Below are 72,089 nucleotides of genomic sequence, written 5' to 3'. Positions count from 1 at the left end.
AGAGTCAGTGCCTTTAACCTCCTGTTTGGCCCAGTTTGCAATTTCTGCGGGAAATGAACAGGAATAGGGAGAACCAATGAGAGACTAGCTGGAGGTGTCTGGACGGGCAAATTTACTCTCATTTCCCACCAGGAAGAGGAATTAACCAAAGGCTCAGCTTGCCGTGCCGGAACCACACTAGGGCCTGAAGCAATCCTGCGGTGTTGCGGCCAGCTCACAAAAAAGAGAGTTGAAGAAAGGATCTCAGGGGCACTGTCATTCACAAACCTGCAGAGTTAAAAATCACAGCTATCGTCCAAAAATATATTGAAGTAAGGCTGCCAAGAGCACTTGAAAGCGGGGCAGAATTGCAGGAAACCGATTTCAGGAGGTAGACTGGAATTGCATGAAAAGCATAGGAAAAGAGGCAGAACGTCCACAATGATGCACTTGGCCAAAAAGGGCATATGCGTTTGTTCCTGAATATATTCAGGAAAAAAAGCATACGCCCTTTTTGGCCAACCAAGCAAGCTTGCAAAGGAAATCTGCACTACAATGAATTCTCACTGCCCCACGGGCAAAAGGGCCATCTGAAAAAAGTGTAAAATCCAGAAAGGCAGGACAGGCCATGGAGAACTGGAAGCCTTGTTATGCTGATGGGCGGGATGTAAATTGCCAACAGCCACTCTGAAGAAGTGTATGGTGTTTTCTGAAACATCTAAAAAACAAAGCAACAGAGCCTAGGGCACTTCCACTTATGCTCCTATAGCTTAAGGAAATTAAAATCAAAAAGACACAGCCACCCCAAAGTTTGGGATGGCTCTGTTTACAAGAACCTCGTTTATGGTACAAGTTCAATATCACAGAAAGCGAAAAATGGATAAAGAATTTGTGGTACTTACGTACAATGCAATATCACTCAGCAATGAAATCTATGTCATCAGGCCCGTAGCTGCATAATGAGTGGATTCAGGTACGATGATTCTAAGTGAAATATGTCACACAGAAAAACAAATATCATAAGGTATCACTAATACACAGAATGTAAACTTGGCTACACAGGAACTGAATTACAAAACAGAACAGGGTCTCAAATGTAGAAAACCAACTTATGCTTGCTTAAGGGAAAGGTGAGTTGGGGTGCTGCATAAAACCAGAGATTGAAATTAGCACAGATACCGTTCCATAAGCCAAATATGTAATAGACAAGAGCTACTCCTTGCTCAACGAAGTGGACTCAACACCCCATATTAAACGCCTAAGGATATACCTGACTAGTAAGAATCTTAAAACCTATGGATTTACATGTCTCCAAAAGAGAATCAAGCGTGTGTACAGCAGCATAAACGCAGCAGTGATAGGATTAGTGAGGTTCGGTGAGCAAATGCAGAGCCTTTGAAGTCATATTGCATGGTACCCATTCCATGGGTCTCAACTCTCCAGGTTTAAGGGATTCTTCCTTCAGCTAAAACATGCATGTGGAACCCAGAGCATGATCCACCGTGTGATCGGGAAACGTGTTCAAATGTGTCTCAGTTTTCGTCCCCTGGTACTCGGGTGCAACATTCCAGACGCTTTACTAAAACTCTCCCCACTTGGAGAGTCAGTGCCTTTAACGTCCTGTTTGACCCAGTTTGCAATTTCTGCGGGAAATGAACAGGAATAGGGAGAACCAATGAGAGACTAGCTGGAGGTGTCTCGACGGGCAAATTTAACTCTCATTTCCCACCAGGAAGAGGAATTAACCAAAGGCTCAGCTTGCCGTGCCGGAACCACACTAGGGCCTGAAGCAATCTTGCGGTGTTGCGGCCAGCTCACAAGAAAGCGAGTTGAACAAAGGAGCTCAGGGGCACTGTCATTCCCAAACCTGCAGAGCTATAAATGACAGCTATCGTCCAAAAATATATTGAAGTAAGGCTGCCAAGAGGACTTGAAAGCGGGGCAGAATTGCAGGACACCGATTTCAGGAGGTAGACTGGAATTGCATGAAAAGCATAGGAAAAGAGGCAGAACGTCCACAATGATGCACTTGGCCAAAAAGGGCGTATGCATTTTTTCCTGAATATATTCAGGAAAAAACGCATACACCCTTTTTGGCCAACCAAGCAAGCTTGCAAAGGAAATCTGCACTACAATGAAGTCTCACTGCCCCCTGGGCAAAAGGGCCATCTGAAAAAAGTGTAAAATCCAGAAAGGCAGGACAGGCCATGGAGAACTGGGAGCCTTGTTATGCTGATGGGCGGGATGTCAATTGCCAACAGCCACTCTGGAGAAGTGTATGGTGTTTCCTGAAACATCTAAAAAACAAAGCAACAGAGCCTAGGGCACTTGCACTTATGGTCCTATAGCTTAGGGAAATTAAAATCAAAAAGACACAGCCACCCCAAAGTTTGGGACGGCTCTGTTTACAAGAACCTCGTTTATGGTACAAGTTCAATATCACAGAAAGCGAAAAATGAATAAAGAATTTGTGGTACATACGTACAATGCAATATCACTCAGCAATGAAATCTATGTCATCAGACCCGTAGCAGCATAATGAGTGGACTCAGGTACGATGATTGTAAGAGAAATAAGTCACACAGAAAAAGAAATATCATAAGGTATCACTAATACACGGAATGTAAACTTGGCTACCCAGGAACAGAATTACAAAACAGAACAGGGTCTCAAATGTAGAAAACCAACTTATGCTTGCTTAAGGGGAAAGGTGAGTTGGGGTGCTGCATAAAACCAGAGATTGAAATTTGCACAGATACCGTTGATAAGCCAAATATGTAATAGACAAGAGCTACTCCTTGCTCAACGAAGTGGACTCAACACCCCATATTAAACGCCTTAGAATATACCTGACTAGTAAGAATCTTAAAACCTATGGATTTACATGTCTCCAAAAGAGAATCAAGGGTGTGTACAGCAGCATAAACCTGGCAGTGATAGGATTGGTGAGGTTTGGTGAACAAATGCAGACCCTTTGATGTCATATTCCATGGTACCCACTTCATGGGTCTCAACTCTCCAGGTTTAAGGAATTCTTCCTTCAGCTAAAACATGCATGTGGAACCCAAGTATGATCCACCGTGTGATCGGGAAACGTGTTCAAATATGTCTCAGTTTAAGTCCCCTGGTACTCAGGTGCAACATTCCAGACGCTTTACTAACACTCTCCCCACTTGGAGAGTCAGTGCCTTTAACCTCCTGTTTGGCCCAGTTTGCAATTTCTGCGGGAAATGAACAGGAATAGGGAGAACCAATGAGAGACTAGCTGGAGGTGTCTGGACGGGCAAATTTAACTCTCATTTCCCACCAGGAAGAGGAATTAACCAAAGGCTCAGCTTGCCGTGCCGGAACCACACTAGGGCCTGAAGCAATCTTGCGGTGTTGCGGCCAGCTCACAAGAAAGCGAGTTGAACAAAGGAGCTCAGGGGCACTGTCATTCCCAAACCTGCAGAGTTATAAATGACAGCTATCGTCCAAAAATATATTGAAGTAAGGCTGCCAAGAGCACTTGAAAGCGGGGCAGAATTGCAGGAAACCGATTTCAGGAGGTAGACTGGAATTGCATGAAAAGCCTAGGAAAAGAGGCAGAACGTCCACAATGATGCACTTGGCCAAAAAGTGCGTATGCGTTTTTTCCTGAATATATTCATGAAAAAACGCATATGCCCTTTTTGGCCAACCAAGCAAGCTTGCAAAGGAAATCTGCACTACAATGAAGTCTCACTGCCCCCCGGGCAAAAGGGCCATCTGAAAAAAGTGTAAAATCCAGAAAGGCAGGACAGGCCATGGAGAACTGGGAGCCTTGTTATGCTGATGGGCGGGATGTCAATTGCCAACAGCCACTCTGGAGAAGTGTATGGTGTTTCCTGAAACATCTAAAAAACAAAGCAACAGAGCCTAGGGCACTTCCACTTATGCTCCTATAGCTTAGGGAAATTAAAATCAAAAAGACACAGCCACCCCAAAGTTTGGGACGGCTCTGTTTACAAGATCCTCATTTATGGTACAAGTTCAATATCACAGAAAGCGAAAAATGAATAAAGAATTTGTGGTATTTACGTACAATGCAATATCACTCAGCAATGATATCTATGTCATCAGACCCGTAGCAGCATAATGAGTGGATTCAGGTACGATGATTCTAAGTGAAATAAGTCACACAGAAAAAGAAACATCATAAGATATCACTAATACACGGAATGTAAACTTGGCTACACAGGACCTGAATTACAAAACAGAACAGGGTCTCAAATGTAGAAAACCAACTTATGCTTGCTTAAGGGGAAAGGTGAGTTGGGGTGCTGCATAAAACCAGAGATTGAAATTAGCACAGATACCATTCCATAAGCCAAATATGTAATAGACAAGAGCTACTCCTTGCTCAACAAAGTGGACTCAACACCCCATATTAAATGCCTAAAAATATACCTGAATAGTAAGAATCTTAAAACCTATGGATTTATATGTCTCCGAAAAGGAATCAAGTGTGTGTACAGCAGCATAAACGCAGCAGTGATAGGATAGGTGAATTTCGGGGAGCAAATGCAGACCCTTTGAAGTCATATTGCATGGTACCCATTCCATGGGTCTCAACTCTCCATGTTTAAGGGATTCTTCCTTCAGCAAAAACATGCATGTGGAACCCAGAGTATGATCCACCATGTGATCGGGAAACGTGTTCTTATATGTCTCAGTTTTTGTCCCCTGGTACTCGGGTGCAACATTCCAGACGCTTTCTAACACTCTCGCCACTTTGAGAGTCAGTGCCTTTAACCTCCTGTTTGGCCCAGTTTGCAATTTCTGCGGGAAATGAACAGGAATAGGGAGAACCAATGAGAGACTAGCTGGAGTTGTCTGGACGGGCAAATTTACTCTCATTTCCCACCAGGAAGAGGAATTAACCAAAGGCTCAGCTTGCCGTGCCGGAACCACACTAGGGCCTGAAGCAATCCTGCGGTGTTGCGGCCAGCTCACAAAACAGAGAGTTGAAGAAAGGATCTCAGGGGCACTGTCATTCACAAACCTGCAGAGTTAAAAATCACAGCTATCGTCCAAAAATATATTGAAGTAAGGCTGCCAAGAGCACTTGAAAGCGGGGCAGAATTGCAGGAAACCGATTTCAGGAGGTAGACTGGAATTGCATGAAAAGCATAGGAAAAGAGGCAGAACGTCCACAATGATGCACTTGGCTAAAAAGGGCATATGCGTTTTTTCCTGAATATATTCAGGTAAAAAAGCATACGCCCTTTTTGGCCAACCAAGCAAGCTTGCAAAGGAAATCTGCACTACAATGAAGTCTCACTGCCCCACGGGCAAAAGGGCCATCTGAAAAAAGTGTAAAATCCAGAAAGGCAGGACAGGCCATGGAGAACTGGAAGCCTTGTTATGCTGATGGGCGGGATGTAAATTGCCAACAGCCACACTGAAGAAGTGTATGGTGTTTCCTGAAACATCTAAAAAACAAAGCAACAGAGCCTAGGGCACTTCCACTTATGCTCCTATAGCTTAAGGAAATTAAAATCAAAAAGACACAGCCACCCCAAAGTTTGGGATGGCTCTGTTTACAAGAACCTCGTTTATGGTAGAAGTTCAATATCACAGAAAGCGAAAAATGAATAAAGAATTTGTGGTACTTACGTACAATGCAATATCACTCAGCAATGAAATCTATGTCATCAGGCCCGTAGCTGCATGATGAGTGGATTCAGGTACGATGATTCTAAGTGAAATATGTCACACAGAAAAACAAATATCATAAGGTATCACTAATACACAGAATGTAAACTTGGCTACACAGGAACTGAATTAAAAAACAGAACAGGGTCTCAAATGTAGAAAACCAACTTATGCTTGCTTAAGGGAAAGGTGAGTTGGGGTGCTGCATAAAACCAGAGATTGAAATTAGCACAGATACCGTTCCATAAGCCAAATATGTAATAGACAAGAGCTTCTCCTTGCTCAACGAAGTGGACTCAACACCCCATATTAAACGCCTAAGGATATACCTGACTAGTAAGAATCTTAAAACCTATGGATTTACATGTCTCCAAAAGAGAATCAAGCATGTGTACAGCAGCATAAACGCAGCAGTGATAGGATTAGTGAGGTTCGGTGAGCAAATGCAGAGCCTTTTAAGTCATATTGCATGGTACCCATTCCATGGGTCTCAACTCTCCAGGTTTAAGGGATTCTTCCTTCAGCTAAAACATGCATGTGGAACCCAGAGTATGATCCACCGTGTGATCGGGAAACGTGTTCAAATATGTCTCAGTTTTCGTCCCCTGGTACTCGGGTGCAACATTCCAGACGCTTTACTAACACTCTCCCCACTTGGAGAGTCAGTGCCTTTAACGTCCTGTTTGGCCCAGTTTGCAATTTCTGCGGGAAATGAACAGGAATAGGGAGAACCAATGAGAGACTAGCTGGAGGTGTCTCGACGGGCAAATTTAACTCTCATTTCCCACCAGGAAGAGGAATTAACCAAAGGCTCAGCTTGCCGTGCCGAAACCACACTAGGGCCTGAAGCAATCTTGCGGTGTTGCGGCCAGCTCACAAGAAAGCGAGTTGAACAAAGGAGCTCAGGGGCACTGTCATTCCCAAACCTGCAGAGTTATAAATGACAGCTATCGTCCAAAAATATATTGAAGTAAGGCTGCCAAGAGGACTTGAAAGCGGGGCAGAATTGCAGGAAACCGATTTCAGGAGGTAGACTGGAATTGCATGAAAAGCATAGGAAAAGAGGCAGAACGTCCACAATGATGCACTTGGCCAAAAAGGGCGTATGCGTTTTTTCCTGAATATATTCAGGAAAAAACGCATACGCCCTTTTTGGCCAACCAAGCAAGCTTGCAAAGGAAATCTGCACTACAATGAAGTCTCACTGCCCCCCGGGCAAAAGGGCCATCTGAAAAATGTGTAAAATCCAGAAAGGCAGGACAGGCCATGGAGAACTGGGAGCCTTGTTATGCTGATGGGCGGGATGTAAATTGCCAACAGCCACTCTGGAGAAGTGTATGGTGTTTCCTGAAACATCTAAAAAACAAAGCAACAGAGCCTAGGGCACTTCCACTTATGGTCCTATAGCTTAGAAAAATTGAAATCAAAAAGACACAGCCACCCCAAAGTTTGGGACGGCTCTGTTTACAAGATCCTCGTTTACGGAAGAAGTTCAATATCACAGAAAGCGAAAAATGAATAAAGAATTTGTGGTATTTACGTACAATGCAATATCACTCAGCAATGAAATCTATGTCATCAGGCCCGTAGCACCATAATGAGTGGATTCAGATACAATGATTCTAAGTGAAATATGTCACACAGAAAAAGAAACATCATAAGTTATCACTAATACACCGAATGTAAACTTGGCTACACAGGAACTGAATTACAAAACAGAACAGGGTCTCAAATGTAGAAAACCAACTTATGCTTGCTTAAGGGAAAGGTGAGTTGGGGTGCTGCATAAAACCAGAGATTGAAATTAGCACAAATACTGTTCCATAAGCAAAATATGTAATAGACAAGAGCTACTCCTTGCTCAACGAAGTGGACTCAACACCCCATATTAAACGCATAAAAATATACCTGAATAGTAAGAATCTTAAAACCTATGGATTTATATGTCTCCGAAAAGGAATCAAGCGTGTGTACAGCAGCATAAACGCAGCAGTGATAGGATTGGTGAGTTTCGGTGAGCAAATGCAGACCCTTTGAAGTCATATTGCATGGTACCCATTCCATGGGTCACAACTCTCCAGGTTTAAGGGATTCCTCCTTCAGCTAAAACATGCATGTGGAACCCAGAGCATGATCCACCGTGTGATCGGGAAACGTGTTCAAATATGTCTCAGTTTTCGTCCCCTGGTACTCGGGTGCAACATTCCAGACGCTTTACTAACACTCTCCCCACTTGGAGAGTCAGTGCCTTTAAACTCCTGTTTGGCCCAGTTTGCAATTTCTGCGGGAAATGAACAGGAATAGGGAGAACCAATGAGAGACTAGCTGGAGGTGTCTGGACGGGCAAATTTAACTCTCATTTCCCACCAGGAAGAGGAATTAACCAAAGGCTCAGCTTGCCGTGCCGGAACCACACTAGGGCCTGAAGCAATCCTGCGGTGTTGCGGCCAGCTCACAAGAAAGCGAGTTGAAGAAAGGAGCTCAGGGGCACTGTCATTCACAAACCTGCAGAGTTATAAATGACAGCTATCGTCCAAAAATATATTGAAGTAAGGCTGCCAAGAGGACTTGAAAGCGGGGCAGAATTGCAGGACACCGATTTCAGGAGGTAGACTGGAATTGCATGAAAAGCATAGGAAAAGAGGCAGAACGTCCACAATGATGCACTTGGCCAAAAAGGGCGTATGCGTTTTTTCCTGAATATATTCAGGAAAAAACGCATACGCCCTTTTTGGCCAACCAAGCAAGCTTGCAAAGGAAATCTGCACTACAATGAAGTCTCAGTGCCCCCCGGGCAAAAGGGCCATCTGAAAAAAGTGTAAAATCCAGAAAGGCAGGACAGGCCATGGAGAACTGGGAGCCTTGTTATGCTGATGGGCGGGATGTAAATTGCCAACAGCCACTCTGGAGAAATGTATGGTGTTTCCTGAAACATCTAAAAAACAAAGCAACAGAGCCTAGGGCAATTCCACTTATGGTCCTATAGCTTAGGGAAATTAAAATCAAAAAGACACAGCCACCCCAATGTTTGGGCCAGCACTGTTTACAAGATCCTCGTTTACGGAAGAAGTTCAATATCACAGAAAGCAAAAAATGAATAAAGAATTTGTGGTATTTACGTACAATGCAATATCACTCAGCAATGAAATCTATGTCATCAGGCCCGTAGCACCATAATGAGTGGATTCAGATACAATGATTCTAAGTGAAATGAGTCACATAGAAAAAGAAACATCATAACATATCACTAATACCGGAATGTAAACTTGGCTACTCAGGAACTGAATTACAAAACAGAACAGGGTCTCAAATGTAGAAAACCAACTTATGCTTGCTTAAGGGGAAAGGTGAGTTGGGGTGCTGCATAAAACCAGAGATTGAAATTAGCACAGATACCGTTCCATAAGCCAAATATGTAATAGACAAGAGCTTCTCCTTGCTCAACGAAGTGGACTCAACACCCCATATTAAACGCCTAAAAATATACCTGAATAGTAAGAATCTTAAAACCTATGGATTTATATGTCTCCGAAAAGGAATCAAGCGTGTGTACAGCAGCATAAACGCAGCAGTGATAGGATTAGTGAGGTTCGGTGAGCAAATGCAGAGCCTTTGAAGTCATATTGCATGGTACCCATTCCATGGGTCTCAACTCTCCAGGTTTAAGGGATTCTTCCTTCAGCTAAAACATGCATGTGGAACCCAGAGTATGATACACCATGTGATCGGGAAACGTGTTCAAATGTGTCTCAGTTTTCGTCCCCTGGTACTCGGGTGCAACATTCCAGACGCTTTACTAACACTCTCCCCACTTGGAGAGTCAGTGCCTTTAACCTCCTGTTTGGCCCAGTTTGCAATTTCTGTGGGAAATGAACAGGAATAGGGAGAACCAATGAGAGACTAGCTGGAGGTCTCTGGACGGGCAAATTTAACTCTCATTTCGCACCAGGAAGAGGAATTAACCAAAGGCTCAGCTTGCCGTGCCGGAACCACACTAGGGCCTGAAGCAATCCTGCGGTGTTGCGGCCAACTCACAAAAAAGAGAGTTGAAGAAAGGATCTCAGGGGCACTGTCATTCACAAACCTGCAGAGTTATAAATGACAGCAATCGTCCAAAAATATATTGAAGTAAGGCTGCCAAGAGCACTTGAAAGCAGGGCAGAATTGCAGGACACCGATTTCAGGAGGTAGACTGGAATTGCATGAAAAGCATAGGAAAAGAGGCAGAACGTCCACAATGATGCACTTGGCCAAAAAGGGCGTATGCGTTTTTTCCTGAATATATTCAGGAAAAAACGCATACGCCCTTTTTGGCCAACCAAGCAAGCTTGCAAAGGAAATCTGCACTACAATGAAGTCTCACTGCCCCACGGGCAAAAGGGCCATCTGAAAAAAGTGTAAAATCCAGAAAGTCAGGACAGGCCATGGAGAACTGGGAGCCTTGTTATGCTGATGGGCGGGATGTAAATTGCCAACAGCCACTCTGGAAAAGTGTATGGTGTTTCCTGAAACATCTAAAAAACAAAGCAACAGAGCCTAGGGCACTTCCACTTATGCTCCTATAGCTTAGGGAAATTAAATAAAAAACACAGCCACCCCAAAGTTTGGGATGGCTCTGTTTACAAGATCCTCGTTTACGGTACAATTTCAATATCACAGAAAGCGAAAAATGGATAAAGAAGTTGTGGTACTTACGTACAATGCAATATCACTCAGCAATGAAATCTATATCATCAGGACCGTAGCAGCATAATGAGTGGATTCATGTACGATGATTCTAAGAGAAATAAGTCACACAGAAAAAGAAACATCATAAGATATCACTAATACACGGAATGTAAACTTGGCTACACAGGAACTGAATTACAAAACAGAACAGGGTCTCAAATGTAGAAAACCAACTTATGCTTGCTTAAGGGGAAAGGTGAGTTGGGGTGCTGCATAAAACCAGAGATTGAAATTAGCACAGATACCATTCCATAAGCCAAATATGTAATAGACAAGAGCTACTCCTTACTCAACGAAGTGGACTCAACACCCCATATTAAACGCCTAAGAATATACCTGACTAGTAAGAATCTTAAAACCTATGGATTTACATGTCTCTGAAAGAGAATCAAGCGTGTGTACAGCAGCATAAACTCAGCAGTTATAGGATTGGTGAGGTTCGGTGAGCAAATGCAGACCCTTTATAGTCATATTGCATGGTACCCATTCCATGGGTCTCAACTCTCCAGGTTTAAGGGATTTTTCCTTCAGCTAAAACATGCATGTGGAACCTAGAGTATGATCCACCGTGTGATCGGGAAACGTGTTCAAATGTGTCTCAGTTTTCGTCCCCTGCTACTCGGGTGCAACATTCCAGACGCTTTACTAACACTCTCCCCACTTGGAGAGTCAGTGCCTTTAACCTGTTTGGCCCAGTTTGCAATTTCTGCGGAAGATGAACAGGAATAGGGAGAACCAATGAGAGACTAGCTGGAGGTGTCTGGACGGGAAAATTTAACTCTCATTTCCCACCAGGAAGAGGAATTAACCAAAGGCTCAACATGCCATGCCGGAACCACACTAGGGCCTGAACCGTCCTGCGGTGTTGCGGCCAGCTCACAAAAAAGCGAGTTGAAGAAGGGAGTTCAGGGGCACTGTGATTCACAAAACTGCAGAGTTATAAATGACAGCTATCGTCCAAAAATATATTGAAGTAAGGCTGCCAAGAGGACTTGAAAGCGGGGCAGAATTGCAGGAAACCGATTTCAGGAGGTAGACTGGAATTGCATGTAAAGCATAGGAAAAGAGGCAGAACGTCCACAATGATGCACTTTGCCAAAAAGGGCGTATGCGTTTTTCCTGTATATATTCAGGAAAAAACGCATACGGCATTTTTGGCCAACAAAGCAAGCTTGCAAATGAAATCTGCAGTAAAATGAAGTCTCACAGTCCCCCGGTCAAAAGGGCCATCTGAAAAAAGTGTAAAATCCAGAAAGGCAGGACAGGCTATGGAGAACTGGGAGCCTTGTTATGCTGATGAGCGAGATGTAAATTGCCAACAGCCACTCTGGAGAAGTGTATGGTGTTTCCTGAAATATCTAAAAAACAAAGCAACAGAGCCTAGGGCGCTTCCACTTATGGTCCTATAGCTTAGGGAAATTAAAATCAAAAACACAGCCACCGTACAGCTTGGGATGGCTCTATTTACAAGAACCTCATTTACTGTACAATTTCAATATCACAAAAAAGCGAAAAATGGATAAAGAAGTTTTGGTACTTACGTACAATGCAATATCACTCAGCAATGAAATCTATGTCATCAGGCCCGTAGCAGCATAATGAGTGGATTCAGGTATGATGATTCTAAGTGAAATAAGTTACACAGAAAAAGAAACATCATAAGATATCTTTACTACACGGAATGTAAACTTGGCTACACAGGAACTGAATTACAAAACAGAACAGGGTTTCAAATGTAGAAAACCAACTTATGCTTGCTTAAGGGGAAAGGTGAGTTGGAGTGCTGCATAAAACCAGATTGAAATTAGCACAGATACCGTTCCATAAGCCAAATATGTAATAGACAAGAGCTACTCCTTGCTCAACGAAGTGGACTCAACACCCCATATTAAACGCCTAAGAATATACCTGACTAGTAAGAATCTTAAAACCTATGGATTTATACGTCTCCGAAAGAGAATCAAGCATGTGTACAGCAGCATAAACGCAGCAGTGATAGGATTGGTGAAGTTCGGTGAGCAAATGCAGACCCTTTGAAGTCATATTGCATGGTACCCATTCCATGGGTCTCAACTCTCCAGGTTTAAGGGATTCTTCCTTCAGCTAAAACATGCATATGGCACGCAGAGTATGATCCACCATGTGATCAGGAAACGTGTTCAAATGTGTCTCAGTTTGTCCCTGGTACTCGGGTGCAACATTCCAGATGCTTTACTAACACTCTCCCCACTTGGAGAGTCAGTGCCTTTAACCTCCTGTTTGGCCCAGTTTGCAATTTCTGTGGGAAATGAACAGGAATAGGGAGAACCAATGAGAGATTAGCTGGAGGTGTCTGGACAGGCAAATTTAACTCTCATTTCCCACCAGGAGGAGGAATTAACCAAAGGCTCAACATGCCATGCCGGAACCACGCTAGGGCCTGTAGGAATCATGCGGTGTTGAGGCCAGCTCACAAGAAAGAGAGTTGAAGAAAGGAGCTCATGGGCACTGTAATTCACAAACCTGCGGAGTTATAAATGACAGCTATCATCCAAAATTATACTGAAGTAAGGCTGCGAAGAGCACTTGAATGCGGGGCAGATTGCTGGAAACCGATTTCAGAAGGTACACAGGAGTCGCTCTTAAAGCATAGGAAAAGAGACAGAACTTGGAAAATAATGCACTTGGCAAAAAAGGGCATATGTGTTTTATCCAGAGCTCTCATAACTGAGGGGCGGAGATTCCCAGCAGGCTCCAACTGCCACCTGAGGGCTCACATTGCCAAGGCAACGTGAGCAAGCCAGGCAGGAGTTACCCAACAGCAGAGGTCCCACCTCACAGAAGGGTGAGAAACCCAGCCAACATCAGACTCTCACCAGAGGGCCCACATCACCATGGGGATGGGAACCAGGCAGGAGTGTCTTCACACCAGTGGGGCCACATCATCGAAATGTGAGGTACTCAGCACATGTGTCCTCCAACCAGAGGACCCACATCACCAAAGGCCTCGGAGTGAGGCAGGCAGGAGTAGCCTCACAACACTGGGCCCATAGAATAAAAAAGTGAGGAATCCAGCATTTGGAACCTCCCAGCAGGTGGCCCAGAGCACTGAGGCTATGGGATCCAGGCCACAGTGAACTCACAGAAGAGGGCCCATGTCATGAAACTGAGCAACCCAGCCATTGGGACCTCAGAGCAGGAGGCCCACATCCCCATGGGGATGGAAATCTGGTAGGAGTGTCCTCGCACCACTGAGAACATATCAGAAAATTTTGGGCGACCAGCAGTTAGGGCCTGACGCCAGAGGACCCTCATCACCAAGGGAAGGAGGCTCCCAGCAGGCTCCAACTGCCACCAGAGGGCTGACGTCGCCAAGGCGATGTGTGCCAACCAGGCACGAATGACCTCACAGCAGAGGGCCCACCTCAGAGAAGTGTGACGAACCCAGTCAGGATCAGACTCACACCAGAGGGCCCACATCACCAAATTGAATTGAACCAGGCAGGAGTGTCCTCACATGAGTAGGACCACATCATCTAAAGGTGAGGAACCCAGAACATGTGGCTTCAAACCATAGGACACACATCACCAAGGGGCTGGGAGTGAGGCAGGCAGGAGGAGCCTCATAACAGAGGGCCCAAAAATAAGAAAGGTGAGGAATCCAGCAGTTGGAACCTCCCAGCAGGCGGCCCAGAGCACAGAGGCTAGGGGATCCAGGCCAGAGTGAACTAACACCAGACAGCCCACATCATGAACCCAGACATTGGGACCTCAGAGCAGAAGGCCCACATCCCCATGGTGATGGGAACATGACAGAAGTGTCCTGGCATCACTGGGCTCACATCAGAAAACGTGGGGTGCTCAGAAGTTAGGGCCTGACGCTAGAGGGCACTCATCACCGAGAGGAGGAGGCTCCCAGCAGGCTCCAGCTGCCACCAGAGGGCCAACGTCGCCAAGGCGATGTGTGCCAGCCTGGCAGGAGTGACCTCACAGCAGAGGGCCCACCTCACAGAAGGGTGAGGAACACAGCCAGGATCAGACTCTCACCAGAGGGCCCACATCACCAAGGGGATGGGAACCAGGCAGGAGTGTCCCCACACCAGTGGGACAACATCATTGAAAGGTGAGGATCCCAGCACATGTGTCCTCAAATAGAGGAACCACATCACCAAGGGGTCGGAATGAGGCTGGCAGAACCGGCCTCACAACACAGGGTCCATAGAATATAAAAGTTGAGGAATCGAGCAGTTGGAACCTCCCAGCAAGTGGCCCAGAGCACCGAGGCTATGGGATCCAGGCCGCAGTGAACTCACAGCAGAGGGCCCACATCATGAACCTGTGAGCAGCCCAGCCGTTGGGACCTCAGAACAGAAGGCCCACATCCCCATTGGGATGGGAACCTGGCAGGTGTGGCTTTGCACCACTTAGCACATATCAGAAAATGTTAGGAGCCCAGCAGTTAGGGCCTGACGCCAGGGGGCCCTCATAACTGAGGGGAGGAGACTCCCAGCAGGTTCCAACTGCCAACAGAGGGCCCACGTCTACAAGGTGGCATGCGCCAGCCAGGCAGTAGTGACCTCACAGCAGAGGGCCTATCTCACAGAAGTGTGAGGAACCGAGGCAGGATGAGACTCTCACCAGAGGGCCCACAACAACAAGGGGATGGGAACCAGTCAGGACTGTCCTCCCACCAGTGGGGCCACATCATCGAAAGGTGAGGAACCCAGCACATGTGGCCTCATATCAGAGGACATACATCACAAAGGGGATGGGAGTGAGGCAGGTAGGAGTAGCCTAAAAACAGAGGGCCCAAAGAATAAAAAAGGTGAGGAATCCAGCATTTGGAACCTCCCAGCAGGCGGCCGAGAGCACAGAAGCTATGGGATGCAGGCAGGAGTGAACTAACACCAGAGAGCCCACATCATGAAACTGTGAGCAACCCAGGCGTTGGGACCTCAGAGCAGAAAGCCCACATCCCCATGGGGATGGGAACCTGACAGGAGTGTCCTGGCATCACTGGGCTCACATCAGAAAACGTGGGGAGCCCAGCAGTTAGAGCCTGATGCTAGAGGGCCGTCATCACCGAGGACAGGAGGCTCCCAGCAGGTTCCATGTGCCAACAGAGGGCCCACGTCGCCAAGGTGATGTGTGCAAGTCAGGCAGGATTGACCTCACAGCAGAGGGCCTACCTCACAGAAGAGTGAGGAGCCCAGCCATGATAAGACTTCACCAGAAGGCCCACATCACCAAGGGGATGGGAACCAGGCAGGAGTGTCCTCACACCAGTGGGGCCACATCATTGAAAGTTGCGGAACCCAGCACATGTAGCCTCAAACCAGAGGACCCACATCACGAAGGGGTTGCGAGTGAGGCAGGCAGGAGGAGCATCACAACACAGGACCCATAGAATACAAAAGTTGAGGAATCGAGCAGTTGGAACCTCCCAGCAGGCGGCCCAGAGCACAGAGGCTATGGGATCCAGGCCACAGTCAACTAACACCAGAGAGCCCACATCATGAAATTGTGATCAACCCAGCCGTTGGGACCTCAGAGCAGAAGGCCCACATCCCCATGGAGATGGGAACCTAAGAGGAGTGCCTGAGCATCACTGGGCTCACTAAGAAAAGTTGGGGAGCCCAGCAGTTAGGGCCTGACGTCAGAGGGCCCTCATCACAGAGGTGAGGAGGCTCCCAGCAGGGTCCAAGTGCCACCAGAGGGCTCAGGTCCACAAGGCGAGGTGAGCCAGCCAGGCAAGAGTTACCTGATAGTAGAGGGCCCACCTCACAGATGGGTGAGGAACCCAGCCAGGATCAGACTCTCACCAGAGGGCCCACATCACAAAGGGGATGGGAACCAGTCAGGATTATCCTCACACCAGTGGGGTCTCATCATCTTAAGGTGAGGAACCCAGCACATGTGTCCTCAAACCAGAGGACCCACATCACCAAGGGCCTTGGAGTGAGGCAGGCAGGAGTAGCCTCACAACACAGGGCACATAATATAAAAAACGTGAGGATTCCAGCATTTAGACCTTCCAGCAGGCGGGCCAGAACACCGAGGCTATGGGATTCAGGCCACAGTGAACTCACATCAGAGGGCCCACATCATATAACTGTGAGCAACCCAGGCGTTGGGACCTCAGCGCAGAAGGCCAACATCCCCATGGGAATGGGAACCTGGCTGGAGTGTCCTCGCACCACTGGGAGCACATGAGAAAATGTGGGGAGCCCACCATTTAGGGCCTGACGCCAGAGGGCCATCATCACCGAGAGGAGGAGGCACCCTGCATGCTCCAACTGCCACCAGAGGGCTCACGTCTCCAAGGTGATGTGTGCCAGCCAGGCAGGAGTGACCTCACAGCAGAGGGCCTACCTCACAGAACGTTGAGGAACCCAGCCAGCATTAGACTCTTGCCAGAGGGCCCACCTCACCAAGGGGATGGGAACCAGGCAGGAGTGTCCTCACACGAGTGGGGCCACATCATCGAAAGGTGAGGAATGCAGCACATGTGGCCTCAAGCCATAGGACAGTCATCACCAAGGGGCTGGCAGTGAGGCAGGCAGGAGGAGCCTCACAACAGAGGGCACATAGAATAAAAAAGTTGAGGAATCCAGCAGTTGGAACCTCCCAGCAGGCGGCTCAGAGCACCGATGATAAGGGATCCTTGCCAGAGTGAACTCATAGTAGAGGGCCCACATCATGGTACTGTGAGCAAGCGAGCCGTTTTGACCTCAGAGCAGAAGGCCCATATCCCCATGGGGATGGGAACCTGGCAAGAGTGTCCTCACTCACTTGGCGCACATCAGAAAATGTGGGGAGCCCAGCAGTTATGGCCTAAGGCAAGAGGGCCCTCATCACCGAGGGGAGGAGGATCCCAGCACACTCCAACTGCTACAGAGGGCCCACGTCACCAAGGTGACGTGCGCCAGACAGGCATGATTGACCTCACAGCAGAGGGCCCACCTCACAGAAGGGTGAGGAACCCAGCCAGGATCAGACTCTCACCTGAGGGCCCACATCAGCAAGGGGATGGGAACCAGTCAGGACTGTCTTCCCTCCAGTGGGGTCACATCATCGAAAGGTGCGGAACCCAGCACATGTGGCCTCAAATCAGAGGACACATATCACAAAGGGAATGGGAGTGAGGCAGGCAGGAGTAGCCTAAAAACAGAGCGCCCAAAGAATAAGAAAGGTGAGGAATCCAGCAGTTGGAACCTCCCAGCAGGCGGCCGAGAGCACAGAAGCTATGGGATGCAGGCAGGAGTGAACTAACAGCAGAGAGCCCACATCATGAAACTGTGAGCAACCCAGGCGTTGGGACCTCAGAGCAGAAGGCCCACATCCCAATGGGGATGTGAACCTGGCTGGAGTGTCCTCGCACCACTGGGCGCACATCACAAAATGTGGGGAGCCCAGCAGTTAGGGCCTGACGCCAGAGGGCTCTCATCACCGAGGGGAGGAGGCTCCCAGCAGGCTCCAAGTGCCACCAGAGGGCTCATGTCCACAAGGCGAGGTGAGCAAGCCAGGCAGGAGTGACCTCACAGCAGAAGGCCCACCTCACAGATGGGTGTGGAACCCAGCCAGGATCAGACTCTCAACAGAGGGCCCACATCACCAAGGGGATGGGAACCAGGCAGGAGTCTCCTAAGACCATTGGTCCCACATCATCGAAAGGTGAGGAACCCAGCACATGTGGCCTCAAACCAGACGACACACATCACGAAGGGGCTGGGAGTGAGGCAGGCAGGAGGATCCTCACAACAGAGGGCCCAAAAAATTAAAAAAGTGAGGAATCCTGCAGTTGGAACCTCCCAGCAGGCGGCCAAGAGCACAGAGGCTATGGGATCCAGGCCTCTGTGAACTAACACCAGAGAGCCCACATGATGAAAATGTGAACAACCCAGCCGTTGGGACCTCAGAGCAGAAGGCCCACATCCCCATGGAGATGGGATCCTAAGAGGAGTGCCAAAGCATCACTGGGCTCACTAAGAAAAGTTGGTGAGCCCAGCAGTTAGGGCATGACGCAAGAGGGCCCTCATCACCGGGGGGAGGAGATTCCCAGCACGCTCCAACTGCCACCACAAGGCTGACTTCACCAAGGCAATGTGTGCCAGCCATGCAGGAGTGACCTATCAGCAGAGGGTCTCCCTCACAGAAGGGTGAGGAACACAGCCAGGAACAGACTCTCACCAGGGCTTCCACATAACCACGTGGATGAGAACCAGGCAGGAGTGTCCTCACACTAGTGGGGCCACATCATCGAAAGGTGAGGAACCCAGCAAAGGTGGCCACAAACCAGAGGACCCACATCACCAAGGGGTTGAGAGTGAGGTAGGTGTCTGGACGGGCATATTTAACACTCATTTCCCACCAGGAAGAGGAATTAAACAAAGGCTCAGCGTGCCCTGCCAGAAGCAGATTAGGGCCTGAAGCAGCCTTGCCGGTTTGCGGCCAGCTCACAAGAAAGCGAGTTGAAGAAAGGAGCTCAGGGGCCCTGTAATTCACAAGCCTGCAGAGTTATAAATGTCAGATAACTTCCAAAAATATATTGAAGTAAGGTTGCGAAGAGGACTTGAAAGCGGGGCAGAATTGCAGGAAACCAATTTCAGGAGGTAGACTGGATTTGCATTTAAAGCATAGGAAAAGAGGCAGAACATCGACAATGATGCACTTGGCAAAAAACGGCATATGAGTTTTTTCCTGAATATATTCAGGAAGAAACACATACGCCCTTTTTGGCAAACCAAGCAAGCTTGCAATGGAAATCCGAACTACTATGAAGTGCCACTTCCCCCCGGTCTAAAGGGCCATCTGTGAAAAGTGTAAAATCCAGAAAGGCAAGACAGGCCATGGGGAAAAAGGAGCCTTGTTATGCTGATGGGCGGGATGTAAATTGCCAACAGCCACTCTGGAGAAGTGTATGGTGTTTCCTGATACATCTCAAAAACAAAGCAACAGAGTCTAGGGCATTTCCACTTATGGTCCTATAGCTTAGGGAAATTAAAATCAAAAAGACACAGCCACCCCAAAATTTGGGACGGCTCTGTTTACAGGAACCTCTTCTATGGTACAAGTTAAATATCCCAGAGAACAAATAATTGATAAAGAAGTTGCGGTACTTACGTACAACAGAATACCACTCAGCAATGAAATCTGTGTCACCAGGCCTGTACCAGCATAATGAGTGGATTGAGGCACGATGATTCTAAGTGAAATAAGTCACACAGAAAAAGAAACATCATAAGGTATCACTAATGCACGGAATGTAAACTTGGCTACACATGAACTGAATTACAAAACAGAACAGGGTCTCAAGTTTAGAAAACCAACTTATGCTTGCTTAAGGGGAAAGGTGAGTTGGGGTGCTGTATAAAACCAGAGTTTGAAATTAGCACAGATACCGTTCCATAAGCCAAATATGTAATAGACAAGACCTACCCCTTGCTCAACGAAATGGACTCAACAATGAGGTATCACCTCACACCTGTTAGAATGGGCATCATCTGAAAATCTACAAACAACAAATGCTGGAAAGGGTGTGGAGAAAAGGAAGCCTCTTCCACTATTGTTGGGAATATAAATTGATACAGTCACTATGGAGAACAATATGGAGTTTCTTAAGAAACTAATAATAGAATTACCATATGATACAGCAATCCCAGTACTGGACATATACCCAGACAAAACCATAAATCAAAAAGAGACATTCACCGCAATGTTCATTGCATCACTATTTACAATATCGAGGTAATGGAAGCAACCTAAATGCCCACAGACAGACGAATGCATAAAGATGTGGTACATATATAAAATGGAATATTACTAAGCCATGAAAGGAATGAAATTGGGTCATTTGTAGAGACGTCGATGGATCTAGAGACTGTCATACAGAGTGAAGTAAGTCAGAAAGAGAAAAACAAATCTTGTATATTCATGCATCTATGTGGAAAGAAAAACTGTACAGATTAACCATTTTGCAAGGCATAAATAGAGCAACAGATGTAGACAACAATCGTATGGACAACAAGGGGGGAAAGCTCTTGGAGGGGTGGTGGTGGGAGGAGTTGAGCGATTGGGATTGGCATGTAAACATTTATATGTATAAAATAGATAACCAATAAGAACCTGCTGTATAAAAATATAAAATAAAATTCAAAATTAAAAAGAAATAAAATTTAAAAAATAAAACAGAAAAAACAATTATTCCCTTCACATACATGTATTTATATGAATAAATTATTTCCATGCTTATATCTGTAAATACAAAAAAGAGGAATAAAATCTACCTTGAACCAAAAACGAAAAAGAGAAAAAAAAAAAACAGAACCCACCAGTTACTCAGAGGAAAACCGTATCAGGGCACTTGCTCCAGTTGTAAACAATTCTGAAGTTGGTCAGTGGTGGGGAATCGTCTCCCATTCAGCCAGCAGCCCCCACACAACAAGCTTCCTCATTACAAAGCTGGGGCACCGTGCCGAGGCATCTGTGAGTAAACGTGAGCTGAGCCCCAGGCCAGTTGCTGCTGAACTGTTCCCACCCTTCCCAGGTAAAACACCTGAATATATACAAGGACTTGAAAGCCTAGAGGAAGGGCCATGGAGCCACACGAGTGACAGCATGCCAGCTGACTTGGTGCCTGCAGGCCAGCCAAGATGGTCCTGGCCCTGGGTGCTCTTCTGGAAGATTTCCATTTCCCTGCCTGAGATACCCGTCCTGTCCCTGCCCCCACTGCTTTTTTCCTTCCTCACCTCTGCCCAGGGAGACATTCCAGCAGCAGGTATGGGTGACACATCCTCTTCTTTAGCAGGTGGCAGCCTGGCAACTGCTGCAGAAAGTCCAGCAGAGCCACACTCACACTGGGCCACCCACAAAGCCATGGCCTCTCACTCCCTCCCACCAGCCCAGCCCCGAGACTGCTGACAGGGCAGAGAAAATGGCGTCAGGCACAGCTGCACGGGCTTTTGCTGCCTGGAGTGGTATTTATATTGCTCTCAACCCAGGCACACCTGGGGAGGGCTGGCCGGCACTGCCAGGTCAGCCAATCATCACCCCTCAGGGGCTCACAGTTGCAGAAAATGGAACTTGCTGAACCGGCCTGGTCCAAGGAACAGGTGTGGGCTCCTGAGAGTCAGGATAGACAAGGGGCTGCAGCTTTGGCTTGTTTTCTAATCATTTTATCTGGCCCATGAGTGGGAGACAACTTCAAGAAAACCCTCTCCTAATGAGAGGAACCCAGGAGTCAGGGAGAGGAGGGGTGGGTGGTGGTTGGAGACAGAGGCCTGGTGCCCTGGGTGCAGTGGAAGTCTCTGGAAGACCAGGTGGAGGGAGGCCACACAGAGTGATGCCCAGGGTCACAGACCTGTTGGAGCTGCTGTCTGTTAGTTCAAGTCCTGCTCTGAGGTGCTCTGTGTCAGCTCTGAGCGACAGGTGAGCTGGGGGTGCTCTTCAATGAGGGCTATGTGCACAGTTCCTGTGTGCCCAGCCCTGCCACGGTACCTGCAAGGGTAGCTCTGTATCCTGGGAGGGGCCTGACCATGAGAGCCCCGTGGGCTGGGTTGGGGGTGGGGTACCTGCCCAGGAGAGCTCCATATCCTGGGATTGACCTGACCACGAGAGCCCCATGGGCTGCTGGGGACCTGGTAAAGGATGTCAGGACAGTCAGTGAAGCCACCGAGGATATACCTCCAGTTGCTCCTGATTCCTACACCCTGCTGGTCATTCTACCAACCACCAGGACATGGTATTCTGTATTAGTCTTCAATGATGCCTTCTTTTGTATTCCATTAGTCCCAGAGTCACAAGAAATTTTGGCTTGTGAGTGGCAGGACTCAACATACAACTAAAACAATACTTCCGGGCCGTCTTGCCCCAAGGGTTCAAAAATTCCCACACCATCTTTGGGGAAAGCTTAGCTAAAGACCGAAAAGTTCTACCTCTGGAAAAGGAAACCCTCCTTCAATATGCAGATGACATTCTGATCGCCAGCCCTACTAAGGAGGCCTCTGAACTACCAAGCCAATAAAGGATAGAAGTTGTCCAAGAAAAAGCTCAAATATCACAGACTGCGGTGACCTGCCTGGGCTTCATTCTCACACAAGGTCAGAGAATCCCATCCCAGGAAAAGGAAGAAACCATTTGCAGCCTTACCCCTTTCTAAAACGAGAAGACAGCTTAGGTGTTCCTGGGGAGGCCAGGGTTTGCTGCTTCTGGATCCCTAACTAGAGTCTACTAGCTGGGCCTCTATATGAAACACTGAAAGGAAAAGATGATGATCCTTTTGAACAGAATCCAGAAGTGGCCTTTCAAGAATGGAAAGAGCAGTCAATTCAGACCCTTGCCCTGGAACTCCCTAATTGAGCTAAACCCTTTGACCTTTACACTCCCGGTGAAAGGTGAATCGCCATTGCAGAATTAGTGCAAAAACTGGGACCACTTGAAATGGAACAATGCAAGAATGCCATCCAAGTAGGATAAACTACAGTCACCAAGGGGCTTGGCCCACTGCCACATCTGGCCAAGATACTGGCGGTATCTAAAAACCTGGAAATCAGCAGCCCAAAAGGCCACCTCCCTCCTAAGGGAAAAGGACCCCACGTGGTGATCCTAATCACCAACCATGCCCTGAAGTTGCAGGGTTCGCTCCGTGGGCACACCGACCTCGAGTGAGGAGGCCCTCCAACTCCAACATCCAGAGAGATAACCGGGGGCAACAGGGCACCATGACGACTCGTGTGAACATCACTTGACCTGGAGTTTCTCTCATAAAACAACAATAGTGTGTCCCGAAGGAGTAGACTACTGCTTGCAGGACTTACTGCACCCGGAGGGGAGCTAATAAACTTGGCGGGGGAACCGTATATCACACTGTCACCATAGAAAAGCCTACAGACACCGTGATGATGGTGGCCAATAAGACCGGCTGGACTCCTGTTTACTTCAAAAGGCTGTTGACTCAGTGGCCATCATGGTCCTTGATCACCACTGACCCTGGACTGTCTGGGAGTGGAGCGGGCAGGGCTCTGACACCTGGTGCTGTTTTTACGTTAATTCAGGGGCCTAATTGAAGAAAGAGCAGACTACTGGTCAGAGCATCTAGGCTGGCAGAAACGGTCAGCCTAAGGTGGCCGAACAAATGTGGGGCGGGGTGAAACCGGCCCCCACAGCGTCTCTGCACATCTCTTTCCTGGACCCTTAAAGGTCATTAGAATCTATAACACTTCCAATGCTGGTGCTCAGGCGGACGAGCAGGGAGGCAGGGGGCCTGGGGACAATCAACGTCACCTGGAGGCTGCTGGGGAGAAGTTCTGACCCTCGTCCCCTGGTATGAGGGCTCCCAACTCAGCACTCAGCAGTTACAGAAGAAGGGTCTGCACCCTCAGCACTCCAAGAATGAGGAACGGGACAAAAGGCAGAGGAGGGGTTTGTCCCCAGCAAAGCCCATTAAAAATCCCTGGGAGATAAAAATAGAATCTGGGCAATAAAGTCAAGTCTGACCTTTTTGATCCTTTGTGCTTTGTCTAATTTCATGTGCTCCTAGGGTCCCGCATGCAGAGGTTCCACACCCGGCACTTCAGACCAGATTTCCTAGTGCAGAATGGCTGGGTCGACACCTCAGCTCCTGGGGCCCAGTGCAGACTCCGAGATATAGAGCCTGAGCTGCAGCCAACCTGGCCCTCGAGAGCTCCGCCCCCTCCCTCCCACTGACTCTGACAGGATCTCTACACAGCAGCCCAGCCCACAGCCCACGGGGTAGTGCATGCTCTCACCTCTCCATTCTCTGATCAAAATATAAAGCTTCCTTTGCTTGTGAACCAAACTCAGTCTCGATCTGTTGGCCCCAATGACACTGGGCAGGGGGACACTTGTTGGGGTCCACTCTGGAGGATCAGTAACAGAAATTGAGACTATTGTAACTTCAATGAACAGATGTGTGAGCCAAACTGTCGTTAACATAGAACAGTTTATAAGGCTCGGGTAAAATAAGATGTTTCTAACACTTCCATTTGATATTTCCATCACTTTATTATAAGCAAGTTCAGTGAAAAGGTTTGTCTTATTTGTCAGGTCAATATTAGAGAAATGAAGTGATTTCTTTCCAAGGATGTACATCTAATAATCTTGGTTAAAGCTTCAATCTTGTTTTAAATGCTTTTCCATTGAAAATGATACCTCTCTTTCAGCTCCCCCATTTCTGAGAAGTATAAAATCTTATAATTTATTATTACCAAAGGGGAAAGGTGGGAGGAGGGATAAATTAACAGTTTGGAATTAACACATACACACTGCTATGTATAAAATAGATCATCAACAAGGAACTACTGTATACCACAGGGAACTACACTCAATATTTTGCAATAACCTATAAGGGGAAATAATCGGAAAAAGAATAGATATTTTTATTGACATCATCTATCAATGACAGTTAAAGTGTAACCTAAGGGAAGCCGGTGGTGAGTGCTTCTGACCCTGAAGACTTCAATCATCTAAAGTTTGGACTCTGCCTACTTCCCAAGGCCCTTAATGAACATATGTGTAGCCGTAGCTTAAAAAATTCCCCAGTTTGGGTTTCGGGGAGACACTGATTTTGAAAAAGCCCTGGTGTTCTCCTTACATGAATGGGACTCTTCCTACTGCTAAAACATGTCTGTCACACCCAGAGGATGGTATACAATCTGATCAGGAAGAGTTTGGAAAAGGCATCTCATCTCCTCATCTCCTGGTGCTCGGGTTCACCCCTCCAGCGTCTTTACTAACAGTCTCCCCACTTGGAGATGTCAGCACTGTCAACATCCTGTTGCGTACAGTTTGGAATTTGTCCAGTGGATGAAGCGGAAGTTTGAAGAACAATGAGAGACAAGTCCTAAGTGTTCAGACAGGCACATGTCACTCTAATTTCCAATCAGGAAGATGAATTGACCAAAGGCTAGGGTTGCCCATGGAAACAGTATAGGGCTTGAGGAAATCCCACTGCTTTGTGGCCAGTTCCCATAAACACAAGTTGAACAATGGAACTCAGGGGCAGTAAAATTCATGAAACTGCAGAGTTGAAAATATCTATCACTGAAAAATGTCTTGAGGAAAGTCAGAGAAAAGGATTGGTAAGCAAGGGAGAATGGCAGGAAAGGGATTTGAGGAGGTAGAAAGGACTCGCCATTAAGCACAAAAAAGGGGCTGAACATTGCCAACATTGCAGTTGGCCAAAAAGGCTGTATGCGTTTTTTTCTGTATATATTCAAGAAAAGGGCATACACTTTTTTAGCCAACCAAACAGGTGGGCACTGGAAATCAATACTACAAAAGATATCACTTCGCATCAGTCAGAAGAGCCATCGTCATAAAGTGTAAACACCAGAAATGCAGGACAGGGCAAGGAGAAGAGGGAGCCCTGTGAGGCTTATAGTGGAAATGTATATTGCCAACGGCCATTCTGGAGAAGTGTTTTGTGTTTACTAAAGCATCTAAAAAATGAGCTACAGAGCATAGGGCACTTGCACTCATGGGCGTATATCTTGGGAAAAACAAAAATCGAGAGGACACAGGCACCCCAATGTTTACTGCCTCTCTGTTTAAAAGATCCTCGACTAGGATATAACTTAAATGTCTCTGGAGGGAAAAAATGGATAGAGATGTGGTACTTATGTAGAGTGGAATATTACTCAGCCTAGAAATCAATGAAATATGGCCAGGTGTAACAACTCCGGAGGAGTTATGTATGATCATTCTAAGTGACATAATTCAAAAAGAAAAAGACACATATCATAAGATATCACTTAAAGGTGGAATCCAAAATGGCTACACATGAAATAAATTACAAAACAAAAACATAGTCAAATATGTAGAAAACACGCGTAAGGCTGCTAACCGGGAAAGGTGGGGAGGGGTGAGGCATCATCCAGGAGGTTGAAATTAGCAAAGATACCATTCCAAATACCAAACTGATAATCAACAAGGCCTACACGGTAGCTAAAAGAACTGCACTCAGCACACTCAAGTGACCGGAAAAGAATATCTATGACTGGTAAGAATCTGAAGAAGAATTTATTGATGTCTCTCTGTATGTGAATCAAGTGGATGTACAGCAGCAAGAAACAGTGCTTTGAAAATCAGCTGTAACCAATATAGTAATAAATTGAAAAAAGTAAACGACAGAGAGACAGAGAAAACCTCTTACAACTTTTCCTCAGGGACGGTGATGCAACATGGATTGAACACATCTAGACCCACAGCAGGATGAGACATAAGGCTGGAAACTGTTCGCGCTAAGAGAAATGTGAGGTTGGGTGAGGAAATGCACACCCTTTAAAGTAATACTACCTGGTACCCATTCAATGGGTCCCAAATCTGCAGATTCAAGGAATCTTCCTACAGCTAAAACATGCATGGAAAACCCAGAGGACTGTAAACCATGTGATCGGGAGATGTGTCTAAAATGCACCTCATTTATCCTCTCCTGGTGCTCCTGTTCATCATTCTAGCCACGTTACTTAGAATCTCCCCCACTTAGAGAATCAGCACATTTAAACTTCTGTTTCACACATTTTGCAAATTGTGAGGAGGATGAACGGGAAGAGGGGGAACCAATGAGAGAATAGTTGTAGGGGTTTGGACGGGCACATGTCACTCTAATTTCCCATTAAGAATAAGAATTAATAAAAGGCTCAGCCCACCTCGCCGGAGCCAAAATAGGGCCTGAAGCAATCCTGCGGTTTTGAGGCCAGCTCACAAAAGAGCAACTTAAAAAATGGAGCTCAGGGTCACTGCAATTCACAAACCTGCAGAGTTATAAATGAAAACTAACGTCCAAAAATATGTTGAGGTAAGGCAAAGAAGAGGATCTGAATGCAAGACAGAATTGCAAGAAACAGATTTCAAGAGATAGATTGGACTCGTCTTTAAAGCACATGAAAAGCGGCAGAATTTCGACAATGATGCAGTTGGCCCAAAAGAGAGTATGCATTTTTTCCTGAATATATCCAGGAAAAAACGCATACGCACTTTATGGGCAACCAAGCAAGCAAGCAATGCAAATGTGCACAACAAAGAAGTCTCATTTCCCACCGGTCAAAAGGGCCATCCGAAAAAATTGTAAAAACCAGAAATGCAGGACAGGCCATGGAGAACAGGGAGCCTTTATATGCTGATGGACAGTGTGTGAACTGCTGAGAGCCACTCTGGAGAAGTGTATGATGGTTCCTAAATCATCTAAAAAACAGAGCTAAAATTTCTGTGGAAGATGAACAGGAATAGGGAGAACCAATGAGAGACTAGCTGTAGGTGTCCGGACGGGCAAATTTAACTCTCATTTCCCACCAGGAAGAGGAATTAACCAAAGGCTCAGTGTGCCATGCCAGAACCACACTAGGGCCTAAAGCAATCCTGCGGTGTTGCGGCCAGCTCACAAGAAATCGAGTTGAAGAAAGTAGCTCAGGGGCACTGTCATTCAAAAACCTGCAGAGTTATAAATGACAGCTATCGTCCAAAAATATATTGAAGTAAGGCTGCCAAGAGGACTTGAAAGCGGGGCAGAATTGCAGGAAACCGATTTCAGGAGGTAGACTGGAATTGCATGTAAAGCATAGGAAAAGAGGCAGAACGTCCACAATGATGCACTTGGCCAAAAAGGGCGTATGCGTTTTTTCCTGAATATATTCAGGAAAAAACGCATACGACCTTTTTGGACAACCAAGCAACTTGCAAAGGAAATCTGCACTACAATGAAGTCTCACTGCCACCCGGGCAAAAGGGCCATCTGAAAAAAGTGTAAACTCCAGAAAGGCACGACAGGCCATGGAGAACTGGGAGCCTTGTTATGCTGATGGGCGGGATGTAAATTGCCAACAGCCACCCTGGAGAAGTGTATGGTGTTTCCTGAGACATCTAAAAAACAAAGCAACAGAGCCTAGGGCACTTCCACTTATGGTCCTATAGATTAGGGAAATTAAAATCAAAAAGACACAGCCACCCCAAATTTTGGGATGGCTCTGTTTAAAAGAACCTCGTTCACGGAACAAGTTCAATATCGCAGAAAGCGAAAAATGGATAAAGAATTTGTGGTACTTACGTACAATGCAATATCACTCAGCAATGAAATCTATGTCATCAGGCCCGTAGCAGCATAATGAGTGGATTCAGGTACGATGATTCTAAGTGAAATAAGTCACACAGAAAAAGAAACATCATAAGATATCACTAATACACGGAATGTAAACTTGGCTACACAGGAACTGAATTACAAAACAGAACAGGACCTCAAATGTAGAAAACCAACTTATGCTTGCTTAAGGGGAAAGGTGAGTTGGGGTGCTGCATAAAACCAGAGATTGAAATTAGCACAGGTACCGTTCCATAAGCCAAATATGTAATAGACAAGAGCTACTCCTTGCTCAACGAAGTGGACTCAACACCCCATATTAAACGCCTAAGAATATACCTGACTAGTAAGAATATTAAAACCTATGTATTTATATATCTGCGATAGAGAACCAAGCTAGTGTACAGAGGCATAAACGCAGCAGTGATAGGATTGGTGAGGTTCGGTGAGCAAATGCAGACCCTTTCAAATCATATTGCATGGTACCCATTCCATGGGCCTCAACTCTCCAGGTTGAAGGGATTTTTCCTTCAGCTAAAATATGCATGAGGTTCGCAGTGTATGATCCACCATGTGATCGGGAAACGTGTTCAAATGTGTCTCAGTTTTCGTCCCTGGTACTCGGGTGCAACATTCCAGATGCTTTACTAACACTCTCCCCACTTGCAGAGTCAGTGCCTTTAAACTCTTGTTTGGTCCACTTTGCAATTTTTTGCGGGAAATGAACAGGAATAGGGGGAACCAATGAGAGACTAGCTGGAGGTGTCTGGACGGGCAAATTTAACTCTCATTTCCCACCAGGAAGAGGAATTAACCAAGGGCTCAACGTGCCGTGCCGGAACCACACTAGGGCCTGAAGCAATCCTGCGGTGTTGCGGCCAGCTCACAAGAAAGCGAGTTGAAGAAAGGATCTCAGGGGCACTGTAATTCACAAACCTGCAGAGTTATAAATGACAGCTATCGTCCAAAAATATATTGAAGGAAGGCTGACAAGAGGACCTTAAAGCAGGACAGAATTGCCGGAAACAGAATTCAGGAGGTAGACTGGAATTGCATGAAAAGCATAGGAAAAGAGGCAGAACATCCACAATGATTCACTTGGCAAAAAAGGGCGTATGCGTTTTTTCCTGAATATATTCAGGAAAAAACGCATACGCACTTTTTGGACAACCAGGCAAGCTTGCAAAGGATATCTGCACTACAATGAAGTCTCACTGCCCCACGGGCAAAAGGGCCATCTGAAAAAAGTGTAAAATCCAGAAAGGCAGGACAGGCCATGGAGAACTGGGAGCCTTGTTATGCTGGTGTGCGGGATGTAAATTTCCAACAGCCACTCTGGAGAAGTGTATGGTGTTTCCTGAAACATCCAAAAAACCAAGCAACAGAGCCTAGAGCACTTACACTTATGGTCCCATAGCTTATGGAAATTTAAATCAAAAAGACACAGCCACCCCAAAGTATGGCACAGCTATTTTTACAAGAACCTTTTTTATGGTACAAGTTCAATATCACAGAAAGCGAAAAATGGATAAAGAATTTGTGGTACTTACGTACAGTGCAATATAAATCAGCAATGAAATCTATATCATCAAGACCGTAGCAGCATAATGAGTGGATTCATGTACGATGATTGTAAGAGAAATAAGTCACACAGAAAAAGAAACATCATAAGATATCACTAATACACGGAATGTAAACTTGGCTACACAGGAACTGAATTACAAAACAGAACAGGGTCTCAAATGTAGAAAACCAACTTATGCTTGCTTAAGGGGAAAGGTGAGTTGGGGTGCTGCATAAAACAAGAGATTGAAATTAGCACAGATACCGTTCCATAAGCCAAATATGTAATAGACAAGAGCTACTACTTCCTCAAAGAAGTGGACACAACACCCCATATTAAACGCCTAAGAATATACCTCACTAGTAAGAATCTTAAAACCTATGGATTTACATGTCTCCAAAAGAGAATCAAGCGTGTGTACAGCAGCATAAACGCAGCAGTGATAGGATTAGTGAGGTTCTGAGCAAATGCAGACCCTTTGAAGTCATATTGCATGGTACCCATTCCATGGGTCTCAACTCTCCAGGTTTAAGGAATTCTACCTTCAGCTAAAACATGCATGTGGAACCCAGAGTATGATCCACCATGTGATTGGGAAACGTGTTCAAATGTGTCTCAGTTTTCGTCCCCTGGTACTCGGGTGCAACATTCCAGACGCTTTACTAACACTCTCCCCACTTGGAGAGTCAGTGCCTTTAACCTCCTGTTTGGCCCAGTTTGCAATTTCTGCGGGAAATGAACAGGAATAGGGAGAACCAATGAGAGACTAGCTGGAGGTGTCTGGACGGGCAAATTTAACTCTCATTTCCCACCAGGAAGAGGAATTAACCAAGGGCTCAACGTGCCGTGCCGGAACCACACTAGGGCCTGAAACAATCCTGCGGTGTTGCGGCCAGCTCACAATAAAGAGAGTTGAAGAAAGGATCTCAGGGGCACTGTCATTCACAAACCTGCAGAGTTATAAATGACAGCTATCGTCCAAAAATATATTGAAGTAAGGCTGCCAAGAGGACTTGAAAGCGGGGCAGAATTGCAGGAAACCGATTTCAGGAGGTAGACTGGAATTGCATGAAAAGCATAGGAAAAGAGGCAGAACGTCCACAATGATGCACTTGGCCAAAAAGGGCATATGCGTTTTTTCCTGAATATATTCAGGAAAAAACGCATACGCCCTTTTTGGCCAACCAAGCAAGCTTGCAAAGGAAATCTGCACTACATTGAAGTCTCACTGCCCCACGGGCAAAAGGGCCATCTGAAAAAAGTGTAAAATCCAGAAAGGCAGGACAGGACATGGAGAACTGGGAGCCTTGTTATGCTGATGGGCGGGATGTAAATTGCCAACAGCCACTCTGGAAAAGTGTATGGTGTTTCCTGAAACATCTAAAAAACAAAGCAACAGAGCCTAGGGCAATTCCACTTATGTTCCTATAACTTAGGGAAATTCAAATCAAAAAGACACAGCCACCCCAAAGTTTGGGACAGCTCTATTTACAAGATCCTCGTTTATGGTACAAGTTCAATATCACAGAAAGCGAAAAATGAATAAAGAATTTGTGGTATTTACGTACAATGCAATATCACTCAGCAATGAAATCTATGTCATCAGGCCCGTAGCACCATAATGAGTGGATTCAGATACGATGATTCTAAGTGAAATAAGTCACACAGAAAAAGAAACATCATAAGATATGACTAATACACGGAATGTAAACTTGGCTACACAGGAACTGAATTACAAAACAGAACAGGGTCTCAAATGTAGAAAACCAACTTATGCTTACTTAAGGGGAAAGGTGAGTTGGGGTGCTGCATAAAACCAGAGATTGAAATTAGCACAGATACCGTTCCATAAGCCAAATATGTAATAGACAAGAGCTACTCCTTGCTCAATGAAGTGGACTCAACACCCCATATTAAACGCCTAAGAATATACCTGACTAGTAAGAATCTTAAAACCTATGGATTTATATGTCTCCGAAAAGGAATCAAGCGTGTGTACAGCAGCATAAACGCAGCAGTGATAGGATTGGTGAGTTTTGGTGAGCAAATGCAGACCCTTTGAAGTCATATTGCATGGTACCCATTCCATGGGTCACAACTCTCCAGGTTTAAGGGATTCCTCCTTCAGCTAAAACATGCATGTGGCACCCAGAGTATGATCCACCATGTGACCGGGAAACGTGTTCAAATGTGTCTCAGTTTTCATCCCCTGCTACTCGGGTGCAACATTCCAGACCCTTTACTAACACTCTCCCCACTTGGAGAGTCAGTGCCTTTAACGTCCTGTTTGGCCCAGTTTGCAATTTCTGCGGGAAATGAACAGGAATAGGGAGAACCAATGAGAGACTAGCTGGAGGTGTCTGGATGTGCAAATTTAACTCTCATTTCCCACCAGGAAGAGGAATCAACCAAAGGCTCAGCTTGCTGTGCCGGAACCACACTAGGGCCTGAAGCAATCTTGCGGTGTTGTGGCCATCTCACAAGAAAGCGAGTTGAACAAAGGAGCTCAGGGGCACTGTCATTCACAAACCTGCAGAGTTATAAATGACAGCTATCGTCCAAAAATATATTGAAGTAAGGCTGCCAAGAGGAGTTGAAAGCGGGGCAGAATTGCAGGAAACCGATTTCAGGAGGTAGACTGGAATTGCATGAAAACATAGGAAAAGAGGCAGAACGTCCACAATGATGCACTTGGCCAAATAGGGAGTATGCGTTTTTTCCTGAATATATTCAGGAAAAAACGCATACGCACTTTTTGGCCAACGAAGGAAGATTGCAAAGGAAATCTGCACTACAATGAAGTCTCACTGCCCCCTGGGCAAAAGGGCCATCTGAAAAAAGTGTAAAATCCAGAAAGGCAGGACAGGCCATGGAGAACTGGGAGCCTTGTTATGCTGATGGGCGGGATGTAAATTGCCAACAGCCACTCTGGAGAAGTGTATGGTGTTTCCTGAAACATCTAAAAAACAAAGCAACAGAGCCTAGGGCACTTCCACTTATGCTCCTATAGCTTAAGGAAATTAAAATCAAAAACACAGCCACCCCAAAGTTTGGGACGGCTCTGTTTACAAGAACCTCGTTTATGGTACAAGTTCAATATCACAGAAAGCGAAAAATGAATAAAGAATTTGTGGTACTTACGTACAATGCAATATCACTCAGCAATGAAATCTATGTCATCAGGCCCGTAGCAGCATAATGAGTGGACTCAGGTACGATGATTCTAAGAGAAATAAGTCACACAGAAAAAGAAATATCATAAGGTATCACTAATACACGGAATGTAAACTTGGCTACCCAGGAACTGAATTACAAAACAGAACAGGGTCTCAAATGTAGAAAACCAACTTATGCTTGCTTAAGGGGAAAGGTGAGTGTGGGTGCTGCATAAAACCAGAGATTGAAATTAGTATAGATACCGTTCCATAAGCCAAATATGTAATAGACAAGAGCTACTCCTTGCTCAACGAAGTGGACTCAACACCCCATATTAAACACCTAAGTATATACCTGAATAGTAAGAATCTTAAAAACTATGGATTTACATGTCTCCAAAAGACAATCAAGCGTGTGTACAGCAACATAAACGCAGCAGTGATAGGATTAGTGAGGTTCGGTGAGCAAATGCAGACCCTTTGAAGTCATATTGCATGGTACCCATTCCATGGGTCTCTACTCTCCAGGTTTAAGGGATTCTTCCTTCAGCTAAAACATGCATGTGGAACCCAGAGTATGATCCACCGTGTGATCGGGAAACGTGTTCAAATGTCTCAGTTTTCGTCCCCTGGTACTCGGGTGCAACATTCCAGACGCTTTACTAACACTCTCCCCACTTGGAGAGTCAGTGCCTTTAACCTCCTGTTTGGCCCAGTTTGCAATTTCTGCGGGAAATGAACAGGAATAGGGAGAACCAATGAGAGACTAGCTGGAGGTGTCTGGACGTGCAAATGTAACTCTCATTTCCCACCAGGAAGAGGAATTAACCAAAGGCTCAGCTTGCCGTGCCGGAACCACACTAGGGCCTGAAGCAATCTTGCGGTGTTGCGGCCAGCTCACAAGAAAGCGAGTTGAACAAAGGAACTCAGGGGCACTGTCATTCACAAACCTGCAGAGTTATAAATGACAGCTATCGTCCAAAAATATATTGAAGTAAGGCTGCCAAGAGGACTTGAAAGCGGGGCAGAATTGCAGGAAACCGATTTCAGGAGGTAGACTGGAATTGCATGAAAAGCATAGGAAAAGAGGCAGAACGTCCACAATGATGCACTTTGCCAAAAAGGGCGTATGCGTTTTTTCCTGAATATATTCAGGAAAAAACGCATACGCCCTTTTTGGCCAACCAAGCAAGCTTGCAAAGGAAATCTGCACTACAATGAAGTCTCACTGCCCCCTGGTCAAAAGGGCCATCTGAAAAAAGTGTAAAATCCAGAAAGGCAGGACAGGCCATGGAGAACTGGGAGCCTTGTTATGCTGATGGGCGGGATGTAAATTGCCAACAGCCACTCTGGAGAAATGTATGGTGTTTCCTGAAACATCTAAAAAACAAAGCAACAGAGCCTAGGGCACTTCCACTTATGCTCCTATAGCTTAGGGAAATTCAAATCAAAAAAACACAACCACCCCAACGTTTGGGACGGCTCTGTTTACAAGATCCTCGTTTACGGTACAAGTTCAATATCACAGAAAGCGAAAAATGAATAAAGAATTTGTGGTATTTACGTACAATGCAATATCACTCAGCAATGAAATCTATGTCATCAGGCCCGTAGCACCATAATGAGTGGATTCAGATACAATGATTCTAAGTGAAATAAGTCACACAGAAAAAGAAACATCATAAAATATCACTAATACACGGAATGTAAACTTGGCTACCCAGGAACTGAATTACAAAACAGAACAGGGTCTCAAATGTAGAAAACCAGCTTATGCTTGCTTAAGGGGAAAGGTGAGTTTGGGTGCTGCATAAAATAAGAGATTGAAATTAGCACAGATACCGTTCCATAAGCCAAATATGTAATAGACAAGAGCTACTCCTTCCTCAACGAAGTGGACTCAACACCCCATATTAAACGCCTAAAAATATACCTGAATAGTAAGAATCTTAAAACCTATGGATTTATATGTCTCCGAAAAGGAATCAAGGGTGTGTACAGCAGCATACACGCAGCAGTGATAGGATTGGTGAGTTTCAGTGAGCAAATGCAGACCCTTTGAAGTCATATTGCATGGTACCCATTCCATGGGTCACAACTCTCCAGGTAAGGGATTCTTCCTTCAGCTAAAACATGCATGTGGAACCCAGAGTATGATCCACCATGTGATCGGGAAACGTGTTCAAATGTGTCTCAGTTTTCGTCCCCTGCTACTCGGGTGCAACATTCCAGACGCTTTACTAACACTCTCCCCACTTGGAGAGTCAGTGCCTTTAACCTCCTGTTTGGCCCAGTTTGCAATTTCTGTGGGAAATGAACAGGAATAGGGAGAACCAATGAGAGACTAGCTGGAGGTGTCTGGACGGGCAAATTTAACTCTCATTTCCCACCAGGAAGAGGAATTAACCAAAGTCTCAGCTTGCCGTCCGGGAACCACACTAGGGCCTGAAGCAATCTTGCGGTGTTGCGGCCAGCTCACAATAAAGAGAGTTGAAGAAAGGATCTCAGGGGCACTGTCATTCACAAACCTGCAGAGTTATAAATGACAGCTATCGTCCAAAAATATATTGAAGTAAGGCTGCCAAGAGGACTTGAAAGCGGGGCAGAATTGCAGGAAACCGATTTCAGGAGGTAGACTGGAATTGCATGAAAAGCATAGGAAAAGAGGCAGAACGTCCACAATGATGCACTTGGCCAAAAAGTGCGTATGCGTTTTTTCCTGAATATATTCAGGAAAAAACGCATACGCCCTTTTTGGCCAACCAAGCAAGCTTGCAAAGGAAATCTGCACTACAATGAAGTCTCACTGCCCCACGGGCAAAAGGGCCATCTGAAAAAAGTGTAAAATCCAGAAAGGCAGGACAGGCCATGGAGAATTGGGAGCCTTGTTATGCTGATGGGCGGGATGTAAATTGCCAACAGCCACTCTGGAGAACTGTATGGTGTTTCCTGAAATATCTAAAAAACAAAGCAACAGAGCCTAGGGCACTTCCACTTATGGTCCTATAGCTTAGGGAAATTCAAATCAAAAAAACACAGCCACCCCAACGTTTGGGACGGCTCTGTTTACAAGATCCTCGTTTACGGTACAAGTTCAATATCACAGAAAGCGAAAAATGAATAAAGAATTTGTGGTACTTACTTACAATGCAATATCACTCAGCAATGAAATCTATGTCATCAGACCTGTAGCAGCATAATGAGTGGACTCAGGTACGGTGATTCTAAGAGAAATAAGTCACACAGAAAAAGAAATATCATAAGGTATCACTAATACACGGAATGTAAACTTGGCTACCCAGGAACTGAATTACAAAACAGAACAGGGTCTCAAATGTAGAAAACCAACTTATGCTTGCTTAAGGGGAAAGGTGAGTTGGGGTGCTGCATAAAACCAGAGATTGAAATTAGCACAGATACCATTCCATAAGCCAAATATGTAACAGACAAGAGCTACTACTTCCTCAAAGAAGTGGACTCAACACCCCATATTAAACGCCTAAGAATATACCTGACTAGTAAGAATCTTAAAACCTATGGATTTACATGTCTCTGAAAGAGAATCAAGCGTGTGTACAGCAGCATAAACGCAGCAGTGATACGATTAGTGAGGTTCTGAGCAAATGCAGACCCTTTGAAGTCATATTGCATGGTACCCATTCCATGGGTCACAACTCTCCAGGTTTAAGGGATTCCTCCTTCAGCTAAAACATGCATGTGGAACCCAGAGTATGATCCACCGTGTGATCGGGAAACGTGTTCAAATGTGTCTCAGTTTTCATCCCCTGGTACTCGGGTGCAACATTCCAGACGCTTTACTAACGCTCTCCCCACTTGGAGAGTCAGTGCCTTTAACCTCCTGTTTGGCCCAGTTTGCAATTTCTGCGGGAAATGAACAGGAATAGGGAGAACCAATGAGAGACTAGCTGGAGGTGTCTGGACGGGCAAATTTAACTCTCATTTCCCACCAGGAAGAAGAATTAACCAAAGGCTCAGATTGCCGTGCTGGAACCACACTAGGGCCTGAAGCAATCCTGCGGTGTTGCGGCCAGCTCACAATAAAGAGAGTTGAAGAAAGGATCTCAGGGGCACTGTCATTCACAAACCTGCAGAGTTATAAGTGACAGCTGTCATCCAAAAATATATTGAAGTAAGGCTGCCAAGAGGACTTGAAAGCGGGGCAGAATTGCAGGAAACCGATTTTAGGAGGTAGACTGGAATTGCATGAAAAGCATAGGAAAAGAGGCAGAACGTCCACAATGATGCACTTGGCCAAAAAGGGCGTATGCGTTTTTTCCTGAATATATTCAGGAAAAAACGCATGCGCCCTTTTTGGCCAACCAAGCAAGCTTGCAAAGGAAATCTGCACTACAATGAAGTCTCACTGCCCCACGGGCAAAAGGGCCATCTGAAAAAAAGTGTAAAATCCAGAAAGGCAGGACAGCCCATGGAGAACTGGGAGCCTTGTTATGCTGATGGGCGGGATGTCAATTGCCAACAGCCACTCTGGAGAAGTGTATGGTGTTTCCTGAAACATCTAAAAAACAAAGCAACAGAGCCTAGGGCACTTCCACTTATGTTCCTATAGCTTATAGAAATTAAAATCAGAAAGACACAGCCACCCCAAAGTTTGGGACAGCTCTGTTTACCAGATCCTCGTTTATGGTACAAGTTCAATATCACAGAAAGCGAAAAATGAATAAAGAATCTGTGGTATTTACGTACAATGCAATATCACTCAGCAATGAAATCTATGTCATCAGGCCCGTAGCAGCCTAATGAGTGGATTCAGGTACGATGATTCTAAGTGAAATAAGTCACACAGAAAAAGAAACATCATAAGATATCACTAATACACGGAATGTAAACTTGGCTACACAGGAACTGAATTACAAAACAGAACAGGGTCTCAAATGTAGAAAACCAACTTATGCTTACTTAAGGGGAAAGGTGAGTTGTGGTGCTGCATAAAACAAGAGATTGAAATTAGCACAGATACCGTTCCATAAGCCAAATATGTAATAGACAAGAGCTACTCCTTGCTCAACGAAGTGGACTCAACACCCCATATTAAACGCCTAAGAATATACCTGAATAGTAAGAATCTTAAAACCTATGGATTTATATGTCTCCGAAAAGGAATCAAACCTGTGTACAGCAGCATAAACGCAGCAGTGATAGGACTGGTGAGTTTCGGTGAGCAAATGCAGACCCTTTGAAGTCATATTGCATGGTACCTATTCCATGGGTCACAGCTCTCCAGGTTTAAGGGATTCCTCCTTCAGCTAAAACATGCATGTGGCACCCAGAGTATGATCCACCGTGTGATCGGGAAACGTGTTCAAATGTGTCTCAGTTTTCGTCCCCTGCTACTCGGGTGCAACATTCCAGACGCTTTACTAACACTCTCCCCACTTGGAGAGTCAGTGCCTTTAACGTCCTGTTTGGCCCAGTTTGCAATTTCTGCGGGAAATGAACAGGAATAGGGAGAACCAATGAGAGACTAGCTGGAGGTGTCTGGACGTGAAAATTTAACTCTCATTTCCCACCAGGAAGAGGAATTAACCAAAGGCTCAGCTTGCCGTGCCAGAACCACACTAGGGCCTGAAGCAATCCTGCGGTGTTGCGGCCAGCTCACAATAAAGAGAGTTGAAGAAAGGATCTCAGGGGCCCTGTCATTCACAAACCTGAAGAGTTATAAATGACAGCTATCGTCCAAAAATATATTGAAGTAAGGCTGCCAAGAGGACTTGAAAGCGGGGCAGAATTGCAGGAAACCGATTTCAGGAGGTAGACTGGAATTGCATGAAAAGCATAGGAAAAGAGGCAGAACGTCCACAATGATGCACTTGGCCAAAAAGGGCGTATGCGTTTTTTCCTGAATATATTCAGGAAAAAACGCATACGCCCTTTTTGGCCAACCAAGCAAGCTTGCAAAGGAAATCTGCACTACAATGAAGTCTCACTGCCCCCGGGGCAAAAGGGCCATCTGAAAAAAGTGTAAAATCCAGAAAGGCAGGACAGGCCATGGAGAACTGGGAGCCTTGTTATGCTGATGGGCGGGATGTCAATTGCCAACAGCCACTCTGGAGAAGTGTATGGTGTTTCCTGAAACATCTAAAAAACAAAGCAACAGAGCTTAGGGCACTTCCACTTATGCTCCTATAGCTTAGGGAAATTAAAATAAAAAAGACACAGCCACCCCAACGTTTGGGACGGCTCTGTTTACAAGAACCTCGTTTATGGTACAAGTTCAATATCACAGAAAGCGAAAAATGAATAAAGAATTTGTGGTACTTATGTACAATGCAATACCACTCAGCAATGAAATCTATGTTATCAGACCCGTAGCAGCATAATGAGTGGACTCAGGTACGATGATTCTAAGAGAAATAAGTCACACAGAAAAAGAAATATCAGAAGGTATCACTAATACACGGAATGTAAACTTGGCTACACAGGAACTGAATTACAAAACAGAACAGGGTCTCAAATGTAGACAACCAACTTATGCTTGCTTAAGGGGAAAGGTGAGTTGGGGAGCTGCATAAAACCAGAGATTGAAATTAGCACAGATACCGTTCCATAAGCCAAATATGTAATAGACAAGAGCTACTCCTTCCTCAACGAAGTGGACTCAACACCCCATATTAAACGCCTAAGGATATACCTGACTAGTAAGAATCTTAAAACCTATGGATTTACTTGTCTCCAAAAGAGAATCAAGTGTGTGTACAGCAGCATAAATGCAGCAGTGATCAGTTTAGTGAGGTTCGGTGAGCAAATGCAGACCCTTTGAAGTCATATTGCATGGTACCCATTCCATGGGTCTCAACTCTCCAGGTTTAAGGGATTCTTCCTTCAGCTAAAACATGCATGTGGAACCCAGAGTATGATCCACCGTGTGATCGGGAAACGTGTTCAAATGTGTCTCAGTTTTCGTCCCCTGGTACTCGGGTGCAACATTCCAGACGCTTTACTAACACTCTCCCCACTTTGAGAGTCAGTGCCTTTAACGTCGTGTTTGGCCCAGTTTGCAATTTCTGCGGGAAATGAACAGGAATAGGGAGAACCAATGAGAGACTAGCTGGAGGTGTCTGGATGTGCAAATTTAACTCTCATTTCCCACCAGGAAGAGGAATTAACCAAAGGCTCAGCTTGCCGTGCCGGAACCACACTAGGGCCTGAAGCAATCCTGCGGTGTTGCGGCCAGCTCACAATAAAGAGAGTTGAAGAAAGGATCTCAGGGGCCCTGTCATTCACAAACCTGCAGAGTTATAAATGACAGCTATCGTCCAAAAATATATTGAAGTAAGGCTGCCAAGAGGACTTGAAAGCGGGGCAGAATTGCAGGAAACCGATTTCAGGAGGTAGACTGGAATTGCATGAAAAGCATAGGAAAAGAGGCAGAACGTCCACAATGATGCACTTGGCCAAAAAGGGCGTATGCGTTTTTTCCTGAATATATTCAGGAAAAAACGCATACGCCCTTTTTGGCCAACCAAGCAAGCTTGCAAAGGACATCTGCACTACAATGAAGTCTCACTGCCCCACGGGCAAAAGGGCCATCTGAAAAAAGTGTAAAATCCAGAAAGGCAGGTCAGACCATGGAGAATTGGGAGCCTTGTTATGCTGATGGGCGGGATGTAAATTGCCAACAGCCACTCTGGAGAAGTGTATGGTGTTTCCTGAAACATCTAAAAAACAAAGCAACAGAGCCTAGGGCACTTCCACTTATGCTCCTATAGCTTAGGGAAATTCAAATCAAAAAGACACAGCCACCCCAAAGTTTGGGACGGCTCTGTTTACAAGAACCTCGTTTATGGTACAAGTTCAATATCACAGAAAGCGAAAAATGAATAAAGAATTTGTGGTACTTACGTACAATGCAATATCACTCAACAATGAAATCTATGTCATCAGACCCATAGCAGCATAATGAGTGCACTCAGGTACGATGATTCTAAGAGAAATAAGTTACACAGAAAAAGAAATATCATAAGGTATCACTAATACACGGAATGTAAACTTGGCTACCCAGGAACTGAATTACAAAACAGAACAGGGTCTCAAATGTAGAAAACCAACTTATGCTTGCTTAAGGGGAAAGGTGAGTTGGGGTGCTGCATAAAACCAGATATTGAAATTAGCACAGATACCATTCCATAAGCCAAATATGTAACAGACAAGAGCTACTACTTCCTCAAAGAAGTGGACTCAACACATCATATTAAACGCCTAAGAATATACCTGACTAGTAAGAATCTTAAAACCTATGGATTTACATGTCTCTGAAAGAGAATCAAGCGTGTGTACAGCAGCATAAACGCAGCAGTGATAGGATTAGTGAGGTTCTGAGCAAATGCAGACCCTTTGAAGTCATATTGCATGGTACCCATTCCATGGGTCACAACTCTCCAGGTTTAAGGGATTCCTCCTTCAGCTAAAACATGCATGTGGAACCCAGAGTATGATCCACCGTGTGATCGGGAAACGTGTTCAAATGTGTCTCAGTTTTCGTCCCCTGGTACTCGGGTGCAACATTCCAGACGCTTTACTAACGCTCTCCCCACTTGGAGAGTCAGTGCCTTTAACCTCCTGTTTGGCCCAGTTTGCAATTTCTGCGGGAAATGAACAGGAATAGGGAGAACCAATGAGAGACTAGCTGGAGGTGTCTGGACGGGTAAATTTAACTCTCATTTCCCACCAGGAAGAAGAATTAACCAAAGGCTCAGATTGCCGTGCTGGAACCACACTAGGGCCTGAAGCAATCCTGCGGTGTTGCGGCCAGCTCACAATAAAGTGAGTTGAAGAAAGGATCTCAGGGGCACTGTCATTCACAAACCTGCAGAGTTATAAATGACAGCTATCATCCAAAAATATATTGAAGTAAGGCTGCCAAGAGGACTTGAAAGCGGGGCAGAATTGCAGGAAACCGATTTCAGGAGGTAGACTGGAATTGCATGAAAAGCATAGGAAAAGAGGCAGAAGGTCCACAATGATGCACTTGGCCAAAAAGTGCGTATGCGTTTTTTCCTGAATATATTCAGGAAAAAACGCATACGCCCTTTTTGGCCAACCAAGCAAGCTTGCAAAGGAAATCTGCACTACAATGAAGTCTCACTGCCCCACGGGCAAAAGGGCCATCTGCAAAAAGTGTAAAATCCAGAAAGGCAGGACAGGCCATGGAGAACTGGGAGCCTTGTTATGCTGATGGGCGGGATGTCAATTGCCAACAGCCACTCTGGAGAAGTGTATGGTGTTTCCTGAAACATCTAAAAAACAAAGCAACAGAGCCTAGGGCACTTCCACTTATGTTCCTATAGCTTACAGAAATTAAAATCAGAAAGACACAGCCACCCCAAAGTTTGGGACAGCTCTGTTTACAAGATCCTCGTTTATGGTACAAGTTCAATATCACAGAAAGTGAAAAATGAATAAAGAATCTGTGGTATTTACGTACAATGCAATATCACTCAGCAATGAAATCTATGTCATCAGGCCCGTAGCAGCCTAATGAGTGGATTCAGGTACGATGATTCTAAGTGAAATAAGTCACACAGAAAAAGAAACATCATAAGATATCACTAATACACGGAATGTAAACTTGGCTACACAGGAACTGAATTACAAAACAGAACAGGGTCTCAAATGTAGAAAACCAACTTATGCTTACTTAAGGGGAAAGGTGAGTTGTGGTGCTGCATAAAACAAGAGATTGAAATTAGCACAGATACCGTTCCATAAGCCAAATATGTAATAGACAAGAGCTACTCCTTGCTCAACGAAGTGGACTCAACACCCCATATTAAACGCCTAGGAATATACCTGACTAGTAAGAATCTTAAAACCTATGGATTTATATGTCTCCGAAAAGGAATCAAACCTGTGTACAGCAGCATAAACGCAGCAGTGATAGGATTGGTGAGTTTCGGTGAACAAATGCAGACCCTTTGAAGTCATATTGCATGGTACCCATTCCATGGGTCACAGCTCTCCAGGTTTAAGGGATTCCTCCTTCAGCTAAAACATGCATGTGGCACCCAGAGTATGATCCACCGTGTGATCGGGAAACGTGTTCAAATGTGTCTCAGTTTTCGTCCCCTGCTACTCGGGTGCAACATTCCAGACGCTTTACTAACACTCTCCCCACTTGGAGAGTCAGTGCCTTTAACGTCCTGTTTGGCCCAGTTTGCAATTTCTGTGGGAAATGAACAGGAATAGGGAGAACCAATGAGAGACTAGCTGGAGGTGTCTGGACGTGAAAATTTAACTCTCATTTCCCACCAGGAAGAGGAATTAACCAAAGGCTCAGCTTGCCGTGCCAGAACCACACTAGGGCCTGAAGCAATCCTGCGGTGTTGCGGCCAGCTCACAATAAAGAGAGTTGAAGAAAGGATCTCAGGGGCCCTGTCATTCACAAACCTGAAGAGTTATAAATGACAGCTATCGTCCAAAAATATATTGAAGTAAGGCTGCCAAGAGGACTTGAAAGCGGGGCAGAATTGCAGGAAACCGATTTCAGGAGGTAGACTGGAATTGCATGAAAAGCATAGGAAAAGAGGCAGAACGTCCACAATGATGCACTTGGCCAAAAAGGGCCTATGCGTTTTTTCCAGAATATATTCAGGAAAAAACGCATAGGCCCTTTTTGGCCAACCAAGCAAGCTTCCAAAGGAAATCTGCACTACAATGAAGTCTCACTGCCCCACAGGCAAAAGGGCCATCTGAAAAAAGTGTAAAATCCAGAAAGGCAGGACAGGCCATGGAGAATTGGGAGCCTTGTTATGCTGATGGGCGGGATGTAAATTGCCAACAGCCACTCTGGAGAAGTGTATGGTGTTTCCTGAAGCATCTAAAAAACAAAGCAACAGAGCCTAGGGCACTTCCACTTATGCTCCTATAGCTTAGGGAAATTAAAATAAAAAAGACACAGCCACCCCAAAGTTTGGGACGGCTCTGTTTACAAGAACCTCGTTTATGGTACGAGTTCAATATTACAGAAAGCGAAAAATGAATAAAGAATTTGTGGTATTTACGTACAATGCAATATCACTCAGCAATGAAATCTATGTCAACAGACCTGTAGCAGCATAATGAGTGCACTCAGGTACGATGATTCTAAGAGAAAAAAGTCACACAGAAAATGAAATATCATAAGGTATCATTAATACACGGAATGTAAACTTGGCTACCCAGGAACTGAATTACAAAACAGAACAGGGTCTCAAATGTAGAAAACCAACTTATGCTTGCTTAAGGGGAAAGGTGAGTTGGGGTGCTGCATAAAACCAGAGATTGAAATTAGCACAGATACCGTTCCATAAGCCAAATATGTAATAGACAAGAGCTACTCCTTCCTCAACGAAGTGGACTCAACACCCCATATTAAACGCCTAAGGATATACCTGACTAGTAAGAATCTTAAAACCTATGGATTTACATGTCTCCAAAAGAGAATCAAGCGTGTGTACAGCAGCATAAATGCAGCAGTGATAGGATTAGTGAGGTTCGGTGAGCAAATGCAGAGCCTTTGAAGTCATATTGCATGGTACCCATTCCATGGGTCTCAACTCTCCAGGTTTAAGGGATTCTTCCTTCAGCTAAAACATGCATGTGGAACCCAGAGTATGATCCACCGTGTGATCGGGAAACGTGTTCAAATGTGTCTCAGTTTTCGTCCCCTGGTACTCGGGTGCAACATTCCAGACGCTTTACTAACACTTTCCCCACTTGGAGAGTCAGTGCCTTTAACGTCCTGTTTGGCCCAGTTTGCAATTTCTGCGGGAAATGAACAGGAATAGGGTGAACCAATGAGAGACTAGCTGGAGGTGTCTGGACGTGCAAATTTAACTCTCATTTCCCACCAGGAAGAGGAATTAACCAAAGGCTCAGCTTGCCGTGCCGGAACCACTCTACGGCCTGAAGCAATCTTGCGGTGTTGCGGCCAGCTCACAAGAAAGCGAGTTGAAGAAAGGAGCTCAGGGGCACTGTCATTCCCAAACCTGCAGAGTTATAAATGACAGCTATCGTCCAAAAATATATTGAAGTAAGGCTGCCAAGAGGACTTGAAAGCGGGGCAGAATTGCAGGAAACCGATTTCAGGAGGTAGACTGGAATTGCATGAAAAGCATAGGAAAAGAGGCAGAACGTCCACAATGATGCACTTGGCCAAAAAGGGCGTATGCGTTTTTTCCTGAATATATTCAGGAAAAAACGCATACGCCCTTTTTGGCCAACCAAGCAAGCTTGCAAAGGAAATCTGCACTACAATGAAGTCTCACTGCCCCATGGGCAAAAGGGCCATCTGAAAAAAGTGTAAAATCCAGAAAGGCAGGACAGGCCATGGAGAATTGGGAGCCTTGTTATGCTGATGGGCGGGATGTAAATTGCCAACAGCCACTCTGGAGAACTGTATGGTGTTTCCTGAAACATGTAAAAAACAAAGCAACAGAGCCTAGGGCACTTCCACTTATGCTCCTATAGCTTAGGGAAATTAAAATCAAAAAGACACAGCCACCCCAAAGTTTGGGACGGCTCTGTTTACAAGAATCTCGTTTACGGTACAAGTTCAATATCACAGAAAGCGAAAAATGAACAAAGAATTTGTGGTATTTACGTACAATGCAATATCACTCAGCAATGAAATCTATGTCATCAGGCCCGTAGCAGCATAATGAGTGGATTCAGATACAATGATTCTAAGTGAAATAAGTCACACAGAAAAAGAAACATCATAAGATATCACTAATACACGGAATGTAAACTTGGCTACACAGGAACTGAATTACAAAACAGAACAGGGTCTCAAATATAGAAAACCAACTTATGCTTGCTTAAGGGGAAAGGTGAGTTGGGGTGCTGCATAAAACCAGATATTGAAATTAACACAGATACCGTTCCATAAGCCAAATATATAATAGACAAGAGCTACTCCTTGCTCAACGAAGTGGACTCAACACCCCATATTAAACGCCTAAAAATATACCTGAATAGTAAGAATCTTAAAACCTATGGATTTATATGTCTCCGAAAAGGAATCAAGCGTGTGTACAGCAGCATAAACGCAACAGTGATAGGATTAGTGAGGTTCGGTGAGCAAATGCAGACCCTTTGAAGTCATATTGCATGGTACCCATTCCATGGGTCTCAACTCTCCAGGTTTAAGGTATTCTTCCTTCAGCTAAAACATGCATGTGGAACCCAGAGTATGATCCACCGTGTGATCAGGAAACGTGTTCAAATATGTATCAGTTTTCGTCCCCTGGTACTCGGGTGCAACAATCCAGACGCTTTACTAACACTCTCCCCACTTGGAGAGTCAGTGCCTTTAACCTCCTGTTTGGCCCAGTTTGCAATTTCTGCGGGAAATGAACAGGAATAGGGAGAACCAATGAGAGACTAGCTGGAGGTGTCTGGACGGGCAAATTTAACTCTCATTTCCCACCAGGAAGAGGAATTAACCAAAGGCTCAGCTTGCCGTCCGGGAACCACACTAGGGCCTGAAGCAATCCTGCGGTGTTGCGGCCAGCTCACAAGAAAGCGAGTTGAAGAAAGGAGCTCAGGGGCCCTGTCATTCACAAACCTGCAGAGTTATAAATGACAGCTATCGTCCAAAAATATATTGAAGTAAGGCTGCCAAGAGGACTTGAAATCGGGGCAGAATTGCAGGAAACCGATTTCAGGAGGTAGACTGGAATTGCATGAAAAGCATAGGAAAAGAGGCAGAACGTCCACAATGATGCACTTGGCCAAAAAGGGCGTATGCGTTTTTTCCTGAATATATTCAGGAAAAAACGCATACGCCCTTTTTGACCAACCAAGCAAGCTTGCAAAGGAAATCTGCACTACAATGAAGTCTCGCTGCTCCCTGGTCAAAAGGGCCATCTGAAAAAAGTGTAAAATCCAGAAAGGCAGGACAGGCCATGGAGAACTGGGAGCCTTTTTATGCTGATGGGCGGGATGTAAATTGCCAACAGCCACTCTGGAGAAATGTATGGTGTTTCCTGAAACATCTAAAAAACAAAGCAACAGAGCCTAGGGCACTTCCACTTATGGTCCTATAGTTTAGGGAAATTAAAATAAAAAAGACACAGCCACCCCAAAGTTTGGGACGGCTCTGTTTACAAGAACCTCGTTTATGGTACAAGTTCAATATCACAGAAAGCGAAAAATGAATAAAGAATTTGTGGTACTTACTTACAATGCAATATCACTCAGCAAAGAAATCTATGTCATCAGACCCGTAGCAGCATAATGAGTGGACTCAGGTACGATGTTTCTAAGAGAAATAAGTCACACAGAAAAAGAAATATCATAAGGTATCACTAATACACGGAATGTAAACTTGGCTACCCAGGAACTGAATTACAAAACAGAACAGGGTCTCAAATGTAGAAAACCAACTTATGCTTGCTTAAGGGGAAAGGTGAGTTGGGGTGCTGCATAAAACCAGAGATTGAAATTAGCACAGATACCATTCCATAAGCCAAATATGTAACAGACAAGAGCTACTACTTCCTCAAAGAAGTGGACTCAACACATCATATTAAACGCCTAAGAATATACCTGACTAGTAAGAATCTTAAAACCTATGGATTTACATGTCTCTGAAAGAGAATCAAGCGTGTGTACAGCAGCATAAACGCAGCAGTGATAGGATTAGTGAGGTTCTGAGCAAATGCAGACCCTTTGAAGTCATATTGCATGGTACCCATTCCATGGGTCACAACTCTCCAGGTTTAAGGGATTCCTCCTTCAGCTAAAACATGCATGTGGAACCCAGAGTATGATCCACCGTGTGATCGGGAAACGTGTTCAAATGTGTCTCAGTTTTCGTCCCCTGGTACTCGGGTGCAACATTCCAGACGCTTTACTAACGCTCTCCCCACTTGGAGAGTCAGTGCCTTTAACGTCCTGTTTGGCCCAGTTTGCAATTTCTGCGGGAAATGAACAGGAATAGGGAGAACCAATGAGAGACTAGCTGGAGGTGTCTGGACGGGCAAATTTAACTCTCATTTCCCACCAGGAAGAGGAATTAACCAAAGGCTCAGCTTGCCGTGCCGGAACCACACTAGGGCCTGAAGCAATCCTGCGGTGTTGCGGCCAGCTCACAATAAAGAGAGTTGAAGAAAGGATCTCAGGGGCACTGTCATTCACAAACCTGCAGAGTTATAAATGACAGCTATCATCCAAAAATATATTGAAGTAAGGCTGCCAAGAGGACTTGAAAGCGGGGCAGAATTGCAGGAAACCGATTTCAGGAGGTAGACTGGAATTGCATGAAAAGCATAGGAAAAGAGGCAGAACGTCCACAATGATGCACTTGGCCAAAAAGTGCGTATGCGTTTTTTCCTGAATATATTCAGAAAAAACGCATACGCCCTTTTTGGCCAACCAAGCAAGCTTGCAAAGGAAATCTGCACTACAATGAAGTCTCACTGCCCCACGGGCAAAAGGGCCATCTGAAAAAAGTGTAAAATCCAGAAAGGCAGGACAGGCCATGGAGAACTGGGAGCCTTGTTATGCTGATGGGCGGGATGTCAATTGCCAAGAGCCACTCTGGAGAAGTGTATGGTGTTTCCTGAAACATCTAAAAAACAAAGCAACAGAGCCTAGGGCACTTCCACTTATGTTCCTATAGCTTACAGAAATTAAAATCAGAAAGACACAGCCACCCCAAAGTTTGGGACAGCTCTGTTTACAAGATCCTCGTTTATGGTACAAGTTCAATATCACAGAAAGCGAAAAATGAATAAAGAATCTGTGGTATTTACGTACAATGCAATATCACTCAGCAATGAAATCTATGTCATCAGGCCCGTAGCAGCCTAATGAGTGGATTCAGGTACGATGATTCTAAGTGAAATAAGTCACACAGAAAAAGAAACATCATAAGATATCACTAATACACGGAATGTAAACTTGGCTACACAGGAACTGAATTACAAAACAGAACAGGGTCTCAAATGTAGAAAACCAACTTATGCTTACTTAAGGGGAAAGGTGAGTTGTGGTGCTGCATAAAACAAGAGATTGAAATTAGCACAGATACCGTTCCATAAGCCAAATAAGTAATAGACAAGAGCTACTCCTTGCTCAACGAAGTGGACTCAACACCCCATATTAAACGCCTAGGAATATACCTGACTAGTAAGAATCTTAAAACCTATGGATTTATATGTCTCCGAAAAGGAATCAAACCTGTGTACAGCAGCATAAACGCAGCAGTGATAGGATTGGTGAGTTTCGGTGAACAAATGCAGACCCTTTGAAGTCATATTGCATGGTACCCATTCCATGGGTCACAGCTCTCCAGGTTTAAGGGATTCCTCCTTCAGCTAAAACATGCATGTGGCACCCAGAGTATGATCCACCGTGTGATCGGGAAACGTGTTCAAATGTGTCTCACTTTTCGTCCCCTGCTACTCGGGTGCAACATTCCAGACGCTTTACTAACACTCTCCCCACTTGGAGAGTCAGTGCCTTTAACGTCCTGTTTGGCCCAGTTTGCAATTTCTGCGGGAAATGAACAGGAATAGGGAGAACCAATGAGAGACTAGCTGGAGGTGTCTGGACGTGAAAATTTAACTCTCATTTCCCACCAGGAAGAGGAATTAACCAAAGGCTCAGCTTGCCGTGCCAGAACCACACTAGGGCCTGAAGCAATCCTGCGGTGTTGCGGCCAGCTCACAATAAAGAGAGTTGAAGAAAGGATCTCAGGGGCCCTGTCATTCACAAACCTGAAGAGTTATAAATGACAGCTATCGTCCAAAAATATATTGAAGTAAGGCTGCCAAGAGGACTTGAAAGCGGGGCAGAATTGCAGGAAACCGATTTCAGGAGGTAGACTGGAATTGCATGAAAAGCATAGGAAAAGAGGCAGAACGTCCACAATGATGCACTTGGCCAAAAAGGGCGTATGCGTTTTTTCCTGAATATATTCAGGAAAAAACGCATAGGCCCTTTTTGGCCAACCAAGCAATCTTGCAAAGGAAATCTGCACTACAATGAAGTCTCACTGCCCCACAGGCAAAAGGGCCATCTGAAAAAAGTGTACAATCCAGAAAGGCAGGACAGGCCATGGAGAATTGGGAGCCTTGTTATGCTGATGGGCGGGATGTAAATTGCCAACAGCCACTCTGGAGAAGTGTATGGTGTTTCCTGAAACATCTAAAAAACAAAGCAACAGAGCCTAGGGCACTTCCACTTATGCTCCTATAGCTTAGGGAAATTAAAATAAAAAAGACACAGCCACCCCAAAGTTTGGGACGGCTCTGTTTACAAGAACCTCGTTTATGGTACAAGTTCCATATTACAGAAAGCGAAAAATGAATAAAGAATTTGTGGTATTTACGTACAATGCAATATCACTCAGCAATGAAATCTATGTCATCAGACCCATAGCAGCATAATGAGTGCACTCAGGTACGATGATTCTATGAGAAAAAAGTCACACAGAAAATGAAATATCATAAGGTATCACTAATACACGGAATGTAAACTTGGCTACCCAGGAACTGAATTACAAAACAGAACAGGGTCTCAAATGTAGAAAACCAACTTATGCTTGCTTAAGGGGAAAGGTGAGTTGGGGTGCTGCATAAAACCAGAGATTGAAATTAGCACAGATACCGTTCCATAAGCCAAATATGTAATAGACAAGAGCTACTCCTTCCTCAACGAAGTGGACTCAACACCCCATATTAAACGCCTAAGGATATACCTGACTAGTAAGAATCTTAAAAGCTATGGATTTACATGTCTCCAAAAGAGAATCAAGCGTGTGTACAGCAGCATAAATGCAGCAGTGATAGGATTAGTGAGGTTCGGTGAGCAAATGCAGAGCCTTTGAAGTCATATTGCATGGTACCCATTCCATGGGTCTCAACTCTCCAGGTTTAAGGGATTCCTCCTTCAGCTAAAACATGCATGTGGAACCCAGAGTATGATCCACCGTGTGATCGGGAAACGTGTTCAAATGTGTCTCAGTTTTCGTCCCCTGGTACTCGGGTGCAACATTCCAGACGCTTTACTAACGCTCTCCCCACTTGGAGAGTCAGTGCCTTTAACCTCCTGTTTGGCCCAGTTTGCAATTTCTGCGGGAAATGAACAGGAATAGGGAGAACCAATGAGAGACTAGCTGGAGGTGTCTGGACGGGTAAATTTAACTCTCATTTCCCACCAGGAAGAGGAATTAACCAAAGGCTCATCTTGCCGTGCCGGAACCACTCTAGGGCCTGAAGCAATCTTGCGGTGTTGCGGCCAGCTCACAAGAAAGCGAGTTGAAGAAAGGAGCTCAGGGGCACTGTCATTCCCAAACCTGCAGAGTTATAAATGACAGCTATCGTCCAAAAATATATTGAAGTAAGGCTGCCAAGAGGACTTGAAAGCGGGGCAGAATTGCAGGAAACCGATTTCAGGAGGTAGACTGGAATTGCATGAAAAGCATAGCAAAAGAGGCAGAACGTCCACAATGATGCACTTGGCCAAAAAGGGCGTATGAGTTTTTTCCTGAATATATTCAGGAAAAAACGCATACGCCCTTTTTGGCCAACCAAGCAAGCTTGCAAAGGAAATCTGCACTACAATGAAGTCTCACTGCTCCCTGGTCAAAAGGGCCATCTGCAAAAAGTGTAAAATCCAGAAAGGCAGGACAGGCCATGGAGAACTGGGAGCCTTGTTATGCTGATGGGCGGGATGTAAATTGCCAACAGCCACTCTGGAGAAATGTATGGTGTTTCCTGAAACATCTAAAAAACAAAGCAACAGAGCCTAGGGCACTTCCACTTATGCTCCTATAGCTTAGGGAAATTCAAATCAAAAAGACACAGCCACCCCAACGTTTGGGACGGCTCTGTTTACAAGATCCTCGTTTACGGTACAAGTTCAATATCACAGAAAGCGAAAAATGAATAAAGAATCTGTGGTATTTACGTACAATGCAATATCACTCAGCAATGAAATCTATGTCATCAGGCCCGTAGCAGCATAATGAGTTGATTCAGATACAATGATTCTAAGTGAAATAAGTCACACAGAAAAAGAAACATCATAAGATATCACTAATACACGGAATGTAAACTTGGCTACACAGGAACTGAATTACAAAACAGAACAGGGTCTCAAATGTAGAAAACCAACTTATGCTTGCTTAAGGGGAAAGGTGAGTTGGGGTGCTGCATAAAACCAGATATTGAAATTAGCACAGATACCGTTCCATAAGCCAAATATATAATAGACACGAGCTACTCCTTCCTCAACGAAGTGGACTCAACACCCCATATTAAACGCCTAAGTATATACCTGACTAGTAAGAATCTTAAAACCTATGGATTTACATGTCTCCAAAAGAGAATCAAGCGTGTGTACAGCAGCATAAATGCAGCAGTGATAGGATTAGTGAGGTTCGGTGAGCAAATGCAGAGCCTTTGAAATCATATTGCATGGTACCCATTCCATGGGTCTCAACTCTCCAGGTTTAAGGGATTCTTCCTTCAGCTAAAACATGCATGTGGAACCCAGAGTATGATCCACCGTGTGATCGGGAAACGTGTTCAAATATGTCTCAGTTTTCGTCCCCTGGTACTCGGGTGCAACATTCCAGACGCTTTACTAACACTCTCCCCACTTGGAGAGTCAGTGCCTTTAACCTCCTGTTTGGCCCAGTTTGCAATTTCTGCGGGAAATGAACAGGAATAGGGAGAACCAATGAGAGACTAGCTGGAGGTGTCTGGACGTGCAAATTTAACTCTCATTTCCCACCAGGAAGAGGAATTAACCAAAGGCTCAGCTTGCCGTGCCGGAACCACACTAGGGCCTGAAGCAATCCTGCGGTGTTGCGGCCAGCTCACAATAAAGAGAGTTGAAGAAAGGATCTCAGTGGCCCTGCCATTCACAAACCTGCAGAGTTATAAATGACAGCTATCGTCCAAAAATATATTGAAGTAAGGCTGCCAAGAGGACTTGAAAGCGGGGCAGAATTGCAGGAAACCGATTTCAGGAGGTAGACTGGAATTGCATGAAAAGCATAGGAAAAGAGGCAGAACGTCCACAATGATGCACTTGGCCAAAAAGGGCGTATGCGTTTTTTCCTGAATATATTCAGGAAAAAACGCATACGCCCTTTTTGGCCAACCAAGCAAGCTTGCAAAGGACATCTGCACTACAATGAAGTCTCACTGCCCCATGGGCAAAAGGGCCATCTGAAAAAAGTGTAAAATCCAGAAAGGCAGGACAGGCCATGGAGAATTGGGAGCCTTGTTATGCTGATGGGCGGGATGTCAATTGCCAACAGCCACTCTGGAGAACTGTATGGTGTTTCCTGAAACATGTAAAAAACAAAGCAACAGAGCCTAGGGCACTTCCACTTATGCTCCTATAGCTTAGGGAAATTCAAATCAAAAAGACACAGCCACCCCAACGTTTGGGACGGCTCTGTTTACAAGAATCTCGTTTACGGTACAAGTTCAATATCACAGAAAGCGAAAAATGAACAAAGAATTTGTGGTATTTACGTACAATGAAATATCACTCAGCAATGAAATCTATGTCATCAGGCCCGTAGCAGCATAATGAGTGGATTCAGATACAATGATTCTAAGTGAAATAAGTCACACAGAAAAAGAAACATCATAAGATATCACTAATACACGGAATGTAAACTTGGCTACACAGGAACTGAATTACAAAACAGAACAGGGTCTCAAATGTAGAAAACCAACTTATGCTTGCTTAAGGGGAAAGGTGAGTTGGGGTGCTGCATAAAACCAGATATTGAATTTAACACAGATACCGTTCCATAAGCCAAATATGTAATAGACAAGAGCTACTCCTTGCTCAACGAAGTGGACTCAACACCCCATATTAAACGCCTAAAAATATACCTGAATAGTAAGAATCTTAAAACCTATGGATTTATATGTCTCCGAAAAGGAATCAAGCGTGTGTACAGCAGCATAAACGCAGCAGTGATAGGATTGGTGAGTTTCAGTGAGCAAATGCAGACCCTTTGAAGTCATATTGCATGGTACCCATTCCATGGGTCACAACTCTCCAGGTAAGGGATTCTTCCTTCAGCTAAAACATGCATTGGGAACCCAGATTATGATCCACCATGTGATCGGGAAACGTGTTCAAATGTGTCTCAGTTTTCGTCCCCTGGTACTCGGGTGCAACATTCCAGACGCTTTACTAACACTCTCCCCACTTGGAGAGTCAGTGCCTTTAACCTCCTGTTTGGCCCAGTTTGCAATTTCTGCGGGAAATGAACAGGAATAGGGAGAACCAATGAGAGACTAGCTGGAGGTGTCTGGACGTGCAAATTTAACTCTCATTTCCCACCAGGAAGAGGAATTAACCAAAGGCTCATCTTGCCGTGCCGGAACCACACTAGGGCCTGAAGCAATCCTGCGGTGTTGCGGCCAGCTCACAATAAAGAGAGTTGAAGAAAGGATCTCAGGGACACTGTCATTCCCAAACCTGCAGAGTTATAAATGACAGCTATCGTCCAAAAATATATTGAAGTAAGGCTGCCAAGAGCACTTGAAAGCGGGGCAGAATTGCAGGAAACCGATTTCAGGAGGTAGACTGGAATTGCATGAAAAGCATAGGAAAAGAGGCAGAACGTCCACAATGATGCACTTGGCCAAAAAGGGCGTATGCGTTTTTTCCTGAATATATTCAGGAAAAAACGCATACGCCCTTTTTGGCCAACCAAGCAAGCTTGCAAAGGACATCTGCACTACAATGAAGTCTCACTGCCCCACGGGCAGAGGGCCATCTGAAAAAAGTGTAAAATCCAGAAAGGCAGAACAGGCCATGGAGAATTGGGAGCCTTGTTATGCTGATGGGCGGGATGTAAATTGCCAACAGCCACTCTGGAGAACTGTATGGTGTTTCCTGAAACATCTAAAAAACAAAGCAACAGAGCCTAGTGCACTTCCACTTATGCTCCTATAGCTTAGGGAAATTAAAATAAAAAAGACAGAGCCACCCCAAATTTTGGGACAGCTCTGTTTACAAGAACCTCGTTTATGGTACAAGTTCAATATCACAGAAAGCGAAAAATGAATAAAGAATTTGTGGTACTTACGTACAATGCAATATCACTCAGCAATGAAATCTATGTCATCAGACCCGTAGCAGCATAATGAGTGGACTCAGGTACGGTGATTCTAAGAGAAATAAGTCACACAGAAAAAGAAATATCAGAAGGTATCACTAATACACGGAATGTAAACTTGGCTACCCAGGAACTGAATTACAAAACAGAACAGGGTCTCAAATGTAGAAAACCAACTTATGCTTGCTTAAGGGCAAAGGTGAGTTGGGGTGCTGCATAAAACCAGAGATTGAAATTAGCACAGATACCGTTCCATAAGCCAAATATGTAATAGACAACAGCTACTCCTTCCTCAACGAAGTGGACTCAACACCCCATATTAAACGCCTAAGGATATACCTGACTAGTAAGAATCTTAAAACCTATGGATTTATATGTCTCCAAAAGAGAATCAAGTGTGTGTACAGCAGCATAAATGCAGCAGTGATCAGTTTAGTGAGGTTCGGTGAGCAAATGCAGACCCTTTGAAGTCATATTGCATGGTACCCATTCCATGGGTCTCAACTCTCCAGGTTTAAGGGATTCTTCCTTCAGCTAAAACATGCATGTGGAACCCAGAGTATGATCCACCGTGTGATCGGGAAACGTGTTCAAATGTGTCTCAGTTTTCGTCCCCTGGTACTCGGGTGCAACATTCCAGACGCTTTACTAACACTCTCCCCACTTTGAGAGTCAGTGCCTTTAACGTCCTGTTTGGCCCAGTTTGCAATTTCTGCGGGAAATGAACAGGAATAGGGAGAACCAATGAGAGACTAGCTGGAGGTGTCTGGATGTGCAAATTTAACTCTCATTTCCCACCAGGAAGAGGAATTAACCAAAGGCTCAGCTTGCCGTGCCGGAACCACACTAGGGCCTGAAGCAATCCTGCGGTGTTGCGGCCAGCTCACAATAAAGAGAGTTGAAGAAAGGATCTCAGGGGCCCTGTCATTCACAAACCTGCAGAGTTATAAATGACAGCTATCGTCCAAAAATATATTGAAGTAAGGCTGCCAAGAGGACTTGAAAGCGGGGCAGAATTTCAGGAAACCGATTTCAGGAGGTAGACTGGAATTGCATGAAAAGCATAGGAAAAGAGGCAGAACGTCCACAATGATGCACTTGGCCAAAAAGTGCGTATGCGTTTTTTCCTGAATATATTCAGGAAAAAACGCATACGCCCTTTTTGGCCAACCAAGCAAGCTTGCAAAGGACATCTGCACTACAATGAAGTCTCACTGCCCCACGGGCAAAAGGGCCATCTGAAAAAAGTGTAAAATCCAGAAAGGCAGGTCAGGCCATGGAGAATTGGGAGCCTTGTTATGCTGATGGGCGGGATGTAAATTGCCAACAGCCACTCTGGAGAACTGTATGGTGTTTCCTGAAACATCTAAAAAACAAAGCAACAGAGCCTAGGGCACTTCCACTTATGCTCCTATAGCTTAGGGAAATTCAAATCAAAAAGACACAGCCACCCCAACGTTTGGGACGGCTCTGTTTACAAGAACCTCGTTTATGGTACAAGTTCAATATCACAGAAAGCGAAAAATGAATAAAGAATTTGTGGTACTTACGTACAATGCAATATCACTCAGCAATGAAATCTATGTCATCAGACCCATAGCAGCATAATGAGTGCACTCAGGTACGATGATTCTAAGAGAAATAAGTCACACAGAAAAAGAAATATCATAAGGTATCACTAATACACGGAATGTAAACTTGGCTACCCAGGAACTGAATTACAAAATAGAACAGGGTCTCAAATGTAGAAAACCAACTTATGCTTGCTTAAGGGGAAAGGTGAGTTGGGGTGCTGCATAAAACCAGAGATTGAAATTAGCACAGATACCGTTCCATAAGCCAAATATGTAATAGACAAGAGCTACTCCTTCCTCAACGAAGTGGACTCAACACCCCATATTAAACGCCTAAGGATATACCTGACTAGTAAGAATCTTAAAACCTATGGATTTACATGTCTCCAAAAGAGAATCAAGTGTGTGTACAGCAGCATAAATGCAGCAGTGATCAGTTTAGTGAGGTTCGGTGAGCAAATGCAGAACCTTTGAAGTCATATTGCATGGTACCCATTGCATGGGTCTCAACTCTCCAGGTTTAAGGGATTCTTCCTTCAGCTAAAACATGCATGTGGAACCCAGAGTATGATCCACCGTGTGATCGGGAAACGTGTTCAAATGTGTCTCAGTTTTCGTCCCCTGGTACTCGGGTGCAACATTCCAGACGCTTTACTAACACTCTCCCCACTTTGAGAGTCAGTGCCTTTAACGTCCTGTTTGGCCCAGTTTGCAATTTCTGCGGGAAATGAACAGGAATAGGGAGAACCAATGAGAGACTAGCTGGAGGTGTCTGGACGGGCAAATTTAACTCTCATTTCCCACCAGGAAGAGGAATTAACCAAAGGCTCAGCTTGCCGTGCCGGAACCACACTAGGGCCTGAAGCAATCCTGTGGTGTTGCGGCCAGCTCACAAGAAAGCGAGTTGAAGAAAGGAGCTCAGGGGCACTGTCATTCACAAACCTGCAGAGTTATAAATGACAGCTATCGTCCAAAAATATATTGAAGTAAGGCTGCCAAGAGGACTTGAAAGCGGGGCAGAATTGCAGGAAACCGATTTCAGGAGGTAGACTGGAATTGCATGAAAAGCATAGGAAAAGAGGCAGAACGTCCACAATGATGCACTTGGCCAAAAAGGGCGTATGCGTTTTTTCCTGAATATATTCAGGAAAAAACGCATACGCCCTTTTTGGCCAACCAAGCAAGCTTGCAAAGGAAATCTGCACTACAATGAAGTCTCACTGCTCCCTGGTCAAAAGGGCCATCTGCAAAAAGTGTAAAATCCAGAAAGGCAGGACAGGCCATGGAGAACTGGGAGCCTTGTTATGCTGATGGGCGGGATGTAAATTGCCAACAGCCACTCTGGAGAAATGTATGGTGTTTCCTGAAACATCTAAAAAACAAAGCAACAGAGCCTAGGGCACTTCCACTTATGCTCCTATAGCTTAGGGAAATTCAAATCAAAAAGACACAGCCACCCCAAAATTTGGGACGGCTCTGTTTACAAGAACCTCGTTTATGGTACAAGTTCATTATCACAGAAAGCGAAAAATGAATAAAGAATTTGAGGTACTTACGTACAATGCAATATCACTCAGCAATGAAATCCATGTCATCAGACCCGTAGCAGCATAATGAGTGGATTCAGGTACGATGATTCTAAGTGAAATATGTCACACAGAAAAAGAAATATAATAAGGTATCACTAATACACGGAATGTAAACTTGGCTACCCAGGAACTGAATTTCAAAACAGAACAGGGTCTCAAATGTAGAAACCAACTTATGCTTGCTTAAGGGGAAAGGTGAGTTGGGGTGCTGCATAAAACCAGAGATTGAAATTAGCACAGATACCATTCCATAAGCCAAATATGTAATAGACAAGAGCTACTCCTTGCTCAACGAACTGGACTCAACACCCCATATTAAACGCCTAAGAATATACCTGACTAGTAAGAATCTTAAAACCTATGGATTTACATGTCTCCAAAAGAGAATCAAGCGTGTGTACAGCAGCATAAACGCAGCAGTGATAGGATTAGTGAGATTCGGTGAGCAAATGCAGACCCTTTGAAATCATATTGCATGGTACCCATTCCATGGGTCTCAACTCTCCAGGTTTAAGGGATTCTTCCTTCAGCTAAAACATGCATGTGGAACCCAGAGTATGATCCACCGTGTGATCGGGAAACGTGTTCAAATGTGTCTCAGTTTTCGTCCCCTGGTACTCGGGTGCAACATTCCAGACGCTTTACTAACACTCTCCCTACTTGGAGAGTCAGTGCCTTTAACGTCCTGTTTGGCCCAGTTTGCAATTTCTGCGGGAAATGAACAGGAATAGGGAGAACCAATGAGAGACTAGCTGGAGGTGTCTGGACGTGCAAATTTAACTCTCATTTCCCACCACGAAGAGGAATTAACCAAGGGCTTAACGTGCCGTGCCGGAACCACACTAGGGCCTGAAGCAATCTTGCCGTGTTGCGGCCAGCTCACAAGAAAGCGAGTTGAAGAAAGGAGCTCAGGGGCACTGTCATTCACAAACCTGCAGAGTTATAAATGACAGCTATCGTCCAAAAATATATTGAAGTAAGGCTGCCAAGAGCACTTGAAAGGGGGGCAGAATTGCAGGAAACCGATTTCAGGAGGTAGACTGGAATTGCATGAAAAGCATAGGAAAAGAGGCAGAACGTCCACAATGATGCACTTGGCCAAAAAGGGCGTATGTGTTTTTTCCTGAATATATTCAGGAAAAAACACATACGCCCTTTTTGGCCAACCAAGCAAGCTTGCAAAGGAAATCTGCACTACAATGAAGTCTCACTGCCCCACGGGCAAAAGGGCCATCTGAAAAAAGTGTAAAATCCAGAAAGGCAGGACAGGCCATGGAGAACTGGGAGCCTTGTTATGCTGATGGGCGGGATGTAAATTGCCAACAGCCACTCTGGAGAAGTGTATGGTGTTTCCTGAAACATCTAAAAAACAAAGCAACAGAGCCTAGGGCACTTCCACTTATGCTCCTATAGCTTAGGGAAATTAAAATAAAAAAGACACAGCCACCCCAAAGTTTGGGACGGCTCTGTTTACAAGAACCTCGTTTATGGTACAAGTTCAATATCACAGAAAGCGAAAAATGAATAAAGAATTTGTGGTATTTACGTACAATGCAATATCACTCAGCAATGAAATCTATGTCATCAGACCCGTAGCAGCATAATGAGTGCACTCAGGTACGATGATTCTAAGAGAAATAAGTCACACAGAAAAAGAAATATCATAAGGTATCACTAATACACGGAATGTAAACTTGGCTACCCAGGAACTGAATTACAAAACAGAACAGGGTCTCAAATGTAGAAAACCAACTTATGCTTGCTTAAGGGGAAAGGTGAGTTGGGGTGCTGCATAAAACCAGAGATTGAAATTAGCACAGATACAATTCCATAAGCCAAATATGTAATAGGCAAGAGCTACTCCTTCCTCAACGAAGTGGACTCAACACCCCATATTAAACACCTAAGAATATGCCTGACTAGTAAGAATCTTAAAACCTATGGATTTACATGTCTCCAAAAGAGAATCAAGCGTGTGTACAGCAGCATAAACGCAGCAGTGATAGGATTGGTGAGGTTCGGTGAGCAAATGCAGAGCCTTTGAAGTCATATTGCATGGTACCCATTCCATGGGTCTCAACTCTCCAGGTTTAAGGGATTCTTCCTTCACCTAAAACATGCATGTGGAACCCAGAGTATGATCCACCGTGTGATCGGGAAACGTGTTCAAATGTGTCTCAGTTTTCGTCCCCTGGTACTCGGGTGCAACATTCCAGACGCTTTACTAACACTCTCCCCACTTGGAGAGTCAGTGCCTTTAACCTCCTGTTTGGCCGAGTTTGCAGTTTCTGCGGGAAATGAACAGGAATAGGGAGAACCAATGAGAGACTAGCTGGAGGTGTCTGGACGGGCAAATTTAACTCTCATTTCCCACCAGGAAGTGGAATTAACCAAAGGCTCAGCTTCCCGTTCCAGAACCACACTAGGGCCTGAAGCAATCCTGCGGTGTTGTGGCCAGCTCACAATAAAGAGAGTTGAAGAAAGGAGCTCAGGGGCACTGTCATTCACAAACCTGCAGAGTTATAAATGACAGCTATCGTCCAAAAATATATTGAAGTAAGGCTGCCAAGAGGACTTGAAAGCGGGGCAGAATTGCAGGAAACCGATTTCAGGAGGTAGACTGGAATTGCATGAAAAGCATAGGAAAAGAGGCAGAACGTCCACAATGATGCACTTGGCCAAAAAGGGCGTATGCGTTTTTTCCTGAATATATTCAGGAAAAAACGCATACGCCCTTTTTGGCCAACCAAGCAAGCTTGCAAAGGAAATCTGCACTACAATGAAGTCTCACTGCCTTCTGGTCAAAAGGGCCATCTGCAAAAAGAGTAAAATCCAGAAAGGCAGGACAGGCCATGGAGAACTGGGAGCCTTGTTATGCTGATGGGCGGGATGTAAATTGCCAACAGCCACTCTGGAGAAGTGTATGGTGTTTCCTGAAATATCAAAAAAACAAAGCAACAGAGCCTAGAGCACTTACACTTATGGTCCTATAGCTTAGGGAAATTAAAATCTAAAAGACACAGCCACCCCAAAGTTTGGGACGGCTCTGTTTACAAGAACCTCGTTTACGGCACAAGTTCAATATCGCAGAAAGCGAAAAATGGATAAAGAAGTTTTGGTACTTACGTACAATGCAATATCACTAAACAATGAAATCTATGTCATCAGGCCCGTAGCAACATAATGAGTGGATTCAGGTACGATGATTCTAATTGAAATAAGTCACAGAGAAAAAGAAACATCATAAGATATCCCTAATACACGGAATGTAAACTTGGCTACCCAGGAACTGAATTACAAAACAGAACAGGGTCTCAAATGTAGAAAACCAACTTATGCTTGCTTAAGGGTAAAGGTGAGTTGGGGTGCTGCATAAAACCAGAGATTGAAATTAGCACAGATACCGTTCCATAAGCCAAATATGTAATAGACAAGAGCTACTCCTTCCTCAACGAAGTGGACTCAACACCCCATATTAAACGCCTAAGAATATACCTGACTAGTAAGAATCTTAAAACCTATGGATTTACATGTCTCCGAAAGAGAATCAAGCGTGTGTACAGCAGCATAAACGCAGCAGTGATAGGATTAGTGAGGTTCGGTGAGCAAATGCAGACCCTTTGAAGACATATTGTATGGTACTCATTCCATGGGTCTCAACTCTCCAGCTTTAAGGAATTCTTCCTTCAGCTAAAACATGCATGTGGAACCCAGAGTATGATCCACCGTGTGATCGGGAAACGTGTTCAAATGTGTCTCAGTTTTCGTCCCCTGGTACTCGGGTGCAACTTTCCAGACGCTTTACTAACACTCTCCCCACTTGGAGAGTCAGTGCCTTTAACCTCCTGTTTGGCCCAGTTTGCAATTTCTGTGGGAAATAAACAGGAATAGGGAGAACCAATGAGAGACTAGCTGGAGGTGTCTGGACGTGCAAATTTAACTCTCATTTCCCACCAGGAAGAGGAATTAACCAAAGGCTCAGCTTGCCGTCCGGGAACCACACTAGGGCCTGAAGCAATCCTGCGGTGTTGCGGCCAGCTCACAATAAAGAGAGTTGAAGAAAGGATCTCAGGGGCACTGTCATTCACAAACCTGCAGAGTTATAAATGACAGCTATCGTCCAAAAATATATTGAAGTAAGGCTGCCAAGAGGACTTGAAAGCGGGGCAGAATTGCAGGAAACCGATTTCAGGAGGTAGACTGGAATTGCATGAAAAGCATAGGAAAAGAGGCAGAACGTCCACAATGATGCACTTGGCCATAAAGGGCGTATGCGTTTTTTCCTGAATATATTCAGGAGAAAACGCATACGCCCTTTTTGGCCAACCAAGCAAGCTTGCAAAGGACATCTGCACTACAATGAAGTCTCACTGCCCCACGGGCAAAAGGGCCATCTGAAAAAAGTGTAAAATCCAGAAAGGCAGGACAGGCCATGGAGAACTGGGAGCCTTGTTATGCTGATGGGCGGGATGTAAATTGCCAACAGCCACTCTGGAGAAGTGTATGGTGTTTCCTGAAACATCTAAAAAACAAAGCAACAGAGCCTAGGGCACTTCCACTTATGCTCCTATAGCTTAGGGAAATTAAAAACAAAAAGACACAGCCACCCCAAAGTTTGGGACGGCTATGTTTACAAGAACCTCGTTTATGGTACAAGTTCAATATCACAGAAAGCGAAAAATGAATAAAGAATTTGTGGTACTTACGTACAATGCAATATCACTCAGCAATGAAATCTATGTCATCAGACCCGTAGCAGCATAATAAGTGGACTCAGGTACGATGATTCTAAGAGAAATAAGTCACACAGAAAAAGAAATATCATAAGGTATCACTAATACACGGAATGTAAACTTGGCTACCCAGGAACTGAATTACAAAACAGAACAGGGTCTCAAATGTAGAAAACCAACTTATGCTTGCTTAAGGGGAAAGGTGAGTTGGGGTGCTGCATAAAACCAGAGATTGAAATTAGCACAGATACCGTTCCATAAGCCAAATATGTAATAGACAAGAGCTACTCCTTGCTCAACGAAGTAGACTCAACACCCCATATTAAACGCCTAAAAATATACCTGAATAGTAAGAATCTTAAAACCTATGGATTTATATGTCTCCGAAAAGGAATCAAGCGTGTGTACAGCAGCATAAACGCAGCAGTGATAGGATTGGTGAGTTTCGGTGAGCAAATGCAGACCCTTTGAAGTCATATTGCATGGTACCCATTCCATGGGTCACAACTCTCCAGGTTTAAGGGATTCCTCCTTCAGCTAAAACATGCATGTGGAACCCAGAGTATGATCCACCGTGTGATCGGGAAACGTGTTCAAATGTGTCTCAGTTTTCGTCCCCTGGTACTCGGGTGCAACATTCCAGACGCTTTACTAACACTCTCCCCACTTGGAGAGTGAGTGCCTTTAACCTCCTGTTTGGCCCAGTTTGCAATTTCTGTGGGAAATGAACAGGAATAGGGAGAACCAATGAGAGACTAGCTGGAGGTGTCTGGACGGGCAAATTTAACTCTCATTTCCCACCAGGAAGAGGAATTAACCAAAGGCTCACCTTGCCGTGCCGGAACCACACTAGGGCCTGAAGCAATCCTGCGGTGTTGCGGCCAGCTCACAATAAGGAGAGTTGAAGAAAGGATCTCAGGGGCACTGTCATTCACAAACCTGCAGAGTTATAAATGACAGCTATCGTCCAAAAATATATTGAAGTAAGGCTGCCAAGAGGACTTGAAAGCGGGGCAGAATTGCAGGAAACCGATTTCAGGAGGTAGACTGGAATTGCATGAAAAGCATAGGAAAAGAGGCAGAACGTCCACAATGATGCACTTGGCCAAAAAGGGCGTATGCGTTTTTTCCTGAATATATTCAAGAGCAAACGCATACGCCCTTTTTGGCCAACCAAGCAAGCTTGCAAAGGAAATCTGCACTACAATGAAGTCTCACTGCCCCACGGGCAAAAGGGCCATCTGAAAAAAGTGTAAAATCCAGAAAGGCAGGACAGGCCATGGAGAATTGGGAGCCTTGTTATGCTGATGGGCGGGATGTCAATTGCCAACAGCCACTCTGGAGAACTGTATGGTGTTTCCTGAAACATCTAAAAAACAAAGCAACAGAGCCTAGGGCACTTCCACTTATGCTCCTATAGCTTAGGGAAATTCAAATCAAAAAGACACAGCCACCCCAAAGTTTGGGACGGCTCTGTTTACAAGAACCTCGTTTATGGTACAAGTTCAATATCACAGAAAGCGAAAAATGAATAAAGAATTTGTGGTATTTACGTACAATGCAATATCACTCAGCAATGAAATCTATGTCATCAGACCCGTAGCAGCATAATGAGTGGACACAGGTACGATGATTCTAAGAGAAATAAGTCACACAGAAAAAGAAATATCATAAGGTATCACTAATACACGGAATGTAAACTTGGCTACCCAGGAACTGAATACAAAACAGAACAGGGTCTCAAATGTAGAAAACCAACTTATGCTTGCTTAAGGGGAAAGGTGAGTTGGGGTGCTGCATAAAACCAGAGATTGAAATTAGCACAGATACCATTCCATAAGCCAAATATGTAATAGACAAGAGCTACTCCTTCCTCAACGAAGTGGACTCAACACACCATATTAAACGCCTAAGAATATACCTGACTAGTAAGAATCTTAAAACCTATGGATTTACATGTCTCCGAAAGAGAATCAAGCGTGTGTACAGCAGCATAAACGCAGCAGTGATAGGATTAGTGAGGTTCTGAGCAAATACAGACCCTTTGAAGTCATATTGCATGGTACCCATTCCATGGGTCTCAACTCTCCAGGTTTAAGGAATTGTACCTTCAGCTAAAACATGCATGTGGAATCCAGAGTATGATCAACCATGTGATTGGGAAACGTGTTCAAATGTGTCTCAGTTTAAGTCCCCTGGTACTCGGGTGCAACATTCCAGACGCTTTACTAACACTCTCCCCACTTGGAGAGTCAGTGCCTTTAACCTCCTGTTTGGCCCAGTTTGCAATTTCTGCGGGAAATGAACAGGAATAGGGAGAACCAATGAGAGACTAGCTGGAGGTGTCTGGACGGGCAAAATTAACTCTCATTTCCCACCAGGAAGAGGAATTAACCAAAGGCTCAGCTTGCCGTGCTGGAACCACACAAGGGCCTGAAGCAATCCTGCGGTGTTGCGGCCAGCTCACAATAAAGAGAGTTGAAGAAAGGATCTCAGGGGCACTGTCATTCACAAACCTGCAGAGTTATAAATGACAGCTATCGTCCAAAAATATATTGAAGTAAGGCTGCCAAGAGGACTTGAAAGCGGGGCAGAATTGCAGGAAACCGATTTCAGGAGGTAGACTGGAATTGCATGAAAAGCATAGGAAAAGAGGCAGAACGTCCACAATGATGCACTTGGCCAAAAAGGGCGTATGCGTTTTTTCCTGAATATATTCAGGAAAAAACGCATACGCCCTTTTTGGCCAACCAAGCAAGCTTGCAAAGGAAATCTGCACTACAATGAAGTCTCACTGCCTTCTGGTCAAAAGGGCCATCTGCAAAAAGAGTAAAATCCAGAAAGGCAGGACAGGCCATGGAGAACTGGGAGCCTTGTTATGCTGATGGGCGGGATGTAAATTGCCAACAGCCACTCTGGAGAAATGTATGGTGTTTCCTGAAACATCTAAAAAACAAAGCAACAGAGCCTAGGGCACTTCCACTTATGCTCCTATAGCTTAGGGAAATTAAAAACAAAAAGACACAGCCACCCCAAAGTTTGGGACGGCTCTGTTTACAAGAACCTCGTTTATGGTACAAGTTCAATATCACAGAAAGCGAAAAATGAATAAAGAATTTGTGGTACTTACGTACAATGCAATATCACTCAGCAATGAAATCTATGTCATCAGACCCGTAGCAGCATAATGAGTGCACTCAGGTACGATGATTCTAAGAGAAATAAGTCACACAGAAAAAGAAATATCATAAGGTATCACTAATACACGGAATGTAAACTTGGCTACCCAGGAACTGAATTACAAAACAGAACAGGGTCTCAAATGTAGAAAACCAACTTATGCTTGCTTAAGGGGAAAGGTGAGTTGGGGTGCTGCATAAAACCAGAGATTGAAATTAGCACAGATACCGTTCCATAAGCCAAATATGTAATAGACAAGAGCTACTCCTTGCTCAACGAAGTAGACTCAACACCCCATATTAAACGCCTAAAAATATACCTGAATAGTAAGAATCTTAAAACCTATGGATTTATATGTCTCCGAAAAGGAATCAAGCGTGTGTACAGCAGCATAAACGCAGCAGTGATAGGATTGGTGAGTTTCGGTGAGCAAATGCAGACCCTTTGAAGTCATATTGCATGGTACCCATTCCATGGGTCACAACTCTCCAGGTTTAAGGGATTCCTCCTTCAGCTAAAACATGCATGTGGAACCCAGAGTATGATCCACCGTGTGATCGGGAAACGTGTTCAAATGTGTCTCAGTTTTCGTCCCCTGGTACTCGGGTGCAACATTCCAGACGCTTTACTAACACTCTCCCCACTTGGAGAGTGAGTGCCTTTAACCTCCTGTTTGGCCCAGTTTGCAATTTCTGTGGGAAATGAACAGGAATAGGGAGAACCAATGAGAGACTAGCTGGAGGTGTCTGGACGTGAAAATTTAACTCTCATTTCCCACCAGGAAGAGGAATTAACCAAAGGCTCAGCTTGCCGTGCCGGAAGCACACTAGGGCCTGAAGCAATCCTGCGGTGTTGCGGCCAGCTCACAATAAAGAGAGTTGAAGAAAGGATCTCAGGGGCACTGTCATTCACAAACCTGCAGAGTTATAAATGACAGCTATCGTCCAAAAATATATTGAAGTAAGGCTGCCAAGAGGACTTGAAAGCGGGGCAGAATTGCAGGAAACCGATTTCAGGAGGTAGACTGGAATTGCATGAAAAGCATAGGAAAAGAGGCAGAACGTCCACAATGATGCACTTGGCCAAAAAGGGCCTATGCGTTTTTTCCTGAATATATTCAGGTGAAAACGCATACGCCCTTTTTGGCCAACCAAGCAAGCTTGCAAAGGAAATCTGCACTACAATGAAGTCTCACTGCCCCACGGGCAAAAGGGCCATCTGCAAAAAGTGTAAAATCCAGAAAGGCAGGACAGGCCATGGAGAACTGGGAGCCTTGTTATGCTGATGGGCGGGATGTAAATTGCCAACAGCCACTCTGGAGAAGTGTATGGTGTTTCCTGAAACATCTAAAAAACAAAGCAACAGAGCCTAGGGCACTTCCACTTATGCTCCTATAGCTTAGGGAAATTAAAATAAAAAAGACACAGCCACCCCAAAGTTTGATAGGGCTCTGTTTACAAGAACCTCGTTTATGGTACAAGTTCAATATCACAGAAGGCGAAAAATGAATAAAGAATTTGTGGTATTTACGTACAATGCAATATCACTCAGCAATGAAATCTATGTCATCAGACCCGTAGCAGCATAATGAGTGGACTCAGGTACGATGATTCTAAGAGAAATAAGTCACACAGAAAAAGAAATATCATAAGGTATCACTAATACACGGAATGTAAACTTGGCTACCCAGGAACTGAATTACAAAACAGAACAGGGTCTCAAATGTAGAAAACCAACTTATGCTTGCTTAAGGGGAAAGGTGAGTTGGGGTGCTGCATAAAACCAGAGATTGAAATTAGCACAGATACCGTTCCATAAGCCAAATATATAATAGACAAGAGCTACTCCTTCCTCAACGAAGTGGACTCAACACCCCATATTAAACGCCTAAGGATATACCTGACTAGTAAGAATCTTAAAACCTATGGATTTACATGTCTCCAAAAGAGAATCAAGCGTGTGTACAACAGCATAAACGCAGCAGTGATAGGATTAGTGAGATTCGGTGAGCAAATGCAGAGCCTTTGAAGTCATATTGCATGGTACCCATTCCATGGGTCTCAACTCTCCAGGTTTAAGGGATTCTTCCTTCAGCTAAAACATGCATGTGGAACCCAGAGTATGATCCACCGTGTGATCGGGAAACGTGTTCAACTATGTCTCAGTTTTCGTCCCCTGGTACTCGGGTGCAACATTCCAGACGCTTCACTAACACTCTCCCCACTTGGAGAGTCAGTGCCTTTAACCTCCTGTTTGGCCCAGATTGCAATTTCTCCGGGAAATGAACAGGAATAGGGAGAACCAATGAGAGACTAGCTGGAGGTGTCTGGACGTGCAAATTTAACTCTCATTTCCCACCAGGAAGAGGAATTAACCAAAGGCTCAGCTTGCCGTGCCGGAACCACACTAGGGCCTGAAGCAATCTTGCGGTGTTGCGGCCAGCTCACAAGAAAGCGAGTTGAACAAAGGAGCTCAGGGGCACTGTCATTCACAAACCTGCAGAGTTATAAATGACAGCTATCGTCCAAAAATATATTGAAATAAGGCTGCCAAGAGGACTTGAAAGCGGGGCAGAATTGCAGGAAACCGATTTCAGGAGGTAGACTGGAATTGCATGAAAAGCATAGCAAAAGAGGCAGAACGTCCACAATGATGCACTTGGCCAAAAAGGGCGTATGCGTTTTTTTCCTGAATATATTCAGGAAAAAACGCATACGCCCTTTTTGGCCAACCAAGCAAGCTTGCAAAGGAAATCTGCACTACAATGAAGTCTCACTGCTCCCTGGTCAAAAGGGCCATCTGCAAAAATTGTAAAATCCAGAAAGGCAGGACAGGCCATGGAGAACTGGGAGCCTTGTTATGCTGATGGGCGTGATGTAAATTGCCAACAGCCACTCTGGAGAAATGTATGGTGTTTCCTGAAACATCTAAAAAACAAAGCAACAGAGCCTAGGGCACTTCCACTTATGCTCCTATAGCTTAGGGAAATTCAAATCAAAAAGACACAGCCACCCCAACGTCTGGGACGGCTCTGTTTACAAGATCCTCGTTTATGGTACAAGTTCAATATCACAGAAAGCGAAAAATGAATAAAGAATTTGTGGTATTTACGTACAATGCAATATCACTCAGCAATGAAATCTATGTCATCAGGCCCGTAGCACCATAATGAGTGGATTCAGATACAATGATTCTAAGTGAAATAAGTCACACAGAAAAAGAAACATCATAAGATATCACTAATACACGGAATGTAAACTTGGCTACACAGGAACTGAATTACAAATCAGAACAGGGTCTCAAATGTAGAAAACCAACTTATGCTTGCTTAAGGGGAAAGGTGAGTTGGGGTGCTGCATAAAACCAGATATTGAAATTAGCACAGATACCGTTCCATAAGCCAAATATGTAACAGACAAGAGCTACTCCTTGCTCAATGAAGTGGACTCAACACCCCATATTAAACGCCTAAAAATATACCTGAATAGTAAGAATCTTAAAACCTATGGATTTATATGTCTCCGAAAAGGAATCAAGCGTGTGTACAGCAGCATAAACGCAGCAGTGATAGGATTGGTGAGTTTCGGTGAGCAAATGCAGACCATTTGAAGTCATATTGCATGGTACCCATTCCATGGGACACAACTCTCCAGGTAAGGGATTCTTCCTTCAGCTAAAACATGCATGTGGAACCCAGAGTATGATCCACCATGTGATCGGGAAACGTGTTCAAATGTGTCTCAGTTTTCGTCCCCTGGTACTCGGGTGCAACATTCCAGACGCTTTACTAACACTCTCCCCACTTGGAGAGTGAGTGCCTTTAACCTCCTGTTTGGCCCAGTTTGCAATTTCTGTGGGAAATGGACAGGAATAGGGAGAACCAATGAGAGACTAGCTGGAGGTGTCTGGACGGGCAAATTTAACTCTCATTTCCCACCAGGAAGAGGAATTAACCAAAGGCTCAGCTTGCCGTCCGGGAACCACACTAGGGCCTGAAGCAATCCTGCGGTGTTGCGGCCAGCTCACAATAAAGAGAGTTGAAGAAAGGATCTCAGGGGCCCTGTCATTCACAAACCTGCAGAGTTATAAATGACAGCTATCGTCCAAAAATATATTGAAGTAAGGCTGCCAAGAGCACTTGAAAGCGGGGCAGAATTGCAGGAAACCGATTTCAGGAGGTAGACTGGAATTGCATGAAAAGCATAGGAAAAGAGGCAGAAGTCCACAATGATGCACTTGGCCAAAAAGGGCGTATGCGTTTTTTCCTGAATATATTCAGGTGAAAACGCATACGCCCTTTTTGGCCAACCAAGCAAGCTTGCAAAGGAAATCTGCACTACAATGAAGTCTCACTGCCCCACGGGCAAAAGGGCCATCTGAAAAAAGTGTAAAATCCAGAAAGGCAGGACAGGCCATGGAGAACTGGGAGCCTTGTTATGCTGATGGGCGGGATGTAAATTGCCAACAGCCACTCTGGAGAAGTGTATGGTGTTTCCTGAAACATCTAAAAAACAAAGCAACAGAGCCTAGGGCACTTCCACTTATGCTCCTATAGCTTAGGGAAATTAAAATAAAAAAGACACAGCCACCCCAAAGTTTGGGACGGCTCTGTTTACAAGAACCTCGTTTATGGTACAAGTTCAATATCACAGAAAGCGAAAAATGAATAAAGAATTTGTGGTATTTACGTACAATGCAATATCACTCAGCAATGAAATCTATGTCATCAGACCCGTAGCAGCATAATGAGTGCACTCAGGTACGATGATTCTAAGAGAAATAAGTCACACAGAAAAAGAAATATCAGAAGGTATCACTAATACACGGAATGTAAACTTGGCTACCCAGGAACTGAATTACAAAACAGAACAGGGTCTCAAATGTAGAAAACCAACTTATGCTTGCTTAAGGGGAAAGGTGAGTTGGGGTGCTGCATAAAACCAGAGATTGAAATTAGCACAGATACCGTTCCATAAGCCAAATATGTAATAGACAAGAGCTACTCCTTCCTCAACGAAGTGGACTCAACACCACATATTAAATGCCTAAGGATATACCTGACTAGTAAGAATCTTAAAACCTATGGATTTACATGTCTCCAAAAGAGAATCAAGCGTGTGTACAGCAGCATAAACGCAGCAGTGATAGGATTAGTGAGGTTCGGTGAGCAAATGCAGAGCCTTTGAAGTCATATTGCATGGTACCCATTCCATGGGTCTCAACTCTCCAGGTTTAAGGGATTCTTCCTTCAGCTAAAACATGCATGTGGAACCCAGAGTATGATCCACCGTGTGATCGGGAAACGTGTTCAAATATGTCTCAGTTTTCGTCCCCTGGTACTCGGGTGCAACATTCCAGACGCTTTACTAACACTCTCCCCACTTGGAGAGTCAGTGCCTTTAACCTCCTGTTTGGCCCAGTTTGCAATTTCTGCGGGAAATGAACAGGAATAGGGAGAACCAATGAGAGACTAGCTGGAGGTGTCTGGACGTGCAAATTTAACTCTCATTTCCCACCAGGAAGAGGAATTAACCAAAGGCTCAGCTTGCCGTGCCGGAACCACACTAGGGCCTGAAGCAATCTTGCGGTGTTGCGGCCAGCTCACAAGAAAGCGAGTTGAACAAAGGAGCTCAGGGGCACTGTCATTCACAAACCTGCAGAGTTATAAATGACAGCTATCGTCCAAAAATATATTGAAGTAAGGCTGCCAAGAGGACT

The sequence above is a fragment of the Lagenorhynchus albirostris genome, chromosome 1, assembly GCF_949774975.1.
Source record: "Lagenorhynchus albirostris chromosome 1, mLagAlb1.1, whole genome shotgun sequence".
Classification (NCBI taxonomy): domain Eukaryota; kingdom Metazoa; phylum Chordata; class Mammalia; order Artiodactyla; family Delphinidae; genus Lagenorhynchus; species Lagenorhynchus albirostris.
Note: the sequence above shows the minus strand (reverse complement) of the source record.